A 70,467-nucleotide genomic window follows, 5' to 3' on the forward strand; every position below is an offset into this window, starting at 1 on the left:
GCCGTGGGGAGCCAGCTCTGGGTTTGCTTTTGAAAGGGTCACCTGACTGCTTTGTCAGGAAGGAAGGCTGACCGTGAGGTTGTGGAAAGAGGTGGGGCCCACTCCAGGAAGGTAAGTACTGCCTGTGGAATGGGGTGTGCCCAGGGAAGGGTCCACCTAGACGTCTCTCAAAGCCACAATTGAATGCTGGCCACTGCCACAGCACAGCAATCTTAGGTGCCAGACCCTGCTTTGCTGCTAGCCTGCTGTGTGACTACACTGCGGCTCAGCATGTTGCTTCCTGGATTTGGTTGGGAACATGCTGTATTGAGGGTCTTTTGTGCTTGGATTGGCCAGGAAGTCTTGAGCCTGCTGCAAGGGACATACACCCTCCTGAGTCGGGAGGACATACACCTTCATGAGTAGGGAGGACCTAAACCTTCATGAGTGGGGAGGACTGGCCAACCACTAAACCCATGAGAGTCAAGACAGTTCCAGATGGTGACTCAAGGTGTGATAGAAACAAGCCAAGGCCATCAGAGAGCACGGCCCCATTTGACTGAGTGAGTAGGTCTTAGAGAGGTAGATCAAATACTGAAGGGGGTCACTTGTGGAAAAAGCCAATGCAGAGGCCCAGAGGGACATGTCTGTAGCCAGCATCCTGAGCAGTAAGGAGCCCAGAAATGAAGCTTAGGGCTTAGCCAGGGAGGCACGGGTGTGAAGAGTGGGAGGAGGGCCAGGAGACTGACCTGTCTGTCACAGGTTGGGTGAACAGTGGCTAAGTCTGTGGTCTAGCTACTACTCAAGGCAGACTTCAGATGGGCCAGGAAGGAACGTTAGACAGCGACCGTGTATCTGTTGTGGGTATCTGGGGAGGGAAGCTTCAAAAATGCACCTGAACGAGAGGCCCGGGATCTAAAGAGGGTGTGGGGCCTCAGTTCAGGCCAGTACATGTTCATTAAAATCCCTTAGACAGTTTCCCTGGCTTCAGGCTAAAAGAAAGATGTGAAGTGCAGCCCGTGTGTGTTTGGAGGGGGCTGCATGGCGGAGTCAGAGCTTGCCTGAGCACAGTCCTCCCCCACAGGCAGTTACCACACTGACACAGATGCAAAAAAAAAAAAAACCATCAATTTTATACAGTTTGTGGTTCAGAAGCAACATATGCAGAAAACAGTGGAACAGTCCAGGCTGCCCCACCCCACCTGAATGAACTCATTCTTGTTCCCCAAGGAGCACAGAACCCAGGACCCCGGCCTGGTAGGACCCCACTTAGTTATAGGCCCCTGGACAGGGGTTAAGCCCTTAGGGGTCAAGGTTGGAGGGAGGGGACCAGCACCTTGCCCCCTTGGGGCCCACTGGTCCATTGATGTGTGTGTGTGTATCTGTCTGTCTCTGTAGGGTGGGGAATGATCCATCGTGGATCTCCTCTCCCCAAGGCTAAGGAAGGGCTGGGGAGCCAGTATATCTGAGGAGAGGATTTCTTGGGACAGGACCCCCACAAGGCACGACTGACCCAGACTTTAAGCTGGCACAGCCCTCTTTGGTCCCCCAGACTTCTCCCAACTCCCAGTGTCTATTCTCCCCCTGCAGAGCTCCTGCTGTGGTTTAGGGGAGGGCAGAAAGCAACTAGGCTCCCCCCCCCTTTTTTTTTTTATTCAGCAGACATGCCAGTGAACCGACCAGAAAGACCAGCGCTAGCAAGGACCCTCTCCTGCAGCTTTGGGCTCCCGGGGTCCTTGGACCGACACTACCGCCCCTACTTTTTGCACAGGCTGTTACGATGAATAAATAAATAAATACTTCCCACCTGCCCACCCGCGCCCCTACAGCTGGCTCTCCTCTTCCTCCAGGGAGCGGTTGAGTCCGGGGATGAACTTGAGCAGCCGCCTGCGGAAGCTGCGGTACTTGGTCTTGCGTAGGCCGGCCCCACACAGGGCCTGCTCGCGGGCCTCAGTCCAGAGCGCGCCCGGCGCGCCCCCGCCCGGGCCCGCGCACCGCACACTGGCGCTGCGGCTGAGCGTGGAGCGAGGTGCGGGACACAGCACGGACGCGGGGGTCTCCGCGGAGCTCGGGCCTAGCGCGCGCGCGGGGGGCGGCGGGGGTGGCAGCGCCTGCGGCTCGGCGCCCCCAAAGAAGCACGTGTGGTACACGGCGTCGTCTGTGTCCCCTTTGGCCCGCCGCGCGCCCCCGCGGGCACTCCCAGGCGCAGCGAGCAGAGGCCCAAAGGGCAGCGACCCTGGAAGCAGGCCTGCGCCGTAGAGGCAGGAGCGCACGGACTCCAGTGTGTCATAGATGCTTGGGTCCTTCACCACCAGGCCTGTGGGGACAGAAGACCGGGGAGCTTCCTGAATCCTGGAGCCAGAGCGCCCTAGGCTAAGGTGCAGAAGGCATGGGCAGAAGATCCTGTTCTTTCCTTGTTGCTACCTATGAGTGCCCTGGGCCCCAGTCTTTCTGTCTGTAAAGCTGGAGTTAAACTCAAGAACGCCACTTAAGTCAGGAAAGCAGTCCACAGAAGAGAGCCTGAACTGTCCTAGGACTTAATACTGTAGACAAGGCTGGCATCAGAGATCAGCCTGCCTCTGCTTCTGCTTCTGGGATTAAAGGCGGGCACCAAACAGCAGTACTCAACCCTAACCTCCAGAGGGCGACTGTGAGAACAAAACTGTGTTATAGGCTTAGGGCAATATGAGGTCCAAAGCAGTAGCTCCAGGCCATCCCTGCGAGTTCTAAGAGGGTTGTGCTGCTGGGGGTATCCGTGGGGACGCCCCGACCTACTCACCATGTACTAGCCGCTGCTCCTGTACCATAAGTGACCTGTATTCTCCCCACTTCTCGTACAGGGTTTGCTGTAAGACACATGTAAACCAACTGTCAGGAGTACCAGGTTCCCAGCAGGATATGGGGACGCATGGGAAAGGGAGAAAGGCACAGAAGCCTCGGGGCTAACAGAGTTTAAGAAAGATGCCCGAAGCCTTAAAAGGGCCGGAGGAGCAGGGACCGGAAAGAGGAAGACAAAGCCCATACTTTCTTGGTCCCCACCTTAAGGTACTGCAGGCGCGCCTCCAGTTCTGCCTTCCGAATGGACGTCCCATACAGAGTTTCCAGCCTGGGGGGATAGAGGGGGACGAAGGCTGAGTGAGCCTGGAGGCTGAGGAAGCACCACAAACTCAGGAGCCCTTAGGCACTGCACCTAGACACGGATACCTGAGAACGTTGCCAGACGCCTTGATGATATCGACAATCTCCCGGTGCCGGATGCCTTCCACGTTGAGACCGTTGACGCTGGCGATGGTGTCCCCTGCCAGGAAGAGCAGAAGTCAGTAATCTGTTTCCCAGGGCATGGAGGAAAGGTTCCAGTCAGAAAGAGCAGGATGGTGACCCGGAGAAACCACCCCAGAACTCACTTCCACAGTGGTGGAAGACCTGGGCATCTCTTTTTCCCTACTCAAAATATACAAAACCAGTTGTGGGGGAGGGGTGGCAACGCATGCCGTTAATCCCAGCACTTGGAAGGCAGAGGCAGGCAGATCTCTCTAAGTTTGAGGCCAGCCTTGATCTACAGAGCAAATTCCAGGACAGCCAAGGCCATACAGAGAAACACTGTCTCAGCAAACAAACAAAACTAAGTAACAAACAAAACCTAAAACCTAGTTCGGCATGGTGGTACATGGTCTTTGTTTTTTGTCTTTGTTTTTGTTTTTGTTTTTGTTTTTGGTTTTTCGAGACAGGGTTTCTCTGTATAGCCCTGGCTGTCCTAGAACTCACTTTGTAGACCAGGCTGGCCTCGAACTCAGAAATCCACCTGCCTCTGCCTCCCGAGTGCTGGGATTAAAGGCATGGGCGACCACGCCCATCTTGGTACATGGCCTTTAATGTACTCCCAGCACTTGGGGGACAGAGGCAGGCAAATCTCCATGAGTTTGAAGCCAATCTGGACTACAAAGCAAGTTCCAGGACAGTCAGGGCTGTTACATAGAGAAACCCTGTCTTGAAAAACAAAACAAAATAAAAAACAACAACCAATACACAAACCCACAGTCATTTCTCCCTGAACAGAGACCACCAGCTTGTCTGGATATAGCAACCTATGCTAGCTTCCAGGGATCTGAGAAGAAGTGAGTTTTGACATATGCATACCCCCAGGAATCTCTCTCCCCCATCACAGAGCCCTCCCAGGTTCCCAGGCCCCTCCCGGAGTTAGCTGTTTCTCTTTAACTCACACCTGTCATGAGAATCATTCGATACAGGTAAGGCATATAGGGTGAACAGTGCCCAACTGGGAGCTGGCCCACGCTCCAGGCACGAGAGATTTCATGCTCACATCTGGGGGTGCTTGTTTGACATCTGTAAGGGGTGTGGATCCTTGCTGTGGCTACATCAAGGGCAGTCAGGAACTACCTAGCAAAGTGCTGCTGATAAGTGGGCAAGAAGGTAAGGGCCAAGGGACAACTGTGCTGACAGAATAGATGTGGATTCATGGGAGCCTCAGGCTGGCTGACTAGGACCTTAATCTCGGGGTCTCCAGCATTCGATGAAGGACACAGCACAGGTGCCCCATCGGGAGAAGGACAGGCCCTCATGGACCGCTCTGAGGCAGACCTGGTAAAATGCTTCTCTACCAGATTCTGCCCAGCTGGACTGCACAGCTGCCAGGAGGCAGAACAGCTGCTCACAAGCAGCACTGCTTTTCCAGGGTTTCCACTTTGGGCTCAGGGTACCGCCACCGCGCCACACTGTTGCCTGCCCCGTTTTGCAAAAGAACCACACAGGACCCCACAGTCAATGGCCAGTGTGTCCGAATCCACACTCAGGATTCTGTTAATTCTTCGGGCCTTCTCCAAGTTGGAGGGTGAAGGAGGAAAATGAAAACGCCTCTGCTTAGGAGTAAAGTTATGCACTTCCCCCAGAGCCCTGTGCACTCTGGGCTCAAGGCCTACCTGGCGTGAGCCCAGCCAGCTGGGCAGGGCTGGATTCATGAACTCGGCAGACGAAGGTCACCATCTCTACGCGCTGCTCCTCTCGGTGGTGAAGGCCATATGTCTGAAAACAAGAGACTGAACGTTCACTCCGCAGAAGCAAGCAGACCTGCCCCATCCTCCAAACTGTCCTCCCATCCTCCCCCTTCTTTGCCCAGTTTTCCACACCTGGATCTCGAAGCCAAAGGTCTGGTTGTCCCCTTTCTCCAAAGTTAGAACCTTCCTGCAGAAGACAGACAGAGGGTCAAGATCACTAAAATTAAGAAAAGCATGGGAGAGCTGGCTATGGTGGGCCCACATCTGTAACCCCAGCCCTTGAGAGACTTGAGGCAGGAAGATGCCGCGAGCTACATAGTTAGGCCCTGTCTCAAAATACAGCAACAAAACCAGGAGCTTGACAGTCCCACAGCTCAGTGGAAGTCTGATCTCAAACATCCCAGAAGGACCCAGAGTCTCCTGTGACAGCTCATTCTACACAGATTTTTGGAATGCCCTTCCCAAACCCAGCTGGCCTCAAGGAGCTGTGCAGAATAAAGCCAGCCTCTTAGGTGGGGCGGCTGTGGGGTGTAGGGCAGGGTGGGAACTCAGGAAAGGAGTGAGCCTATCAGCACCCCCAGACTTCTAGTGAGTCTGACCATATACTCACTAACCGAAGGCCCCAATTTGGCCCCCCCAGGCTGGAGCATCCTGGCTCTGATGCTTTGGAGAAAACAGAGCTCCAGCCCCGGGGGCAGTCACGAGGCTGGGCGCAGACCACACCACAGCCGCTCCTCCCAGCTGTGGTGCGGCCAGCCCACCAGATGTGAGGGCTGGGGGAGGGGAGCCTGGGGCCACCCCTTCCCGAACTGAAGGCAGCCTGCTGGACACAATGGTCTGGAACTGCTCCAGATCCTAGGCTGATGGGGGAGCCCAGAGTTTCCTCTGCCCACCCCTTCCCCTTCCTCTCCACCAGCCAGAGGCAGAATAAAGAGGCTCCGAAAGCCTCTTTGAGTCTGGCAGCCTCAGAAAGGCCCTGGAGACCAGTCCTCTAGCTTCTATCCTGAGTCACAGCCCCTGCCACCTAAGGCTGTGCAAGATACTTCTCTTCCTTGGGAGCCCCGTATGTTCTGGGGCAGGAGCAGTGGAAGTTCTCTGTCTGTCCCAGTGCTTTCTGGGTTCCTGGAAGGGTCTGCGAACTTTTCCTGGCAAGAGCCAGATAGCGAATATTTTAGGTTTTGTGGGCCCTGTATGGCCTCTGTCATATATTATTCTTTGTTTTTATAACCCTTTAAGATATTGAAATAAGCTGGGCACTGGTGGTACATGCCTTTTTTTAAGCCCAGAACCTGGGAAGCAGAGGCATGGGGGATCTCTTGAGTTCCAGGACAACCAGGGCTCTGTAGAGAGACCCTGTCTCAAAACGCAAAACAACAACAACAACAAATGTATGTGTGAGCATACATCCTCAGGTTCTTAGTTAAAGGGCCAAACAGACCAACCTGGCCAGGAGGTCACAGTTTGCAGGACCATGTCAGGGGAAGCCAGGGTCTTGGGCATGAGACATAGGCAAAAAGGGAACCTGAGCCCCAGGTCCTAGGATGAGCGCCTGTCCACTGTCCAGATCTCAGAGCCTTCCCAAACTGCAGCTGTGGCATGGCACCAACGTAAGACTAAAAGCCTGATACATAAAACCCATCAGACTCAAACAGCTGGTCACAGAATGCCCATGGTCTGGGCCTGCAGGGCTGGGTGGGCTCAGGGAGTAAGCCAAGGAGCACGAGTTAGGGGACCCCCATGGCATCTCCTCCTCCCCACCCCCACCTCTCACTAATCCGACTCTTCCAGGAAGACACAACTGGCATTGATTGGGGGTGGTTAAGGAGCACCTAATGACTCAGAAGTGCCCCCCTTGTTATGCCGCCCCTTCACACAGCCCACACCCCCACCTGCCCCTCAATCCCAGCGGGGAAGTCATGCTCAAGGATGGGAGATGCCTCCTAGGGGGCTGGGCTGAGATGCTCCACCTCCACCCCCACCACCTCACTTTTCTGGACCACAGCAGGGGCTTTGGGTGGGGGTGACTCACCGTTGCTGTTCAGGACTCTGAGTGAAATTCTTCCAACGGAATCCTGAGCCCTGGGTGGGAAAACAGTCAGAAGACAATGAAGAGGCTACCCTGGGGCAGATGCTGAGAAGGGGCTATCCTGGGGCAGTTGCTGAGAAGGGGCTATCCTGGGGCAGATGCTGAGAAGGGGCTATCCTGGGGCAGATGCTGAGGAACCCTTTCTGGAAGGACTCTCACCTGAGCCCAGCTCTGACACAGCACCCCACTTCCTGCTGCCTGTCTTTTCCTTCCTAGCTACAACTCTGCTTTAGCGCTAATTTAACTATTTGCCAAATGTAGCTGCTGTTATCGCTCCCAGAGTTCACACGGTCCCTGGGACCTCAGGGTCACATCTATTCTGGGTTCTAGACTGGTAAATTTCGCCTTTGCTAACCAGCTTGGAGAAGACTGTGACTCTAGAATAATCTCACCACTGACATCATGTCTGATGGGTCCAGACCTTCTGGGCCTCAAAAGCTGAGGCAGGAGCTTCCCTGAGTTGAAGAAGGAAGCCATAGACTTAGGGTTCTTACTCTACAGATTCCCACCAGCTGGGTTTGTCCATTTAATGGTTCAGGCAGACCCAGTATTTTTAGGAGAACTGAGAGTCAGGGGCCTGGCAATGACAGCCTGAATGTGGCATAGGTGCCAAATCTCCTAAGAACAGGTTGCCTGGGGGGTAGGTAGGACAGTAGATTCCAGATGAAGCTGGCTGTATGCCATCCAAACCTGAGTCTCTTGATATTGCCATGAATTTTTTTTCTAGAACAAAATAATTATTGAATAAATTAAAAATAAGTAAATCTCAGAATCAAACTTGTCTCACTATGCTTGAGAAACTGGGAGCTTTTTTGTTTTTTTTTTTTTTAGAAGGTCCTGAACTCTTCAGGACCCCAGATAACCTAAAAACAACCTCTGTCCCTCCTAAGATTTTAGTTCTTGGAGGAAGTCTCATCTGGGACCAACCCTTTCCCCAAGTGCCAAACTGCCTGAGGCCTTCCTGGTCTGTGCTTTTGTTAACACTCTCTACCCCCATAAGCTACCCTAAAGCAAGGAAGAGAAGGGGACCCTCTTCCTCCAGAAGCGGATTAACCTCTGGGTGGGAACAGTATCCAAATAGGCCAAGAAGGAAGGACTGGGCAGTACAGAGAGACCCCTTTGTTTTTCAACCCGATTTTCATAAAATGCAAGTTCTCAACAAGCTGTTCATTGTGTGTAGGGGGAGCCAGGGACCATGAGAGAAGGAGGGGGCCGCGTAGGGAAGGGCTACCCATTCTTTCTCCTTAACCTGGGTCTTGGCTCTCAGCGTCTGAAGACTCAGGTTCTCTCGGGCCAGAGGACGAGTTTCACTTAGAGGGAGACTTAGGGCAGAGGGCGGGTGCGGCCCGCATCCTTCCTGCCCTGTGACTCTCCCACCGCGTCCGGTCCTGGCTGAAGTTAGAAGAACTACGCTTTCGCATCCCCCGCATCTAAGATGCGGGACAAAGCGCGAGGCCCTGAGCCCAAGAAGCCGGGGGTCCCTGCGGAGGGGGAGTTTTTGGGAATTCGCAGCACTACTTCTAAGGGGCCATTAATCTCTCTCCCGCCCAGGGCTCCAGGACCATCAACTTATTCGAGGCAAGTGGTGAGGTTCCTTCCCTATCACTGCTCCAACTTGAGAAGGTGCTTGGGCGGCAGGGTCCTGAGAGTTTTTAGACTTCTGGACGCCCGCAGGCGGAGCAGGAGGAGGCAGAAAGCCAGATGGAGCAAGCTGGAGAAAGGGGGTGCTGGGGCGGAGTTAAGGCAAGAGAGTGGGAGGAGATGGGGCATCCGCGCGTGGGGAATGGAGCGGAGAGCCACCCGAACTGGGGGCGTTGTAATGGCTGGGGCTACAGCCTTCTGAGACCCGAGTGGGCAGGTTTGCACCTTCTGGGCGGAGCAAGGCGGGTGGCCCAGGGTCGCAGGGCTGGGGAATGTGGCAGTCATCCGCGCTGCTGCGGGTGAGTGTATCCTGCGGAAGGAAGAAGGCAGGGTACCGAATCTGGGGATGCAGGTTAAGTAACGCACCTTTCGGCGGGGCAGGGTACCCCCGGACACGGCGAGCGCGCGGTACAGCTCGGCAGGGTGATAGTCCTCCAGTGCTGCGTACAGCTCCTCCCCGGGGGCTCCGGGCGGAGCGGCCGCAGCCGGAGGGCCGGAGGGTAGCGGGGCGGCACGAGCGGCTTCGGAGTCGGGAGCCCGGCCAGCGGGGTCCGGCGCGGCAGTCGCCTCCTCCTTCTGCTGCAGCTTCCTGAGTCGGCGGAGGGTCATGGCTCCGGCGTCCGGGGCCCCTCGGAGGCCGCGCTCTCTCTGCTTGATGGTGTTGGCGACGGCTTTGGGACGCCAGCCCAGCGGGCCGCGTGTAGCCTTGCTTTATAGACTCCCGAGAGGCGTGGGGAGCGGCCTCCAGTGGCCTCGCCCCCCGACACGCAGGCACCGCCTCCAGGGGGGACCGCTATGGCGAGCCCCGCCCACAGTGCGCAGCCACCAGCCAGGCTCTGGGAAACTCTGGGGGACTTGGGCGCTCAGTGGGGGAAACCTGGCTGCCCACGGCAGCGGGAGGGACAGGACATCTGGGGCGAGCAGGGGTTTATATGCTACCTGGAAGCAGTCTGTGAACGTACATTGGATGAAGTTAGGGAATGAATGATGGCCTTAGTGGTTCGTGGAGATGGGGGCACAGTAAGGAGTCGTGGTAAATAAACTGGGGGAAGCTTTGAGGTCGGGGTAGCAGTGGGTCAGACTGCAGGAAGCCCTAGACTGGAGAGGGGGAGGCCGGGGCTGCGCAGGGGAGGATTGTAGTTTCTGAAGAAGGAACTGGGAGACAGGTACACCTCTGAATTCACCCAGTGGAAGCCCCCGGGAGAGTGAGGGGCTAAGGGGTCCATCTTCCCACCTGCATGGTAGAAGAGCTAACTAAAACACCCTCCTTTCTCAGGGCTAGGAGAAAGGGAAGCTGTGGGAACCTGCAAGCAGGTTTAAATCGGAGCCCTACTGGGGCCACCCCCAGGCGTGAAATCACCTCTCCACTCTGGATGCTGGAGTTAAGGCTCCCGTTCCTCACCTGGGGTTTGGAATATGCCCAGAGTAGGTGAGTAGGTCCTCGGAGTTGGGGCATGACCGGCGCTGAGCCTTTCTCTAGTCCTGTCTTAGATACCATTCCTCAAGCTCTTTGTTACCATGGCTGCCAGGCTGTGGGAGAGGCGGGGATGACCCACAGCCCAAGTCTGTCGTCAGTGGCGCCCAAATAAGAAGCAAAAGAGGGAAGCAGTTGGGTGTCTAGCCACCACAGACGGAGCCTGGGGCTCCACATTCGGACATGAGACACCACGCGTGCTCTTTACATACATCATAACAAACCTTATGAAACAGGTACCAGTATCATCCCTCCCAGAGGAGGAAACTGAAACCCAGACAGAAAGCACCTTGCTAGGAGGGTTGCTCAGTGACCAAGTTGACAGTCCAAACAAGGCAGCCCCGTTCTGGAACTTCTGCCTTACTCTGTGATGCTGACTTCAATTCTTCATCGTGAGTTTGAGCCCTACTCTGTGCCAGGGGCTGGCTAGGCACTGGTGTGACAGAGGTGCTTGGTCTGGGAGCCGGTTGCATGCTGTACATGTGCTGTGTAAGACCCATACCATGGGGGAGCGGAGGCCAGAAGGCCATATCTCAGAAAAAGGCCAGAAAAGCCTTTCTTCTACCTGTTCATCAGTCTGGCTGTCTCCTTGTGTCTTGACTCCCCTCCTCCAGCCCCCTACTCTCACCCAGGCCCCTGTGCCCTCACCGCACAAGAAGTGTAAGTGGGAGGGGTGATCCTCCACCCTCAGAAATTGCACAAGTCCAGATGGCAGGATGCTTGTGGGGTTGGGGGTAGGGGTGGCTTAGGGACTATGTTAGCTAAGATGTCTCCCTTAATGCTTCTCTCCCTGCTTTAACCACCAAGTGGCCATCCGTTGAGGGGCCAAGGGAGAGTCGGTGGGGAAACATGGGACTCTATTGAGAGCATTAACACAGATGGACCCCTGGACCGTCTGTTGCCTGACAGACGGCATCTGTAGCGGGGGAGGGGGTGGGGAGTTACGAAGGCAGAAGACAGAAAAGTTTGTATTGCATTCATTCTAGTTCTTATCCACGAAAGGACCCTCCCCCCAACCCCCCAACGAGATCCTGTGCCACCTATGAAGGTGCCACCTGCCTACTCCGGAGGATTAGTGAATGCGTATCTAACAGCCCTGTTGACAGACGTCCTTTGTGCTGATTAGAGGTAAACACCTCTTCCCCCACAACCCCAGTTTGTGCAAGTCCATTGCCTCTTGCCTCCAGGTGAGAAGCCACCACAGGGAGCTGAAGTTCTCACCTAAGCAAGAAGGTGCTAGAAAACCCAGAGCAAGTGTGAGCCCAGAAAAGGCAATTTCTCTAAGTCCTTGGCATGATTTTCTCAAATCTTAGGATTTCAGAGCTGGAAGAGGCCTCATGTTCTGGAAAAGATGTGTGTGGTCCAAGCCCTCCTGCCTGAGACAGCAGTCAGAGAGGGAAAGACTGCCCCGGAATGGATTTAGGAACCCAGGACTCTTGACAAAGACTGCTAATTCAGCAGCTGGCAGCTGGGGAGGGGACTGCCTGATTCCTCTGCGGTTCCACAGTTTCTTCAGGGAGGATTGGGGAGTCCTGGGTGCCTCCCTGTGGGATGGTGGCGCCCTCTGCTGGTCGTGAGCCTTGTGGTGGAACTATCTCCAGACTCAAAGCCGTCTGGTGCTCGGCGCCACCTGGAAACCTTGCCATATTTTGGGATCCCATACAGCATTTGTTCCTCCAGGAGGATCTGTAGTGAGCTGGTCACTGAGTTCACACTGAGGAAGCTGTGAGGAGGGAGATGCTGCCGGTTAAATGTACTCCACAGCACGGCTCCAGAGCTCAGCCTTCTCTGCCCCACCTCCTCTCTTATGCCACGCCCCTTGCCTAGCATCTGTTCTCCTCCTCCAATTAGCCTTCCCCAGGCCTCCTGCCTCTCCAGAATGTCCCTTACCTTACCTCCTCATGCCTCTTAGCAAATCCCCTGTGGATCTGCTCCTGAGAAATCTATACTTCGTCTGCAACTTATGTCGAAGCAGGTGTCTTGTTCCCAGGGAGTTCATGTTTCCCAGTTCTTTGGCTCCAGCTGCTCCATCCTAAGATGGGGTTTAAGGGTGGGGGGAGGGGGGGACCTGGGTAGCATGGGATTAGTAGAGGCTGTCTAACGGACAAAGCCCCTTCTCACTTCTTTAAGGACAACCCCTTGCCAAGTCTCCCACCAATCCACAATTCCCTGTGAGGAACTGTAGGAGGTGACTCCTGTGACCCCCACAGACCTGCTTAACTTCTGGGGAACCCTCGGGAAGTTGGAGCACTAGAGCTTCGAACTGTAGAGTCCCAGTGAGTCAGTTACTTCAGGGCACAGAACTAGCAAGGATGAATAAATAGCTCTATGGATGCCGCCTCTGCTTCTGTGTGGGAGGGGGGAGGGGAGGGGAGGGGGAGGGGAGTTAGCAGCAAGAGAGGGCCTGGGGCTCAGCTGGCTCTCTGGTACACCAGGAATGATGGGCTGGGCCTCAGCTGCATGACATCACTGCTTGCAGGAGGTATAGAACAGCCGGTGGGCAGCTGGCTGGGCAGGGAATGCTTGTTTTCTTAATGACTCCTATTGCCTAACAGCGTTCTGCGGTACAGTGTTGTGTTGGTGCTGAGGCCCTGCTGTGGGAGAGTCCTAGCAGGTCTGATCCAGTACAGTTCAGAGATCTGACTCCCAGGAGGTCTGTAGGTAGGAGCCAGGTAGATAGGACAGTTTGTGTTGGATATGGGTGTCTCCTGGTCTAGTCCCATCCAGAGGCCAAGGGCCATCTGCCTCTTGAATGGCCAGGTTGGAGTGACAGAAAGAAGGGACACTCAGTCTGGTTTTCCTCAGAGCAGCAACACGTCACTCATGAGACATGGAATACATATTTCCTTACCTCTCACTTTTGCAGGAGAAATGCAGAAGCTGGAAGCTCTTAGGGCAGGAACTCCACGGACCTCTTCCCTGTTGGCAAATGAACACCTGTTCAGCGTCTAATCCCTGGCTTTTTGGTTGTTGTTGTTGCTGTTGGGCAGCATTGTGTATCAGGCTATCCAAACCCCAAAATGCTCATGCTAGAACAGCCCCCCCCCCCCCCCGCCATGGCTCTCTCTGCCACTGACTTCAGACTGAAGTCAGCATCCCCTTTCTGCATGGCTGTCTGATCGTGCCTGAACCTGTCTCCTGCCCCACTGGCTGTGTCTCTCCTCACAGTTCTTCTGGTCTGCTACCTCAGAAAGTGCCCCCCACAGATAAGCAGGGCCACATCACGCTCCTGCTTACAATCCGCTGTAGTGTGGAAGCCGGTGTCCCACAGACTCAGCCCTCACTGTGATACTAAGTGGTGGAGGGTTTAGGAGGTGGGTGATTCATTCAGTCAGGAGGGCTCTGTCCTTGTGAATGGAACAAGCACTGTGCTGGGCAGTTTTGTGTCAACTTGACACAGACTGGACTTATCTGAAAAAAGGGAGCGTCTGTTGAGAAAATACCTCCAAGCCTGGTGGTGGTGGCAGTACATGACTTTAGTCCCTGCACTCAGGAGGCAGAGGCAGGTGGATCTCTGAGTTTAAGGCCAGCTCTACAGAGCATGTTCCAGGACAACCAGAGCTACACAGAGAAACCCTGTCTCAAAAATCAATCAATCAAGCAAGCAAGCAAACAATGCCCCCATAGGATCTGGCTATAGGACACTTTCTTAATTATTGAATGATGGGGAGGGTCCAGCCCTTTGTGGGTGGTGCTATCCTTTTGCTGGTGATTCTGGGTTCTATAAGAAAGCAGGCTGAGCAAGCCAGGAGCAATCCATTAAGCAGCACCCTCCATGATCTCTACATCAGCTCATGACTCCAGGTTCCTGCCCTGTGTGTGTCCCTGTCCTGACTTCCTTTGAAAATGACCAGTGCTGTGGAAGTGTAAGACAAGTTAACCCTCTCCTCCCCACCGTGCTTTGACCATGGTGTCTCATCACAGCCATAGAAACTCTAAGACAAGTGCTCTTATAAAAGTCTCACGGGAGCCTGTTTCCCTTCCTGCCAGAACGGGCAAAGCACCATTTTCCAGGACCAAGCTCTCTGTAAACACTGACGCTGCCGGTCTCTTGATCTTGGGCTTTTCAATCCCTAGAAATGTTAGCTAAGGATGGATCACAGGGCTCCCAATGGAGGAGCTAGAGAAAGTACTCAGGGAGCTAAAGGGACCTGCAACCCTATAGGTGGAACAACATTATGAACTAACCAGTACCCCGGAGCTCTTGACTCTAGCTGCATATGTATCAAAAGATGGCCTAGTCGGCCATCACTGGAAAGAGAGGCCCATTACTTGCAAACTTTATATGCCCCAGTACAGGGGAATGCCAGGGCCAAAAAGTGGGAGTGGGTAGGTAGGGGAGTGGGTGGGGGAAGGGTATGGGGGACTTTTGGGATAGCATTGGAAATGTAAATGAGGAAAATACCTAATAAAAATATTAAAAAAAATAAATGTTAGCTAAAAGTTTGTGTTTATAAATTATCCATAAGAGTGGTGGTGCAAGCCTTTTATCTCAGCACTTGGGAAGCCAAGATAGGTGGGTCTTTATGAGTTTGTAGAGGCTAGCCTTGGCTACATAGTGAGACCCGATCTCAAAAACAGAACAAACCAAACAAAAACAAACAAAAAAATCCCAACCAACAAAAATCCAAGCTAAGAATATCTTCCCATCCTTACCATGAAGACTGTCTTAGGGTTTTAGTGCTGTGAACAGACACCATGACCAAGACAAGTCTTATAAAGGACAACTTTAGTTGGGGCTGGCTTACAGGTTCAGAGGTTCAGTCCATTATCAAGGTAGGAGCATGGCAGCATCCAGGCAGGCATGGTGCAGGAGGAGCTGAGAGTTCTACATCTTCATCTGAAGGCTGCTAGTGGAAGACTGACTTCCAGGCAGCTAGGGTGAGGGTCTTAAAGACCATGCCCTTAGTGACACACCTACTCCAACAAGGCCACACCTCCTAATAGTCCCACTCCCTGGGCCAAGCATAGATAACCATCACAAGGCCTGAACCCAGGGACTCACATGTTTTAGGGATAGTGTTCTTACCATAACTTGGACTTTTCTTGTTTGTTTGTTTTGTTTGAGACGGGGTCTCACTGTGTAGCCTTGGCTCACCTGAAACTTACTATGTAAGCCAGGCTGGTCTTGAACTCAGAGATCTGCCCATCTCTGCCCAGAAAAAGATGCTGAGATTAAAGGTGTGGCTACCTGGTCCAGATGGATTGGCAACAGAAATTACCTAAAACCCCTTTCAATGACATTGCCCTATATGAAGAGAGAAGTAAGGTTTATGTTGAATGGTTTCGGTGTTTTAGTTAGTTCTCAATATCTCTCTCTCTCTCTCTCTCTCTCTCTCTCTCTCTCTCTCTCTCTCTCTCTCTCTCTCTCTCTCCTGTTTTTATTTTTGTTTTGTTTTAAGACAGGGTCTCTTTGTGTAGCCCTGGCTGTCCTAAAACTCACTCTGTAGACCAGGCTGGCCTTAAAACTCATAGATCTGCCTGCCTCTGCACCATCACCTCCCAGCTATGATTTCTGGTTTCTAGAGGAACGGTCTCATGTACCACAGGCTGGCCTTGAAATCAGTATATAGCCAAAGATAACCTTGAACTTCTGACTCTCCCACCTCTTTGCTGAGACATATATAATACCACACACCCAGTGTTATACAGAGTTGGGAATCAAAATGCATGCCTGCTAAGCACTGCCAACTCAACTATAGTCTCAGCTGCAGAAGGCTTTAACTTAGGGTACAGTATACTAGCTATTAAGAAAAGTGTGGAGAATAACAGAAGAGGGAAAATTACTGAATAGCAGCACAGTCAGAGGGAGTTGTCCCAGCAGAGGTAACACAGTAGTACTACATAGCTGCCATTTCTGTACCCTGCCCCCACCCCAGAAGTTGTGACTTCTAAGCTTGGGAAAAGCTCCAGTTGATTTCTCTCCTTATATTGCTGGCTTCCTTAATGTGGCCAAAACTCTTTGGATTGTTGTTGTTGTCAAGGCTTACTTTCACTTTTTTTTTTTTTTTTTTTTTTGGTTTTTCGAGGCAGGGTTTCTCTGTGTAGCCTTGGCTGTCCTGGAACTCACTTTGTAGACCAGGCTGGCCTCGAACTCAGAAATCTGCCTACCTCTGCCTCCCGAGTGCTGGGATTAAAGGCGTGCGCCACCACGCCCGGCTTACTTTCACTTTAATGAGTGTTTTGCCTACGTGTATGCAATTGCATGCCTGGCACCCACAGAGGCCAGAAAGGACAGTGTAGCCCCTGAAACAGGATGTTACAGTTTCCAGCTGTAGTATATGTAGACAAGGTTGGCCTCAAACTCACAGAACTAAGTTCTGGGACTGAAGATATATGACAGCCAGCAGGGCACCCTTGTTTTCAGAGACAGGCTGGCCTCAAATTGTCTCAGCCTCTGAAGTACTGGAATAATAGGTTGTACCCTGGGCATGGTAGTACTCCGGATGGGTTTTTTCTTTTTTTTAATTTCATCTTGACAACTTCATACATATGCATATTTAGGTCCTGGCCACACATCCCACATCCCCTTATCTTTTCATGCACTTGCTCTTGAATGGTAACGCTCTTTTGACTGTAACCCCTCTGTTTCAAAATGTGACCCCCAACTTCCTCTATCCTTTGTGGTCCCCAGTGTCCTGTCTGTTCTGATCATGCTATCTCCCCTCCTAAGTAGCTATCTATTCTGTAGGAGGGAAGCCCCTGGAGGGTCCTGTCTTTGCTTCCCTATACCTCACCGGCGGTTCTGGGATGCCTGGTGTATTGTTCTGTAACCGAGCGTGCCCTGATCTGCCTTACATTTGTACAATGTAGCCTGTGTAGATTAAGCATTCCTTCAAGCCAGGAGCCATCGCTTACATGCCTTTGTGTTCTGCCTGTACTTTAAGCCCCACATCCGTGGGGTTTTGATATAGTCATTTTTTGTAATAATTTGTTTTTATTTTATGTGCTTTGGTATTTTGCCTGCATGTATGTCTGTGTGAAGGCATCAGCTCTTAAGAGTTACAAATAGTTGTGAGCTGCCATGTGGGTGCTGGGATCTCTGAGTTTGAGGCCAGCCTGGTTTACAGAGCAAGTTCCAGGATAGCTAGGGTTACACATAGAAACCCTGTCAAACAAACAAACAAACAAACACCCCAAGCCACCACCACCACCAACAAAAAACAAACAATAAACAAAAAACAAAACAAGACAAAAAAGAATGTTTTCCCACATTCTGTTATGGAGGCTGTGCAGGCTAATACTATACATTTGACAGCATCTAGAGTCACCCAGAAAACAAGACTCTGAGCTTGCCCATGAAGGATTATCCTGACTAGGCTAGGCTCTCATGTCTGAGGGATTAGAGTCTACTGAGGTGGGATACCTCCCTGCCTGCTGTGGGCTGCACTGTCCTGTGGGCTAAGGTCTCAGACTGCATAGAGGAGAAGCAGGCGGAGCTGAGTATACGTCCTGGCTGCCATCCTGGAGTAAGAGCAATGTGACCAGCTGCATCTTCAGGCCCTGGCCGTCAGGACAGGCTGTACTCTCAAACCATGAACCTTTCCTCTTGGCTGCTTCTGTCAGCATTTTATAACTTCAATGTGTTTTGTTTGTTGAGACAAGGTTTCTCTATGTAGCCCTGCTTGCCTCTACCTTTCAAGTGTGCACCGCTAAGGCCTATAGCTAGTTTTTGTAACTAAGAAACAGCAACTGATACAAGGACACATTCCCAATGACCTAAAGTCCTCCCACTGAGCACCCTTCTAAATTCCTGCCTCCAGGTGCCACTGGGGACTGGAGACCAAGCTTTTAACATGGACCCTTAGGGGACACTTGTCTAAACTACAGCAAATATGGGTGGGTTTTCTACAGCTGAAAGCCTTAAACTGGGGCTCCCAGGGGAGGATTCTGCCCTTACATTCAAGACTGCAGCATTGGTTCTCCCTGGGGAGCTGACTTTTTGGCCATTTTTCACATTTTTGACTTGCTGGCCTTCACAACAGACTCAATGTGTTAAAATCTCTCTCTGTCTCCCTCTAAACACGCCCAATTATTCCATTTTTTTTTTTTCTGTACAACCCTAGCGATAGCAATACTGGCTTAATTCAAAGTCATTCTGCCACGTCCCAGTCATGTCCCGTCAGTGGCTTCAACCATATTACTCCTAATTCTGCTTTGTGTTTAGCAAGCAGATTCCTAGGACTGTGAAAATCCAAACACATATGGCTCAGGGGTCAAAAACTTCTGTGAAGCAAAACACCAAGTGATTCATCCTTCAAATGAGCCCATGTATTTGGTGACACAGTAACTTTCAAGAGTATGCCAGAATGGCTGCTCTTCTGATTTTCAAGTTGGCAAAGCGGACTCTGCAAACTATGCCCAGGCCCAGGATGAGCGAGAGGCTGGTCAGCCATAGGATAATCTGCAAGGTCAGGACTGAGGTCACACAAACCTCTGAAGGAAGAAGGGATTAACAGGTCAGATCAACGGTAGTCACCATAATATTTCTGCAAGGGCCTTGGGCTTCTGCTGTGATCTCTGGCAAGGGAAGTACAGCCAGGAAACAGGGTAAATTAATAGCTGACTGGGCTATTGGGGTATGTGGCAAACTTACAGCAAAATTATAGAGAGCAGTTACTTGACTTTCACTTGGGCAGTCTCGGATGGGAGAACAACAGAAAGTCCTAGATAATAACCAGATCTCCTAAAATGTGAAAGGTTGGAACAGTGGGCAGGTTCTACAGTGATGTTATAGTGAAAAATGAGGTTTTAGAATCATGTGTTTTCATGAGCCACAGGTTGTAGGTGGACATTAGGAGATGATTCTGTTTCTGTCTCCTATCTCACCGTGCAAACACTTAAACTGAGTCATCTGGAGGCTACATGTTTTCAGTAGGCCTTTGCTACCATTGATTGCTCCCTTCAAACAGTTTTACAGCCTTTGAGATGGAAAACCTGCAGAAGTTGCAAGTCCTTTCTACAACAGCAGCCTATAAGTGGAAGTTGTGGGCCTGGATGTTAGCGCACGGTGCAGTGCGTGTGACCTACAGTCATCTGCAGGGACGTATCCAAACCTGAGATTCCTATCGTAGCACTTGTTGCTTTGTAGCTCCAGCCCAGAGCTACAACATGTGCACCTAGCCTGTTGGAACATGGTCCAAGAATGGAGCCATAGGCTGGGCAGTGATGGCACACATCTTTAATCCCAGCACTTGGGAGGCAGAGGCAGGAGGATTTCTGAGTTTGAGGCCAGCCTGGTCTACAGAGTGAGTTCCAGGACAGCCAGGGCTACACAGAGAAACCCTGTCTCGGGGGGGAAAAAAAAATGGAGCCATGTGAGGAGAATTCTGAGTGCTTGTGAGAAATATCCAAGAAAATAAGAGTCTAGTGACCTTAGTTTCTTCAAAACTCGGAATGGTTCTTGGAATGTGCTTTGTGCTCTGCTCAGGTGAGGCGCACAGGTGTTTACTCAAGACTAGTCATTCATCACAACTAGCTGCCGTTCCCTGTCCACACGCCTCCAATGGAAAACCTGTTTGCCATGTGCGGTTTGAATTGATGAGAACTTTGCCCCAGTGATGTCTCTTAACTCCCAGAGTATAAACTGTCTGATGTTCTCAATAAGGTTGGCTATTGTGTGAGACTTCAGTCCACCTCAGTTTTAGGCTCCGCTCTCCCAGGCCCAGCCACCAACTAGGTCAGTAACTATGTATGCTCTGAAAATTCCAGCTAAAGCATGCAGACTCGCCTCAGTCTCCTAAGCACCCCACAGCTCAAGGATCACACTTCAGTCGAGGTGAGGGAAGCAAAACTGGAGTCTCTTCCGTTGTCGTGGACAGTGAGTGGCCCATGACTACCCAGAATCAAAATTCTTTTTTTAAAAAACAGACCAAAATGCTAAAAGACCACACAAAGCCAGTCCCAGAAGACCTAATTGTCCAGGTCAGCAGAGAACATGTTCTGCTCAAGTGCAGCACACAGGGGATCCAGGCCCCACTCCGGCCAAGCCCCAGGCAGTCATTACATATGGAAGGCAGACGGGATCAGAGCAGTTCTGTGAATAAAACTTTAATAATGTACAGCAGAAACTGGACAGGCTCGTTCTTATATTAAAACAAAAATTTCCTATATTACAATATATTTACATTTGCATACTGGAGAGGTAAAGTGTCTAAGTGGCTATTTTACAGTCCTTTCTAATAAATTGTACAAAAAACAAACAGAAGTACCGAGAGTACCGTTCAGGGACCTTGACGGCAACTTAGGAACGGGCTTTAGACTTGGTCTGTGAATCCAGAATCCAGAGGTGCGGGTAGCCCTGTGGATCAGGGTGGCCTCGGGGAGCCAAACCACAGCTTCAGTTTCTCCCAACTCTCAGCTTAATGTAAAGAGCGATGGGGTGGTGGTGGTGGGGTCCCCCAGACCTGCTCCAGGCTTCCTGAGAGGCGGCTGAGCTGAGCTGCACGGAGCGCAGAGGTCTCCTGGGAGTTGTCCAGTGGCATGGGGGGGGTCACTGTGAGGCTGCTGCTGGCAGGTACAGAGGCAGAGAGGACTCTACAGTTCAATCGCCTGTAATCACGGATACTCAGCTGCAGGGTGGGAGGTGGGAGGTCAGCAGGGGTGGGTAAGGAGGTTCCCCAGAGACACAGTTGGGACTCAAGGGACACTGTTCAATGGCCAGTAAATTGGCCCAAGGAATTAAAGGAAGATCCCTTTAAAGCAAGGAAAGAAGTTATACACCAGGAAATAAATAGAAAGGCTAAGAATATGGGGAGACCAAGGCAGGAGAAACTGGAGGAGACAGTTTCCCTGCATAGACTCATGCCTCCCCTGGCAGGAAAGGCTCACAATGAACCCAGTCTCCAGGACCCACTGCTTGCCAGGGGCTTCTCTTCCCAAGGGGATATAGGTCCTCCTTCCAGTTCCTCAGTGGTCTTTAAGAACAGTGATCCTAGCTCATCAAGGCTCTCAGGACCAGCCACGAGCACTTCTGGTCTCCACAGCAGGTGCTCGCCCATTCACATGATTCCATTCCCTCCAATGCTAGAGGAGTGGAGCGGCGCCCAAGCCTGCCCCACCCTGAGGAGATCCTCCCGGGCCAGCGCTCAGCAGGCTCGCAGCCCACATTTGCTGAGCAAGTATCTGGAAAGGGTCCAACCAACCTGGCAATGTGCAGAGGGCTGAGGTGCTCACGGGATGGGGTCGAGGGTGCAGGGAGTAGGAGACAGCAAGCCCCCATGGGGAAAACCAGCCCTCACTGCTCAGCGGGATCAGGCTCAGGTGCAAAGACAAGCGTTTCCAGTGACTGAACTATGTGCGTTTGAGTCTGGAGAATTTTTGTGTTTTGTTTGTTTTAGGGATTTCTTTAAAAACAAACAGACTAAGAGGTAATTGTCACAGAGATGGTTCTCCTTTTACAAAACTTAACAATATTAAAGTTAAAATCCTGACCCTCCCCCCAAAATAAAATAAAATAAAATGAATTAAAATAAACCACTCCAGTTAAAAAGTTATGGCTTCAAAGTTATTATATACCTAAGATATGCTGACCAAATCACCACCCACAGCCAGGCTTCTAGAATTCATTAAATACTACACTTAGGTTAAACACCATATTCAGCTCGGACCGCTCGCTCTCCTCAGTAGGGACCCTGAAGTGGATGCAAGCCTCTTCTTCTCTACCCTGATCAGAGAATCCAGTACAAGAAGCCCATGCAGACGCCTCCCTCCCACCCCAGCCTCCCTCCCCACGCCCTGCAACCCATCCCTCCCCACCCCAAACCCACCACCGCCACCACCACCAAAAATATACACTGCAGTTTGCAGAATCTGGGGTGGGACATAAACAGATGTTACATTCCAATCTGAGTCCCAAGCTCTGGCTTCGGATTCCTCGGCCCTTCCTCACAGCTGTCAAGGAAGATGCCCTTGGGCTGGCTCATTTCCCATGGCTGATGCTGAAACACAGCACCCAAGACTTCCACCTACATTCTCTCTCTGCTCATCAAGTCCCCCTCATTTTGACCCAAAAGCCTCTCCTACCATGGACAAGTGGGCCAGCTTTGGTTCTGGTCTGAAATGGAAGAGGAGGGCCTGTGACACAGGGCGGGCAAGCAGCCTGCTGAGAAGACAGGACCTCCCTGACTGACGGGGTCTGGGGACAGGAGACACAGGAGGGCACCAGGTTAACTACATGCTGCTCACTGAGAAGCAGCAGCACTCAAGAGACAGTATGGCCACCACAGCCTGGCCTACACATGCACAGAAAGCTCAAGCAGGTAAGTGTACACACACACACACACACACACACACACACACACACACGGGCGTGGCACAGACCAGGCACAACGTGGGACACACCTCGGCACATGCGCACTTGGCTGGACAGACAGGCAGCAGGTTGTGTCTCTAGGGGCAGTCCCTCCGGATGTCCATGAGAAGGGATGGCGTGGTTCAGGACTGCCTACGGGAAGGAGGGAGGACACTTCCGGTTCCTCTCAATATCTTGGTGCCAGTTGACTGGTCCCTGGAGGAAAACCTGCAGCCCAGTGGACCACAAGGTATGGGGGCTGCTCCTGGGCGAGCCCAGCACCCTTCATAGCTCCTGGCAACACGCCAGATGCACTGGGCTCTCTGTACTTCCCACTGCAAGCAGTTTGAGTTGTGGCATTGAGTTGTCTACATGATTTGCTCAGAGTCTCCATGCCATCAGGAGGTAAATATAAAAAGTGTCTGTCTCAAACCCAACGGGAGTGCGTGTCTCCCAGGCTCTGTCCCTCTTGCAGGCCAGGGCTCTGGCCAGAGGGCCGGGCAGAAACAAGAGGTAGGCCTCCACGCCGCTTGCACGGTGGCTGCAGTCATCCTCACTGCCCAGGTTCTTTGTGTAGGCAGAGGAGCAGCTTAAATCTTCACATCTTCGTGCACGCTTAGCTGGGACAGAGTCTTCTTGATGCGCAGAGCTGTCAGCCGGGCAGCACCATTGGCGTACCAGCACTCCCGCATCATCTTCCCCATCACTCGCAAGGCCTGTGAGAGACCCAGAGTGAGAGACCCGCAGTGAGAGACCCACAGAAGCCTTGGCCGCTGGCACTGGCTCACCTCTGCTGCCTGCCTATTCGTCAGGTCAGATCCACCCCGTGATGCTTTGAGGCTTTTTTCCTAGGCCTTCCCTTCCTTAAGGGGCAGAGGTACAAGGGGAGAACGGACAGCAGGGAAGGCTGGCTCTTTCCATCTCGCCCTCAGCTAAATCCAAGGTGCCCAAGCATTTTGGAAAATACTGCTCTCTTATGCAACCACAAGCAACTGGTAGGCACTGAGGAGCCCTCAATCGGGTTCCTAGGTGCAGAAACGCCCCCTAGTGGCCAGGATCTTTAAAGGTAGAGGTGGAGGCAAGGATGCTGGAAGAGGACGACCTAACACTGAATGGTTTTCAGAATCAGCAGGGCTGACATCTGACCAGAGTTGACCTGAGATGCTCTCAGCACAGTCGTAAGGCAAGTGCATATATCAACAAAGATGTGTCGAGTGGCTTGACTGTGGTAGTTCCCACAGCCTAACCTAGACGTAAAGTCAGCAGCAAATGTTATGTCTGTCTGTTACAATGAAGCTGCAGAAATAAAACAGTGTTGTGAACGGAAGCCTGTGCCCCTGCTGGGGAGACTCTACTCTGCAGGACTCCAGAGCCGTAAGTCAGTCAGGACCATGGTAACACTCTTCTCCTTCCAATACCTCCCACCCCATGTGCTCTCCCTCTTAACTCCAGCCCCTCCATACTCTTCCCCCTACTCTTCTCCCTATACCCCTCCCCCACACACTCTTCCTTCCCCACCCCTCTATCTGTAGTTTCTACAAAGGCCTCTGTCTCACTCAGGCCTGCCTCTTTCTGGGACACCTGGTCTGAATGCCATGGCTGCATCTCCCTAGCTGGTAGCTTCAAGGCTACTTCTCTAGTTTGACAGGTCTGTTAAAGCCACCCTGAAGATAAGATGCCAGGCTTGCCCAAGGCCAAGGCCACTGACAGGTTTCCCCAGCTCTACTTATTCTTTTCTGTCCTGCCTTGACTACCTCCCAATGGCAAGGATCCCCTTCTTCTAGGCTGCCACCTCCAAAGGGTTAATCTACACAATAGCCAGAAAAGTGACCACAGTTGGAGGCCTCGGTGTAGCAGCACAGAGTGGGTACCTTGTGCCTGAAATGCCTGGATAGGAGGTGCTGTGACTCTGGGTGCTCTATCCTCACAGACATCTACAGAGCAGGGGCCAGGACCGCTGTGAACAGGACACGCACGCATGCACGCTCGCGGCCCGCCTCCCTTCACTTGTAGCCTGAAAGTGACCGTGCATACTATTTTCAATGTGCCTGTTGCGTATACTGACCTAGCTGCAGCACTATGAAAATGATAAAAAAGTTTTACATTTTGGATTTACAGATAAAGGGTATATTCAAAGTCAAACCTGGGAGTTGGCTCATTTAAAAAATGTCTGATTTTTAGCAGAGAAACTTGGCAGATGAAGAAGCCACAGATATCAAGCGAGCTCCTACCTCATAACTCTGCCACCAGTTGGGGACATTGGGCCGTAGCTTCTGGTCACATACAACCTTTCGCATCTCCTCAATGGAAGGGTCGGAGGGCACTAAGTCGTAATACGGCAGTTGATAGTCTTCATGGACTCCTAGGAGAGGAGAAGCCACCTGTCAGCGGCAGGAGGAGAAAGGGCAGCCACGCTGTGTAACCATTTTTCACAGACACAAACCTGGGATCTTTGGAGAAGGCACTGCTCCCGGGCACAGTGCCGTGTAAGGACTGCACAGGTGCCTGGCAAGCACAACAGCCTGGGCATGTGGTTCTGGTATATGGGAGGCTGGGGTAGGAAGACTGGGTTCAAGAGAATCTCATAAGCCCATCTCAAATAGAAACAAAGCAAAAACAAAACTTGACAACTATGGGCCCCAAAAGTCTTTAAGCTTAGGACCTATCAGACCCCAAAAGCTGCCCAGAGCTAGTAAAATCTAAATAGGACTAAGGAATTGGAAAGGAACATTTTTTTCTATTTTCTTTTATTATTTTATTTTGAGACAGGCTCTCTCTACATAGCCCTGGCTGTCCTGGGACTCCCTAAGTAGGCCAGTCTAGACTTGCACTTGGGTCCTCCTGCCTCCAGCATGCACCACCCTGCTGAGCGGGAACTCATTGGTTCATAAACAATGTTAGGAGAAGAAAGCGCCATCCGTTTGCTGTGTGCTGAGAGGGAGCTGTTACTCTGAAACCCTGAGTACCAGAGGGAAGCAGGTGGCTCCTCTATGTCCTATTCTAAGCATACACTGGCAAACAAACAGATATGTAGGTAAAACTTTTCTTTATTATCTTAACCCTTTTTGGCTTAAGGCGGGGTCTCATTATGCAGTTTAGGCTGACCTTGAACTCTCTGAGGTGAGTAGGCCAACATACCCTGTGGCCAGGTCTTTCTCCACAAGAACAAAAGCAGCCAACTCACTGAAGGAAAGTGACCCTGCAGAAATGCTGGCATTTGAGTTTGAGCCTCTAGTCACCCTCGGTGTGTAAACAGTCACCCTCGGTGTCCGCACCATGAAGGGAAAAGACTGCTCTTCTGCACTTTGTATTAGAAGCCCCAAAGACTGAAGCCATGAGACATTTGTACACCAAATGAACAAAAAAAAGAATCTGTAACCCAGATGTGACTCTGAACTGAAGGTTCACATACTAATAATTCACAGGAAATGTCAGGCGCAGGGGGCATGCGGACCCCACAATCTGTGGAATGCAGTCCAGGAAACTATGGGACATTTGACTGGGTTCTCCAGTAGAGCAAGGGAAGAGGAAAAGCACAGGGAAATTTAGGACTGGGGAGACCTGGGGTGTGCCACTGATGGTGGCATCAGGAGAGACCTGGGGTGTGCCACTGATGGTGGCATCTGGACTCTGACTTGAATTTGTGTGTGTGCTCACCCTGGCAAGCTCTCTACTACAGTCCTACACAGGATTGCGGTGTCCTTTTGTTTTTGACATAGGGTCTTGTTATCACTACCCAATTGGCCTCAAGCTTTCAATCCTCCTGTCTCAGCCTCCTGGGTACTGTACCACGGCACCCAGGTCGCAGGCAAGTGCTCTCTCTCCCAGCAGCCTCTGCCTCCTGCTGGTCTCACTAAGTTCCCTGGGGCCTTCTGCTTGTAACACTCTTGCTTCAGCATCCTAGGATTCACTGTAAAACTAACTGGAGTATTCTTAATTCTTATCCTTTTGATTTATACGTAAACAAACTCATAGTAAAAAGTCAAGAAACCCGAAGCTGAACATAATGGGATCAACCTTAGCCCTGGGCCTTAGAAGCTGAGACAGGAGGACTGAGAGTCTAGGTCAGTCTGGGGCAGAGTGGGAGCTTCTCATTTTACCCCCATCCAAAAAGAGAAGCCGAAATCCACTGCTGCACAGCACTAATGGGATCCACTGCAGCACTGCACTAACAGGGTCCACTGCCATGCTGCGCTGTACTGCTGAGCCATCTTTCCCGCACTGTGAGATAAGATTATCTGACTTGGCAATAGTAGCTGAAGCTCATGCCTTGGCCTGTAGAGTCTCAGCTCCATGACCTTGCACAAATTACTTAACCTTTCTATCATTTTCTTCATCTACAAAATGAGGACAATATGAGTATCTGCCTTTACAGATTTGCAGTGAAGATGCAAAGTGAGCACATGCAGCCGGGGTGAAGACATGCTACAATCATGCATTACACATTTAGCCCTAGTTTTCTGGATGTCATGAGAAAGAACACACACACTTATTCACAGTTGAAGTGTTGTCTGGCACGGCTGAGGAGACAGCTCAGTGGGTGTAGTGCCCGCTGTCTAAGCATGAGGGACTGAGTTCATCTGAAGCCCAGTATGAGAGCACCTCAGCCATCCAGTCTAACTCATGGGTCAATTGGGACACCCTGTCTCAAAAACATGAGGTGAACTTTTGGCCTCCACACGTATACACATATGCACATACATCACACACACAGTTTTTAAAAAGACCTGTAGACATAATGTTACTGTGCACTGTGTAAAGATTATCCTTGTGTTTGTTATTCAAATGCTGATTTCTCTGCCCTCATTTCTTGTTTCAATCTGGACACAGCAAGCATTGTAATGCTTATGTCTAGAATCTCCCATCTCAGGTTTGTGTAAATAATGCTTACCATTTATTCTCTGCCTTGTCAATGAATGCTGACCACCTAATGCCTAGGCAGAAGAGAGAGTAGGGTGGAACATCCGCCAGCCAGGGGGAGGGGAGAGAAGGAGACAGAGAGAGAGAGACAGACAGAGACAGAGACAGAGAGACAAACAGACACAGGGAGATTCAGACTGGGGTCACAAGTAGAGGACCAGAAAAGACACCATGAGAAGAAACATCTGAAGCAGAGAGAGCTAGAACAGTATGTTAAATTGGAAGTACTGCAGGGGGCGGGGGAGGCGGCCAGGTTAGCATGGGGCTAACATAGATCATTTAACTGCTCGGTATTGACGAGAACCTTGACATCAAGCTTGGCTTCTCTGTGTGGTTACTGGGAGGCCAAGAGCTACAGTTGCCACATTAACTTACTGTTTACATTTATATTAAAAATAATTCATTTTACAAAGATCCTTGGTAATTTTCTCTGTAGAAAGAGGGATGCTGGTGCTTATACTGCATATACTAATATATACCTACTATATGAATTCTAGCAGTACTACCAGGCTGCATCCAGCTCTAGAATTTCCAGTCATCTTTACTTAGTCACACACAAGCATCTCCTCCATTACTTGGGTCTAATATCATAGACAGAAAAGGGCAGGACCAGAGAGGAAAGGCCAAAGGCTGGACAGGCTCTGGACCTCTCTCATCACTGCATGGGAGACTATTTGGAGGTCATTATAAAATAACATAGCTGGGTAGTGGCAGTGCACACCTTTACCCAGCATTTGGGAGCATAGGCCAGCTTGATCTAGAGTGAGTTCCAGGACAGCCAGGGCCATTACAAATAAAAACCCTGACACACACACACACACAAAAAAACAAAAACCAAACCAAACCAAACCAACCAACCAACCAACCAATGAAACTGTCTCCTGCTAACCCTGCTGTTGCCCCCTTACCAGGCTCTTGCATGAACAAGCTACCAAAACTGTCAGGATCTGTTTTTTAATTATGAGAAAAAACATTTTAAGAAAGTCCTAAGCACTCTTGCCAACCAAGAAAGTTCTACTCTTAGTACTAGGAGGAAACAGCAGGGCTCCCAGAGATGCGGCTAGGAGCGCGTGAGAGCAGGTCAGAACAACCTGCCTCTGACTCACAAGGTCCCGACCTGTGTGCATCCTGGGAATTGTCTTCACTGCGAGTTAATAATACAGTGTGTGAGAGCAGAGAGGCAGGGAAGGAGGAAGGGGTGGAGAAAAAAGAGGAGAGAAGACAGAGGGTGTAGAGACCCCCCCAGATTGGTCATCACAACTAATATCACTGCTCAGCACGTGGTCCCCAGGCTCAGGTATGCAGGAATCTTGCCTAGCATGGACAAAGCCCAGTGCATCCCCAGCCCCGAGCAAACAAACAATGCCAAGCTGGCCTCTCAGCGCAGCACAGTTGCCTCCAGACTCGGGCACCAAGCATCGCACCGGCTGTGGAGAAGGGGCACTAGCACCACGGGGTAACCCATAATGCTGGAAGCCAGAGTGGGAGGAGAAGGTACCTCCAGAATTGCATCTCCGTGCAATCTCCCAGTAGACAAGCCCGAGGGCGTAGATGTCGGCACACTTGAAGGAGTCAAAGTGCTTCATGTTGATCGTCTCGTCGAGGACTTCAGGAGCCATGTATCTGCAACGCAAGACAGAGTCATGCAGACAACACGAGGACGTTCTCATCAGAGCGCTGAGGCCAAGGTCTGGGTATGCAGACGGCTGCTCTAATGCAGCTCTCTGAGGAGCAGAAGCAAGCCTGGATTCAAGTCTACATGGTTCAGCACTGACGACTCCTTCCTGGTACAAGCTGTTATGGGACCACACAGACGGGGCCAGTGGGATGCTGCTGGAGCCTTCGCTTTACTGAGGGGGGCACAGTGATGAGATGAGCTTAATTTCATTCAATTTCTTTTGTAATCTTAACCTGACTTCAGACAGGTGAAAATAACTCTAGAGGTGACTGAAATCACACATAGTGACTGAGCAGTAATCGTGTGTAATTATGTGATGTAAGATGCCCCGCCTATACTCTGGAGCCTGGGTAGATGCAATCTCAGGTCAAAAGGACAAAATGCAGCAGCGTAATTATAATTAGTTCACGTACATCCAACTCACAGACCCTCTCCTCCACTTTCCTCCATCCTATCATGTCAGCTATATAGTTCCTTCACTTCTCAGTGGTGTGGAGAACAGGCCTCGCCCTCCCAGGTACCCCAGTTTTAGCCTACATTAGCTCTGCTCTAGGATGGCAAACCTGGTCTGTAAACTCCAACAGAATACACGCTCTGTCTGCTTCCAGAGGGCTCACTCTGCAAGCTTCCCTCTATACTGCAGCATTTCCCCGGACCCCACCCTTCCCAACCCTCCTTCCAAATCTTTTTCATTTTTTGAGCAAGAGTTTCTCTATGTAGCCTTGGCTGTTCTAGAACTTGCTCTGTAGGCCAGGCTGGCCTCGAACTCAGAAATCCACCTGCCTCTGCCTCCCGAGTGCTGGGATTAAAGGCATGTGCCACCACTGCCCGGCTCAAGCCAGGTCTTTTACTCTGAATTCTTTCTTCACTGCCTGCCTCCAGGGCCACACTTCTTTTTTTTTTTTTTAAAGATTTATTTATTTATTATATATAAGTACACTGTAGCTGTCTTCAGACACTCCAGAAGAGGGCGCCAGATCTCGTTGTGGATGGTTGTGAGCCACCATGTGGTTGCTGGGATTTGAACTCTGGACCTTCGGAAGAGCAGTCGGGTGCTCTTACCCACTGAGCCATCTCACCAGCCCCAGGGCCACACTTCTATGGAGCCAGAGCTTGGTGGACACTGCTGTCAAGTGTCCCAGTATGGGGAACAGAATAACACTGGCCATCAAGGACAAGGAGATGCTCCTCTGTGCTTATCCATTTCCTCCTGTGTGCACTCATGACCCACACATGGGACATCCAGGCAAGGTGGCAATCCTGGGCTGGGGCCGAGGGACTTCTTACCGTTTGGTCCCCACCCTCTGATTTGGAGCAATGTCTATGGTGTCAGTGACCGCATCATGACGGACAGCCAGGCCCAGGTCTGCAATGGCACACATGCCATTCTTCTTCACCAGGATGTTCTTTGACTTCAAGTCTCGATGAGCAATTCCAGGCTTCCCTGGCAGACACAAACCGGGCATGTTCAAGGAAGATGTGTGCATAGGAAATGTGTGGACTCTGAGAGGATTCTGGGCTGAGCCCCGGCTCTGCATCCCTCAAGCCAGTGACCCCATGAGCATCTCTTGTCTTCTCTCTGAACAACTAGAGTAGCGGTACTTTATGGGAATGTGCAGAGGACAGAAGCACTCCCAGAACTAAAGGCCTCTCAATGGCATGGCTACTAACTCACATTAGAACATCTCCATCATTCACCAGTCGAGGTGAGCCCAGATGAGCCGGATGGGCAAAAGAGCACATGGAACTGACATTAGCCCGACAGCCATGCTGGTAAGAGCTGCTGCCCAGGTCAACCAAGCACCAACAATCACATCAGGGTCTGGAGGCAACAGTACAACCGAGTGCAAAGCCTGTTTCCTCATCCAGGATGCGGACAGATGGGCACCGCATCTTGCCATCGTGAGCTGTGCAAGGCAGTGCCCAACCTTGGCATGAGATTGTTGCACTCCCGCTCCTGGTGTGCTGGCCTCACTTCTTAGTTTCATTCCTTCATGCTGTTCCTTAGCAAACACCTGTGCCATGCATTAACAGCTGCCAATCCTTCATCTTATGGCTCTTCCTAGGGGAGGGCTAATGACAGCCAATGAGGAAACCAACCCAGTTAGGGGCTCTGTTCCTCACACGAAACTACCATTCCCAGCATTTGTCCCCAACTGCCTCAGTGAGGAGGACATGGGGATGGACAGGCCTTTTGTCTCAAGCTTCCTGCTCCCTGGCTGAGTTTGATACTCACCTTGAGTGCCCACAATCTCCATATGCAGGTGTGCCAAACCACTGGCTGCAGACAGGGCTAGCTTAATCATTCCCTCAATGGTCACTGTGTAGCGGTTAAGATAATCAAACAGTGAGCCATGCTCGTGATAGTCAGAGACAAGCCACAGCTGGGTCCAGGTGCCATTATCTGCAGAGAACACAGACAAGGGTCACATAGAAGGAACACTATGCAATAAGGAAGGAGATAGGTGATACACGCAGTGCCAGGTCCACGCAGACCTGAATTTTCACCTCTGGCAGCCTCCAGGGAGGCCAGAGAGCACCTCTCTCTCAGGCTGACTCCCTTACCCAGGTGTGTGTGGCGGTTTGCACGAGATGCTCCCCCACAACTGTCTTGGCCTTTGGACTGCCTGACCCTCAGTGGGTGGCTCTTTGGAAAGTCTAGGAGGTAGGGTCTTGCTAAACAAAGTATGTCACTGGGGCACTCTTTGGGGTTTCAGAGGTCACAAGCCATCCTTCTGCTTGTAGCTCAAGATATGAGCTCTCAGCTCCTGGCCCTGTTTCAGCGTCACAGGCTGTGACCATCTGGACCGCGAGCACAGAGCAAACCGCTCTGGAAGTCACTCAGGCCATGGCGTCTTTATTATTATTATTATTAGTAGTAGTAGTGTTATGTGTTATTGCCATTATTTGTGTTATTTTGTTTTTTAAGTTTTATTTATTTTATGTATGAATGCTCTAACTGCATGCACACCTATATGCCAGAAGAGGGCATTAGATCCTATTACAGGTGGTTGTGAGCCACCATGGAGTTGCTGGGAACTGAACTCAGGACCTCTAGAAGAGAAGTCAGTGTTCTTAACCACTGAGCCATCTCTTCAGCCCTGTTTTTGTTTTTTGTTTGTTTTTGAGACAGGGTTTCTCTGTGTAGCTCTGTAGACCAGGCTGGCCTTGAACTCAGAGATCCGCCTGCCTCTGCCTCCTCTGTGCTGGGATTAAAGGCGTGCGCCACTTGGCTGTGGGGTCTTATTAGAGCAACAAGCAAGTGGCCCAGTCAGTGAGGATGATGCTCAGCAGCCACTTTACCGCCAAGTCTGGAATGTGCAGGTTCAGTTTGTTACTATTGGTCAGATTAGTGGCTTGCTCCCTCGCTCTGACAGGAGGCTCTCAGTGCTCCACCCACCTTGCCTGCACTCCTCCCTCGATCATGACCCAGTGCAGCACCTGTCTCACTGGAAATGTCTCCTTCCAGTTGGTGGCCATTCTCAGGCCAAGGGCCATGATGAGAGCAGAAGGATCCCATTTGTGCATCCCTATTACAGAGCCAGGAATGCTCTACTGTGTGTGAGCCGTCTACTTCTGAGCACTCCCACAAAGGCCATCTTGCCCTTCGGGAAAGCAGTGGAAGGCAGGAAGCTTGCTGATCTCTCTTTCACTTTGGGGTGGCAGGACGGAGGACAGGGAGAGGAGAAAGCAACACTCATCAATCTGGCTATGCTTGCTGCTGTCGCTAGGAAGATTAGAAACTGGGCTGAAAGCTCCCAAATTCTAGGCTGGTGCTAATCCCAGGGCCTCACACTGGATATATCATGGTAACAAGGCAAGAACAAAGGGGTATGACTCCCCTCCTTCCCTGGCCCTAACTCGGGCTCAACCAGCCAGATCCCAACTCATACAAGCTTCCAGAATCAATAAAGGCTGGCTGCTAGAAATGTCTGAACTTGTCAGCTCTGACCCCAAAGAGGGCCATATTCTAACCAGTAACTCCTTTCTGAGGAGGCCATGACCTGCCATAGGACACTTGGAGCCTTTTAATGACTCTAAGATGTCTGGGATAGCAGCAGCTCATCAGAAGGCTGAGACCATCTCTTCTTCCCCTGCACTAACACCCAGGGCTCTTCAGCTGTTGGGCAGCCAGGGACCTGCAGCCCCGCAGCACTCTGAGGAATATGCTCAGCTGGCATTCTCCATCCATCTGTGTCATTGTGCTGCAGAGGGACATGTGTCACAACTGCCAGACACTTCTAAAACACAATGCAGTGCCCTCATCATTGCTGTGTTCCAGGGGTACCAGATGCCAGGTGTGTGAATGGTGTGTCTTTGTAGGGCTATGTGTACATTCATGCAAGTACCAGCAGATGCCAAAAGAGGGCATGATATCCCCTGGAACTAGAATTACAGGTCACACAACATAGATATGTGTCACCACACACACACACACACACACACACACACACACACAGGCATGGGAACGCACAAAAATCCAGCATAACCTTGTCTCTGCCTATCCCTCCCCTGCTTCTCCCATGTAATTAAAAGGCTAAGACAGAGAGACTGTACATTTGTAGCTAGGCTGTCCTATATGTCTAGTCTGCCTTATGACAAAGGAGAAAAAACGAGGTTGGAGGGGGGGAAGGGGATAGAGAAGAGAGGGGATAGAGGGGGAGAGGAGAGGGGATAAAGGGGGGAGGAGAGGGGATAGAGGAGGGGATAGAGGAGATAGAGAAGGGGAGGAGAGGGGAATAGAGGGGGGAGGAGAGGGGATAGAGGGGGTTGGAGAGGAGATAGAGGAGGGAGGAGAGGGGATAGATGGGGGGAGGAGAGGGGATAGAGGAGGGAAGAGAGGGGATAGAGAGGGGAAGGAGAGGGGATAGAGGAGGGGGAGGACCAGCAGCAGAAGCTCTGGGGCTCTAGGTATAAAACAGACCGAAACCAGTCTCACAGCTATGAGGTGACACTGAAAGGCCAGTGTCTGCTTATGATGGCTTCCCTACAACAGTGTGTGTAACGCTTGTGTTGTGTTGTGTTGTAGAACGTGTATGTGTCTCTGCCACCTGCCCAGGTTGGTGAGAACGTGATTCCTATTGTAGCAGTTTTCAAAACAAACACATGGGAGTCCCAATGGGGGCCATGCTGGGTGCAGATCGGAGAGCAAATCAAGGGATAGAGGAAGAAGAGCCTGTGGGGCATGGGAGGCCTTCTTAGCTGCGCAATAACCCAGGTTCTGTGTGAGCGTCTTGGCATAAAATGCTCCACATTTAAAGTGGGTTTAGAACTATGGTCTTATTCAGACCTGCTGTGTGCAGCAGAGCAGAGCAGCCAGGCCTCTCTAGCGCCCCCAAGTGGGCACTGACTTTGGGACACTGTACCTTTATTGTCAGCAGCAATAAAGCCAAGGATGTTTTCATGTCGCAGCATGACGGTCTGGTAGATCTCTGCTTCCCGGAACCAAGACCGTTCTTCACGAGAAGAGAAGATTTTCACAGCCACGTCACCACCCCTCCATCGACCACGCCATACTTCCCCGAACCTGCCCTTGCCGATAATCTCTTGTAAAACAATGGTTCGGGCCACTGTGCGCTGGACAAAAAGGGGTAACCCTGTAGGCCAAAGAATAGAGAAAAATCTGACACTGCAATTTTGTCAAACTCTGGGCCTGCCATACAATATACACCCCAGAAAGGCCCTCCACCAGGTGTCTCTCCACTCTCCCTGACCCAATAGCCACAGGACGCTATAGCAAGGCAGGAGCCATGCTAGGTGGTTTATCAGCAGGCTAAGCACAAGTCAGCACAGAAAAACACATGCTAGCTGCCCTTAGCCAGGAGTTCCCCTCCAGGCTATACGGATCAAAGACCTGCATGTAAATCTTTGACTAGATTTACCAACTCACTGATGTCTGCTTTATTCTGGTGTAACAGGAAGAATGTAGCAGACTCCTGAGGCGGGCACTGCCTTTCTGGCCACCCTGCTCACTGGCCACTAGAGGGCGATGCTGTGTGGTCAACAAAGCAGACCTATGGTGGAAGCACACAGGGTACCTAGCTCTGCAGAGGAAAGCAGGAAACTCCAGTGTAGACTCGGGACTACCCACACTAATTCATGACTCAGTTTACTGCCTTGTAGGGCTGGCTCATCATTGCTTCATTTGACTCATCTGATGTCTATCTCTCTTTCTATCCAATCCCCTTATCTATCATGACTGACTTCCATTCTCTCACTGGACCAAATAACAGCTGTTAGTAACCCTAGGTTTGCTGGATTTACTGTGTGTTTAACATGCATGTGTGTCTCCGCCAAGGATTTTACAGAAATTCCATCCTTCCCTGAAAGCTTATGCCCTGTCCCACTCCGCCCTCCTCCTAAAGCCTGTTCTCCAGTCTCATCTCAGCCTGCTCTTGGCCCTGTGCAACCACACACAGCCCTGCTTCACCCCATCCTTTCTAGTAAGACACTGGCAAGCAAGCGAACCCATCCTCCACACCACAGCCAACACTTTGTCCAAAGGGGAAAATGACCATTCGTCTGTCTGTGTAAGAACTTTCAGTCACACTCTAACCTGTGAGATAGTGTGACCCCCAGAGTCTCTGACACCTGGCCAGCCTGCCTCCGCCCCCTCCAGACACGCCATGCCAGTCTCCTTATGAGTTTTTAAATAAACTGAACCTTCACAGCTTTCTGCTCTCTGCATTCAAAGCCTGCCCTGTGGCCTGGAACGCCCCTGCTGCTTACCTCACTTACAACCTCAACCTGTTCTTCAAGACTCCTCTATGTGTGCACGCTGTACCACCATTCCAACAACCATGCCAGCCCATGTGAGCCAGGCCAGGCCAGCTCCTTCCCAGTCTGTTTCTAGGGGATGTTCAGTACTCATCTGTTACTAAGGCCCAGAGTTACATATGTGATATGAGCTCCACGCTCTAAAGATAACATTATTGAACAACCCAATGCCTAGACTAGAGAGATGGGTCAGTGGTTAGGAACACACACTGGACCGGGCATGGCGGTGCACGCTGTTAATCACAGTGCTCAGAAAGCACAGGCAGGTGGATTTCTATGAGTTTCATGCTAATCTAGTCTACATAGTAAGTTCTAAGACAGCCAAGGTTACATAGTGAAAAAAGCAAACAAGCAAGCAAGCATGCCCAACTGCTCTTCCAGAAGATCCAAGCTCAGCTCCCAGCAGCTACATCACATGGTTCACAAAGTCCAGCTTCAGTGGATCTGGCATCTCTGGCCTCTAAGGGCACCTACTCAGCTACACATACCTGCTCACCTCCTGCCCCCATAATTAAACAAATAAGACAACACTTGGGGGCTCTGTGCACTCTGTACCAAAATGGACTGAATTACCCACAGAAAACTGTCATTAAACAAAGTATCAACCAAGGCTCAGATGGTCTGAAACATCTGGAAATTCCCAGGACAGTAAGACCATCACCTCTCTCAGGCTCTTTCAACCACTGTCCGACCTTTGTTGGGAAAGCATATGTTGGATATTTTCTAGGTTTCTAAAAATGTGCAGCAATATATTCATGTTGGTGCACTCTAATGCCGAGCTTCATAAAGCCAAAATGATGGATATGTCAGAGCTCACAGGACTCCCCGAGTTTCAGGAGGGCATCTGGCCATGACTGATGGTACAACTTCCTTGTGTAACCACAGTCTAACCCATGGCGGGGAAACAGAGTCACACACAGTGAGACCTGTGTGTTCACATGTGTGTTTACCTGTGCTCATGTGTACTCACATGTGTGCTCACCTGTGCTCACATATGCGCTCACATATGTGTTCACCTGTGCTCACATGTGTGTTCACCTGTGCTCATGTGTACTCACATGTGTGCTCACCTGTGCTCACATGTGTGTTCACCTGTGCTCATGTGTGCTCACCTGTGCTCACCTGTGCTCACATGTGTGTTCACCTGTGCTCATGTGTACTCACATGTGTGCTCACCTGTGCTCACATGTATGTTCACCTGTGCTCATGTGTGCTCACCTGTGCTCACATGGCAGCACTGACCTCTTTGACTATTTCTTTTATGCTCCAGATCAGAATAGCTCTAAAGTGATCATTAATCTTCAGTTCAGCAACTGCAGCAACAACAACAGCAACAACAGCAGCAACAGCAACAACAGCAGCAGCAACAGCAGCAGCAGCAACAACAGCAACAGTAACAGCAGCAACAACAGCAGCAACAGCAACAGTAACAGCAACAGCAACAACAGCAACAGTAACAGCAACAGCAACAACAGCACCAGCAACAACAGCAACAGGAACAGCAGCAACAACAGCAGCAGCAGCAGCAGTAACAACAGCAGCAAGTCTTTGGGACATATCACGGACAAGTTTTTGAGACAGGATTGACAATGTAGTCCTGGTAGGCCCGATACTTGCTAGGTAGCCTGTACTGGCCTTGAACTTGAGACAATTCTCCTGCCTCAGCCTTCCAAGTACTACTGCTGGGATGATGGATGATTTCGGCCATATTCTACCACACGCAGAAATTTAATATGCTTCTGGTTTTGTCAGCTGAGCTATTTCCTGAGATGTGAGCAACCTACTAAGTTCTTTCCACCCTGAGCTGTGGTGTCCTGTCAGACTGTGCTGACCCCAATGCTCATGTAAGAAAGCCTTGCAGAACAGGAAGTGGAGACCAAGCTATGCTGGAAGCCCAAGCCGCCTTTCCGATAACCCTCCCCAAAGCCTGTGGAAGTGGGGCAAAGTCAATGATTCACCAAATCCCCAGTCTGAGCTTCACTCCGTGTCCTCAAACACCCCTCGTGGCTGCTCAGGGATCAATGGTTAGCCGTCAGCACCTCACAGGAATCCGGCACACTCCTGTTTCTCAAAAGGGGCCCTTAAAGTGAGCACACCACCACTCAGGTGGAGCCAGCTCAAGTTTCACAGACACACAGCTCCAAAACTGGAGCGAGGCAGGGCTTTAGCAATAGAAAGTTTTGCACCTGACCTCTGGAATCTCGGGGCATGAAGGGTTTTTGGTGAGGCCATCATCGTATCTTATTACATGTCAGATTCCAGATGATGAGAATTATGAAACCAAATGACTCAACACAGCAGGGCCCCGGCCTTCCTCATAAACACAACCTCCTGCTGGAAACCAGTGGTGAGGGCCAACACATACAGTGCCTGGAGAACCTGCTACCTGAGCCAGACCCTGACGTGGAGAGGTCGTAGACAAGATCCTGGAGCGTCTTGTCTTTGGAGAGACACATCTCGCAGGAGGGGTCCTCCATGTCCAGCCTCTGGCGGTTATGGTAGACACGCTGGTGATAGTTGATGACCAGGAAGACGATGATAATGATGAGGAAGAGGAGGAAGACGGGGCCGGCGATGATGCCGACCAGCTCCACAGGGCCCCACATGGAGGGGTGCGCAGGCTCCTTGAGGTGTCCTGGGAAGATGAGCAAGGATGGAACAAACAGTGAAAACAAGACACGGCTGGGCCCAACCCACCCCGTAACTGGACCACCCATGAACAACCCTCACTTGTGAGTTTCCTCTGGTCTCCCTGGACTAGCCTGTGCCTTGATTCTCTCTAATGCTTCCTTTCTCTTGGTGAAGCACCCCTACAACTGTGGAACCAAACCCACTCTGGAAGCTCACAGCACACCAGAGTAGCAAGCTTGGCCCAATCTCTCTCTGTCTTTCCCTAGAAAGATCTGACAAATGGGGGGCCTGTCTGAGGCGGTGTCTGACACTGCTCCACTGAAATCACCTCCCTGTCAAATTTCAGCCTTCTTCACGATGTCCACCCTGTCCCCAGAGCAGATGTCTCAGCTGCTGATGGCCTCGACCCCACAAGTAGCTGGGAGCTCTACTCTTCTCACCTCTGAGCAACAAGCCTGCCTAGAAAGGAGGCTGATCCTCTGTCATCACCTCAGGGAGAAACTAAACCTGCCGTCAGCTGTCCCTGAGCTCAGGGCTGGGAAGAGCAGGCAAGAACGAAAGGACAAGATGCCCTTCCTCCACAGTGAGGCAACAACACAAGAACTCACTCACCGCTGGGGACCCTGAGGTCAATCTTGTTGCAGAAGTCAATATAGCAGCAGTGTGTGTTGCGCAGATCCTCTGAACTCAGGCAGTAGAAGGGCTTTCCAGCAGGAACCAGCTCCACCTTGGGGATGCAGGTACGTACGTGGTGCTCCACACCATCCAGGTTAAAGATGGAAACCATGCAAGCCCCATCTGTCTCACAGGTGTAATTGGTCTGTAGGCAGCTGGTGCATGCACACAGCAGAGCTATAGGACAGCGAAGGGCAGGTATCAACAGTGATGTGAGATCTCCCACCAGGTCCTTTTCCAGAGTCAGAGGCATGCTTCACATGCCCCCAATAAGCAGCTTTTATAGAGCCAGGGACAGAAAGGCAGCCTTGGCCGGCACTACTGCACCTTATTCAGCTTACAGGCAAGCTCTATAGGCCCAGTGTTCCTAACTGCTCTAGTCTATGCCAGTAAAGGACAAATGAACTATCGACTCCATCCAAATGGGTCCTGCTGGGTGGACGGAGTCTTCCATTGGGAGAGCAGGTACTCCCTACATCCCATACAGAACTATGCAGTATCCCTGAAACCAGCCTCCTCCCATCTCTTCTTGGACAGCAGGCACCCAGTTCCAGGATGAGGGAGGCCTGGCCTCATATGTCCTTCCACTGAAATTCCTTTTCCTGCTTAAATCCTTCCAAATTCTGCCAGGCACACTTCCCCTGACAAACTCCCCCTGCGCCTCCCTATCACCCACTTCCTCTAGGCCATGTGTGGCGCCTTTCATCTCGAGGGAGGGCCAAGGAGGGTGCTCTCCATAGAGAATCTGAATGCCTGCTTCACAAAGTCACTGTGAGGACAAAGTGAACTCATGCACATAAAGGTGTTTAATAAACTTAAGCCAGCAGGGCCTGAAAGGCCCCTGAGCAGCACCCGGCATGCATACGCACACTCACCGTGTGCTACACACACACACACACACACAATCACACGCACGCACACACGCACTTTTCATCCATGCTGAATACACAGTCCTCACTGGGGCTGATGACTTTGCTGGGTGTGGATCACACTGAAGTGTGTGCCCCCAACAGGAAATCACTGCAGATGAACCTGGCGCCTCTCAAAGCTGCAATCCTTTCTTTATCTGACAAGAATAGCGCAGACAGTTGGTGCTCCTCTACTGTCTCCCCCAGCCTAACCTGGCCCTGACCTCCCTCCCGGGATGGCAGGAATGTAGCTCTGGCTACAACACTGAAGCTGGCGAGTGCTGAATGAAGTGCTCGCTCGCCCACCAGGAGACAGAGGGAAGGGGGCAAGGCCTCCATGGCACACCCGCTGTGGGAGGACCTGCACACTAAGCTGCTACAACAGAAAGGCTTGGGCCCAATCCAAACAGAAGCCCAGGCTAGAAAAGCCTATCCTCATCTCTTCTTCTACTCTGGAAGTCATCGCTCAGCTCTGAATACCCAAGACAACCCAAGCTACCTCAGAGTGTCTATCAATGAGGCAACCCCTCTGCTGTTCCCACTCAAGGACACAGGGACACAAGGACACAGGGTATGAGGAGGTGGCGGCGGTGGCGGCACTGTGAGACAGGCAGGTAGATGGAAGCTTTTCCATGCAGGCAGGGCCTGCTGTATTCTTTACAGTGTCTGATGAGATCTCTATCTTCTTGAGATGAATTCCCAAGCACATAGCCGCCTGGGAGCAGCTTGGGCTGTACCATCTCTCACAGACAGAGCGTGTGAAGTAGGAACTGCGAGCAGATCGGTCATGAAAGCAATTTCCACAGGAAGCTCCCCCTGGAACTCACTCTACTCTTCTAGCTTCACAACTAAAAATGCCTCAGATCTTCCTCCCAAACTTGTGGGTGAAATTTCTCTCTCGTTCTGTTTTTGTTTGTTTTTCCTATTGGTTAGTGTATTTGAGACAGTTTTCACTAAGTAACCAGCTGGCCTTGAACTCTCCATCCCTAGTCTCCACGGTGCTGGGATCACAGGCCTGGGCTACTAAGCCAGGCTCTGTCTTACTCCTCTTAAGAACTTAAAATTTATTCAAGCCTCAGAAAACTTGGCAAGACCCCCTTTTCTTCCTTTGGAATCCTGCTAATCCAAGAAGGCGCCTTTGACAAGTCCCTTTGTGTCCCTTAGGGGTTCCCCACAGGGAGCACCTCTCAGCACCATGTTGTGACCAGCAAAGACAACAGCATTGGGTCTATTTTGGGAAGCAAGAAAGGGAAAATTAACAACTTCAAGAGATGACTATTCTGAGCCCAGTGAGACATACGGCCAAACCCACAGCGGCCCTTTCAAAAGCAGTCACCTCGGAGTCCATCAATTAGTGGGGCAGAGGAGAGTCTCTGGTTCCTGATAGCTGTTCCCCCTTTGGTGGTGCTGGCCTGGTTCACAGTGATTCATTCTGGAGAATGACCACGCCCACACATGGCTCATTATTTTTGGGAAGTACTTAAGCAGGCCTGGTGTAAGGCAGGAAAGAACAGAAGTGGTGAAATCTATGCTGAAGGGCCCAGGATCAGCTGGGAAGTGGGCCATGTGGGCCTGCGATAAGGAGTGGGCCAGGCGGGCAGGCAAGTCCCTGAGCCTATCTAGGCTGCCACTCTCCAACCAGCAAACACCGTTTATCTTACAGAGACAAGAGGGAAGTTAGCCAAGCGCCTGCCAAGTGCTGTGGCTACCCTGAGCAAGGCTCATCCCGCCCTCACTGTGTTCACCTTTGCTTTTTACAGATGAGTGGCAAGCCCAAGCAGACACACTGTGAAGATAACCATCGCCATACCTGCACCCTGGAAGGATCTGAATCTACCATAGCAGGAGGGACAGTGGGCATCACAGAGCAACAGGTCACAGAGACCTGAACCTCAAGTGCTAGTTCCAATACTGGCCACATGACCTGGAGCATGCAGTTACCCTAACTGTGACAGTCTCTTTTGGTGTGAAGGAGGACTGTTAATAAGGCTCACACAACATATAAACATTACATATAGTAATATACTTTACATATGAACCTTTTAATGTAAAAATTGAAAGAAAAAAAAAACCCAACAAGGAAAATATTTCTTAACAATGGCTAGGAAGAGGTGAGCCACAGTCTCAGAGGAAATTGCTAGCTCGCTGCATGGTTGTGGGACTGTGTGGCTTCAGGAAGTCATCAACTATCTCTGCACTTCATTTTCCTCCTGATCAACCGGAAAAAGGAAGTGAAAAAGATGACATCACGCTCTCGCTAGCTACAAGCTCTCCTCCCTCTGGTCTAGGTCCAGAGCACTTGTCTCAGTCAGTCTGCTGTGTCCTTTAAAGACTCGTGCACTCACCACTCATCTGCTAATACTCTTCGCTGAAACAGAAGAAGCAATAATAAAATTATAAGCATATGCTGAACTTACTATAAATTCATATCCTAAATTTAATTCTTTCTGAAAAGCTAAATCCGGGCTAATGACAGCAGCCTCTTGTCATGTTTCATCATGACTCATCAGGTCAAAAGTCTGCACACTTGTGCACAGCCACAGGGCCACCTCACACACATGTACTGCCACAGGGCCACCTGCACCTGTGTGTACTGCCACAGGGCCACCTGAACACATGTACTGCCACAGGGCCACCTGCACATGTGTGCACAACAACACAGTCACCTGCACATGTGTGTACTGCCACAGGGCCACCTGCACGTGTGTACAACCACACAGTCACCTAAAACACTCCCTACTCTATCAGCAAGCATGATGCATGAGCAGTGACTACCACAGAGGCACTAACTCACTCTGTGTGAACAAGTCAGCGGTTGAGAGGCCTGTCTCACACATGCAGTCCCCGGCATTTTGAAATATATAAAAATAAATCAAATGGCCAATCAAATCGGGGGGATGTCAGCACACGAGCCCTCTCTCCCCAGCACAGACTCTCTGTTATTAATGAGTCTAATTAGTCAGAAGTGAACTGAAGACAAAACCACCTCAACAGGGCTACAGCATGGTTCAGTCTGTCTGACTAGAAGGTGGTTTGTGGTAGGATGTGAATGCCAATCTGATTCAGAAAAAGGTTGTTTTGAGAAAAGCCAAGTCCCAGGATGAGCTGACTCTGGCTGCTGTGTGCTGCACACACAGCCTCCTGTGTCAGGAGGACACAGAGGCTCAGGCTGTGCTCAGCTGGGAAGTCCCAGGAACCACTACAGAGCCTTAGACTCACAGTGCCACAAGATCTCGCAGGGGATACCCAAAACCTCAGAAAGTTAGGAGCACGCTACACAGCAGCCTGTTCTGTCCAAGAACTGGTTACGAACACAACCAGTTCTCTAGCTCTGAAAGGTAGAGCGACCATGGTCCTTAGTTTATTCATTACTCCTTAGGGACACTGGACAGTCTATCAGGACAGTACATGCGGGGTTTGTGCAGCCCCCACGCTGCAGTTTCTAACCCCACTATACACTGTGTGAACAACAGCAGCCTACAGCATCAGGGCCTACCACTTCTTCCCTGGCCCTCGCCCAACCTCCCTACAGCTTTTTGGTGTTTGTTATGGGCACCTCTCAGGGTTGTATTGATGGGTGTGCTTTTCTGACAGGCTGATATTTTCAGAATCCAGGGCCTCAGGCGTGCTAGGGAAGCCACTTAAGTAAGTTCACTAGCGATAACACAAAGACACGAAGCTGGCTTTCTCCGATGCTGTGATGCTCAACTGATAACATTAGCAAGAGTCCACTCTTCTGTGATCTGCATTCTCTCTTATGTGGTCTCCACACAGCTCAGAGCTGAGGCAGACAGAGTGGAACAAGGCCTTAGAGAAGGTATGGGGCTCACAAACGGTAAGCAACCTTACAAACCCAGTTGTCCTAGAGCACCCATGGTGTTCTCCAGTGTCCCTGTGACACTGCCCAGGATTCCTAACTCTCAGAACCACTGGAGACACCTTCCCAGTTAAACCCCCATAATTCTACCTCCAGCAGGTCATATCCATTCTTAATGCTCTGACCAAAAGATCTCACCGAGTATTCCTGCAGCTTCCTCCAGTCTAATCCTTCTGCCTTCTGAGCAGACAGCTGTGCCATGCACACCAATGTAGCTCCCCATCTTATTTTTAAGAGGCAGGTCTGCATATACAGCGAAAGTTCCCTCTTGTTGTTGTAAGATAGAACTTACACGACACAAGTTAGCCTGGAACCTGGATTTTCCCGCTTCAGCCTCTAAAGTCAGGTTTCCAGACAGCTACCAGTGCAGACGTTGGTCTTTGACAGTTTGTGTTCTGTCTCCTAGCACCCTTTTTTCAGACATTCTTACCTTCTTAGAAACAACCAAACCACTAGGTTGCCAAGTCTTAGAGAAACCCTCCAGTCACCTCTCCTTGGTGGCTTAGCCTTCACTGTGGCTCCCAGTGCTACAGTCAGATCTCTGGCATCTCTTCACAAACAGAGGGACTGGGTCACTATCAGTGTTCTGGCTGAAGTACTATTTAAAAACACAAACAAACAAACAAACCAAAAACCAGACAGTGCTTCATTCACCTGTGTCTCCAGAACAGAATATGAGTAGACTCACAGGAAATATTTACTCAAAAAGTGGGTTTTCTCACTGGGCTGGTGAGAAGGCTCAGCAGGTATGACTGCTGCCAAGCCTGATGACCCAAGCTGACCCAAGTTTGATCTCTGGAACATCATATCTCAGGAGAGAACGGACTCCAGAAAACTGTCCTCTGATCTAAACACTTGCTGTGGCACTCCTCCCCCAACACAAAATAAATCTAATGGCCATTTATCACTACAGTGCTGAAATCCTTCAAGACAGAGGAAAAACCATGGTGCTCCAGATACTCTGGGGTGTGAATGGACTGGCCCAGCATCTGCCCTCTGTACCTGGATTCTAAGCGTAGGGCAGGGGTAGCTGGTCCCAGGCTAGCTCTGAGAATCCTCTACAAGTTACATCTTAAACTGCTTGGCTTTCTCACTTCCTCAAATTAACTGACCATGCCCCTAACCCTCCCAGTGCCTGTCAGCGCTGTTATCGTGAAAGATGCCCAAGAGCTGGCTTGTTCAAATCTAAACCAAAAGCCGGTTTCACTGCATTTGGCCAAAAGCTCTTAAACTTGTCAGACCCATGTTACTACTTTCAGGAAAGTCACCTGCTAAGGAAGCCAGGTGGTTTATCCTGGAGTGCCCGCATTCTGGGCTTTGCTGACTCCTAGTGGTGTCCTCTGAGTATGCACACCTCTGCAGTTCTATAAACTCAGATCTGAAGGTCTGATTTGTATACAATTCAGTTTTACCTTTTTTTTTTTTTTTGCCCCTCTCTGTCTCTGAGAGGGGTCTTCCACCACCCAGACTGGCCTTGAATTCCTGATCCTCCTGCCTCTGCCTGCCGAGTGCGAGGGAGGCGGGTGGCTTCACATGTGACTGCTAAGATTTCGTTCTTATTTTATGAATGTTTGCTTGTGTGGATGTATATATACCATGTATATACCTGGTGCTTACAGAGGCCAGAAGATGTCAGATCTTCTGATCCTGGAGTTACAGATGGTTGTGAGCCACAATGTGGGCGCTGGGAACCTGGTCCTCTGTAAGAACAGCAAGTGCTCTTAACACCTGAACCAACTCTCTAGTTCCCATCTTTTGGCTCTCCAAGACAGGGTCTTGCTATGTAGCCTAGGCTAGCCTTCAACTCCTCCTTCCTCTGCCTCTACTGCCGGGACTCCAGGTCTGTTCCAGCATGTTCTTCAAGGTGTCTCCTTTCGTGACAGACCCTACCTACTGCAAGCACTGTGTCCTCAGCACTGCCCACAAGGCACAGTCTCTGGCAAAGACACCTCGCACACTATGCACCCACTAGATTCCACTCAAAACTAAAGACTGGATTCAATGCATTTCCTCAGAAGTTCTAAGGCTTAAGAATGGGTTCTTTAAAACATCTGCTCTCGTGTGTGTGTGCATGCGTGTGTGCGTGCATGCGTGCATGCGCTTGCACATGCATGCTATCTTGCACACGTGGAAGACAGAGGACAACCTGAGGGCATCAGACCTCTGCCCCCTCCCATGTGGATCTCAGGGGATCAAACTCAGGTTGTCACACTCAGTGGCAAGAGCCATCATGCCCATCCTTACAAATCGGTTCCTCTCTTGCTTCTGCTTTGATAATTGCTGTCTACAATCATTCATGTCTGATCTAATCCTGTGGCTTGTCCAGCCTCATTACCCTGGCCAGAGGTTGGCATCACATCCTTCCAAGCCTAGTGAGTCCATATAAGGACAAGATCTCGTGAGCAGAGATCTTGTGTCAGGTTGTCCTGTCTCCACCAGGCCACTCCTTCTGCTGTGCCTCCCCACAGGTCTGCAGTTTGGCATCCCCACACTGTGCTGCTATCAAAGCCCCCACTTGCTACGAGCTTCTCAGTTCTAGTCATGCACACTGGAGAATTACCCAGGACATCCAGTCGCTGTAAAAATTACTACGGCCATTCTAAACATTGTATGCTAGGTTTCGGTCTTTTAATGCCCTTTGTCTTTTGACTAAGTGTGTGTGCACGTGCATTTGATGTATGTATGATGTAGGTGTTATACATGACTGTGAATAGTATGTGATGCGTGATATGGTCTGTGTGTGGTGTGTATGCTGTGTAAGTGTGTGATGCGTCTGTGTGTGATGTGTGTATGTATTATGTGTGATGTGTATGCGATGTATGGTGTATATGTGTGATATGTGTGAGTGAGGTGTTCATATGTGATGTATGTATCTGGTGTGTGTGTGTGTGTGTGTGTGTGTGTGTGTGATGTATGTGAGTGTGCAGAGCATAAGGCTTGCAGGGCCATGCCACTTGCCCCAGTGTATTTTTCTGTGACTGGGTTGTTTTACTTTACACAATCTCCATTTCCTTCTTTAAAATATTTGTGTGGATGACTGGTGGTGCCTCCCAGAACAGCAGCCACACCAGACACAGAGCAGTAATGGAGAAAAGCAAGGCAAGCTCCCCTGAGAGCGAGAGGAGGCTGCAGGACCTGGGTGCTCAGTCATCTTCTCTACTTACTTACTTGGATGTACAACTCTCAGTGGTTTCTTAGATGATGTAACTTTCAAACTAAATACACAAAAAATAGGAACCTAATTTGTTCACCAACATATAAATTCTACATAAAATATATGAAATACAATACCATACACATATATGTTTGTTTAATCTATTGAGATGGGGTCTCATTATGTAGTTCTGGCTGTCCCAGAACTCACTCTGTAGACCAGGCTGGCCTCAAAGTCACAGAGGATCCACTTGCTTCTGCCTCCTGAGTGCTGGGATTAAAGTTGTAAGCTACTATGCCTGGCTATCACATATGTTTTTTAAGCATTTATTTTATTTTTAATTATGCGTAATTGTATCCACGTGCTAGTGTGTGCGCATGAGTGCAGGTACCTTCAGAAGCCAGCAGAGGGCATCAGATTTCCTGGAGCTGCAGTTACAGGCAATTGTGAGTAGCCTGAAGCAGATGCTGGGAACCAAATCCAGGCCTCTGCAAGAGCAGGGCACACTGCTAACTGCTGAGCCCCGCCCCCCACCTGCCCTCGTCCCAATATCTTGTACTATAAATCAAATCACAGTGCCAACACCCCTCCCCCACAGAAAATCTGACAATAAAATTTACATAGCATTGTAAGGGATCCTGAGTCAGGACAACCATGGAAGGTAGAAATACAAGAACCAATTCAGAAAACTCACTTTTCCCAATTTCAAACTTTCTACTCTACAAGGTCATACTTATCAAACACCACATAAGGACAGATGTATACATCAAAGAAATTGAGACCAGAAATAAAGTCATATATCTGATCAAATGCTTTTCAACATCTGGGCTTAGAATATTCTACAGAAAAGAAATGTCTCTTCACCAAATCAACTCAGTTTTCTGGATACCACAGTGCGTTGTGGCCTCTGACTGTCTTGTATGTAAGCACTCAGAACTTCATGTCTTGTTTTAAAATTCAATTTTGATGATCATGAAGATGGAATGGAACTTGGGAAAGGGTAGCCAATAGCTGGTGCAAGATTTTTCTACTTAGCATAGTTCCAACTTTGGGACTCAGAATTAGTCCCCAATTACTGCCTTCCCACCTTTTTATCTCCTGAGCAAACCAAACATCTATTTGAGACAGTTCAGGGTCAGATAATTTTTTTATTGTCTAATTCTGATCTCTCTTTTTTTTAATTTTTAAAATTTACTTATTTGTAGGGGAGCAGTACAAATTCCAAGGCATGTGTGTGTGGAGGTCAGAGGACGACTCTCTGAAGTCACCTCTTTCCCCTGTGGTCCCAGGAATTGAACTCATGTCATCAGAGATGGCTAGAAGTGCTTTTGAATCAGCTGAGTCATCTCTCTGACCTCCAATTCAAGATTTTCATAAGCATTTTGACAGTTGTCTAGATGTGTAGTTACTGTCTCGTTTTAAGCAGTGGGGAGAATGGCAGCACAGGGGCTCTGAGGAAGAGCTCGGGGAGTAGAGGCACCACCTAAAACCAGATGCCCACTCAGAGGTAGACAGTTGGAAGTTCAAGGCTAGCCTGGGATATGTGAGATCCTTTTTCAAAAGTAAAAGAGACAGAGTGGGAGGAACAGTGCGTGTTCTTAATCTCAGTGCTCAGGTGACTCTCAGGCAGATTCCTGAGTGTGAGGCTACCTGGTCTAAATAGCAAGCTCTGAACCAGACACGGCTAGACAGCGAGCCCTGTGTCACTATGGCTGGAGACATGGCTCCGTGCTTATAAGCGCTTGTTGTTCTTGTAGAGGGGTTCAATTCCCAGTGCCTGCATGATGGTCACAACCATCTGTAACTTCAGCTATAAGGGATCTGATGCCCTCTTCTAATCTCCATGGCCACCAAGCACAAATAAGGTACACACACACACCGTGCACGTGTGTGCAACATTAATTAATAAATCTAACATAAATAAATAATGACATTACAATCTAGACGTGCATGTAACTTTCTGGGCTGAGACTTAACAAACACTGTTGGTCAAACTCAGTATTCCTGCATTTACCAGATACTGTGCCAGGTAGAGAACAGAGGAAAAGGTGACAGGACCCGAGTTGCCCTCCCTGTGAGTCAGAGATTGTTGGGACTTGGGATATGGCGGAGGGCCTGGAGAAACACTTGGAAAAGCACCATGCCTTCAATTTTTTTCTTGTACATTTGTTTAGTTTTTGTATTTGAGGTTACAATACACAGTTTGCTTTGGGTGTGTAGATTTAAATGATAATACATATAGCAGGATTGACTTATTGTAACCACTGGAAAGTGTATACTGTGGTATTTAAGCCTTCCGCAATATCTAATCACCACTGTGGAATTCTCAAAAGTTGTTCAGCACTCCGAGAGAAAACCTTTAATAAGAAAATCCATTAACCAGCCTCTCCCTCAGCAGCACCTCTAACCACAAACCCATGTTTGGAAGTGTCATCTCGATGGGAACACATGACATGGTTCCTTTTTCTACAGTGTTTTCAGGATTCATCCATATTGTAGTATGTGTAATTGTTTCCTTCCTGTGGCTGAGTAATAATTCCACTATTTGAATGTACCGAGTTTGCTTACCCCTTCATCAGTTGATCGGCATTTGGGAGTTTTGAGAATTTTAGTTCTTTTCCGTATCAGGCTAGGAGTGTGCGCTTGCTGGTGTGTGTGGTAGATCTACTGGACTAACTACATGGTTCTCTTACTAGGGAACAAGCACGTTTTCTATGGTGTTGTAATAACACTAGGTTTTTGATTGACTTTGTGTGTGGGGGTAGGAGGAGTACATGTCTGGGAGTCAGTGCTCCCTTCTGCTGCGAGGGTCCTAGGCGTCAAACCTGGGGGTAGGCCTGGTGTAAGCACCTTTCTTGCTGAGCCGTCTTACTTGTGTTTGTAAGGTGATCTTGCTATGTAGCCCAAACTGACCTGGAATTAGTCCTCCTCTCCAGCCTCCTCCTGAGTACTGGGAGACAAGGAGAGTGGAAAAGCACTTATGGGGTGGAGATGGGAGTGGGGGTGAGCAACCGGTGTAATAAAGTGAGTTTCTGTATTAGAGGCAAACCCACCAACTTAACAATAGACGTTTGATAAACTTGGCATTTAACTCCAAATCTTGGAAAAGATCTTGGAATGGCGCTTGCACAAGAGAGGTGTCTGGAAAGCAGCTCCACACTGCTGCGTTCTGTGAGCCTGCCTTTCCAGGTCTACTCGGAGACAAACCCAACCCCAGAGAGCTGCTTAAACAAGTTCAACTTTAAGCCTGGGGTGCAGAGAATGAAAGCTTTGTTCTCACTCAGAAGAGATGTTTGATGTTTATGCTAAAGAGCTGTCACTGGAGTTTAATTTATGGCTGATGGTAAATACCTGCACATCACAGGAGGGACAGCACCAAAGCAGCATCACCAGGAAGGCATGTGTGCAAAAGTTCCTAGGCCTAAACACACAGGCTCAGCTGTCACCAATTTCCTTCAGGAATTTGGTTTATTCTCCTTAATTTATAACAAACAGAGAAGGTGGCATTTGTTTGTTTGTTTTTGCAGACATACTTCTGGTTCATTAAAGTTGGGGGAGTCTTCTCTTCCTGACCCAGGTACTCCACTGTCAGCAGATAGCAGTGACCCTCACACTTGTGTGGGAGAGAAGCTACAGAGATGACCGATTCCTGCAACTCAGGTAATGAAGAGGAAACAAACAGACAAACAAATCAACTAAGACACGGAGACTAATGGGGCTAAGACACAGTTCATTTGGCTGCAATAAAATAAATGTGTAATAGAAACCAAAGAGAGATTATGTCCAAGTAATTAAAAAATATCCATAGTGACTGGGATTTAAAAGAACAAAATACAACACAGGGCGGGAGAGCCGCTCAGGCTCAGTGGAGGGAGGAGCCCTGGCTGCTCAGCAGAGCAGGCCCTGCATTTGCTTCCCAGCACCCACGAGGCAGCTCACAACCATCCATTACTCTGGTTCCAGGGGATCTGACGACCTCTTCTGGTCTCTAACACACGTGCAGTACATATACATACATGCAGTCAAAACACCCATACTTTAAAAAGTAAAAATATATATTTTTTAAAAATCACAGAAAGACAAAATTGGAATTATTTGCCTAGGATTTTGCCAAGAGGATGGAAAAATGAATTCAATTAATCAAATGTATATAAGCACTTAAAATACTCAAGGTTCGATGTCTAGCTGAAGGACCTGTTGTCTGAATGCAGGAAGAACAAAACCTTAAGTGGCCTGAGCCTCCAGCCTCTCCACAGGGGAAGGTGCACGGCTGACCGCTGACCACGGGAAACACAGAAGTATAAAATCCCCTGGGTCACGGAACTCAGTGAGGAGGGGAGGAGGGAGGAAGCGTACCAGAAAGAACAGGGAAGGCATGGGGCCATGAAAAACACAAGGCATCCTGGGCCCACACTGAAAGGCCAGCAACAGTGCCAAGGTCCCGGCCGGCCAGAAACAAGGGGCAGCAAGAAGCCCAAGAGCAGGGCCACATCTGACTGACCATGCAAACCTGGGGGCCTAGAGCTGACCCTGGAAACATAGGAAAGCAGCGGGTAGGGACAGAGGAGACAGAGGGGACAGAGCGAGTGCACTCCACAGTAAAACCCTGCAGGGGAGGGAGCCAGAGGTGACTGCAGGGTTAGAACCCAGCAGACCCCAGCAGTCAGAGCACCAGGCGCTGGCCACTGCCTAAGCTCCCTATGCCCTCAGTGCTGAGGCTGAGAAACAAGGAGGTCTCAAAGGCTAGAGGCACTGTGCAGGAGGAAGCTGCACTTCCAGCAGATTAGACTTTTATTGGTGGCTTTTACTGCCACCATCACCCGGTGAATGAGAAGGTTTGAACCCCTGCAGTTCCACTGGAATTCCAACAGGCAGAAGCAAAGTCACTTTGCCTGTAAACTGCTGAAGGGCAAGGATATACCTCTTGCTTCTTCTCCGGACCAGGCATGCCTGGGCCATTAGTAACAAACTGATTTAATCTTATGTCTCTGAGTGTTAAGTGCAATATACAAACACATATCAAGATAATGCCTGAGGACTTGGGGCGAAGGGGCTCCTCCACAAATTCTTAAGACACTCCTCAGCCGGGCGTGGTGGCGCACGCCTTTAATCCCAGCACTCGGGAGGCAGAGGCAGGTAGATTTCTGAGTTCGAGGCCAGCCTGGTATACAAAGTGAGCTCCAGAACAGCCAGGGCTATACAGAGAAACCCTGTCTCGAAAAACCAAAAAAAAAAAAAAAAAAAAAAGACACTCCTCAGCTCAATTCAACCCAAGCTAATCTAGAAAATACACAAATCCTGTTTCCTCCATTTAACTTCCAACTTTGACTCCAGATGATCCTCCAGCCTCAGCCTCCTGGCTACGAGGATAGGTTCATGCCCCACGCCACCACACCGCGGAAAAGACTTTCCTATGTAAGTCCTAGTGAAAGGATGCTGAACTCCTGGCCACATCCTGGACTGTTTCTCTGCATTCTCCCATCGTTCCGCTGTGCCCACGGCTGTCTGGTCACCACACGCGCACAAGCACTTTACTCTTTATTCAGTCTCTACAGGTCTCAAGTCCACACACAGCAAGACGGGAGCCAGCTAAGGTCGGCTTCTCTAAGATGAGGTCCCCTTCCAAGTTTAATGGTTGCTTGCAAAATCCACTGCCGAGCGAACACCAGGACCCAGAGCACTGTTTTACTCTTCCTGTCAGATGAGGACCACTCTCAGCAACTCGTCTGCCCACACGTGTCTGTTGGGACAGGAAGCTCAGAACATGGGTGTTCACTTGCTTCTAAGCCAGTGGGAACATCACTGACTTCCTTTCTGCAATGGACTGAGAATAAGCTTTAAAGGGCAAGTTCAATTATATCAAGCCCACTTACCTGAATATCAACAGACTGAGACCTATCTGTCAAATCCCTAGGCGGTAGGACCAACTACACCACTGTTAGACTGAGTGCCTGGGTACAAGTGGAGAGACATCAGATTCCAGGGCTCTGCGTGGGAAACAGCATGGCTGCCAAAAGCACAACCCTCTTCTCTGCTGTCTATGTCCGTCTCATTTGGCACAAGGTGGGCATTCTGAAGAAAGGCAGCTATGTCCCTCGCAGCCACGCCAATGCCCAGTGTATGGAAGGTGCTCACTGAGTATGTGCTAAAGGAATCTCTGGATCACCCAAACATATTCAACATGTATATGTCTATCTACTTAGAGGACTTCTAGCTGTGTGTATTATACAATTCTGGGGTTCCAGCCCCAGCATTGCCAAAAACCAATAAAATGTCCAGATGCAGTGGCACCATTAGGGACCTTAGGGACTAGGGAGATAGTCAAACTTCTCCCTGTGTGAACGAGAGAAACTGAGGTCAGACCCCAGCACCCGTATACAAGCCAGGTGTGGAGGCACACATCTGTAATCCAAGGACTGGGAGAGGATGTGGCGGTGGGGGGTGGGGGGGCAGCCAGGTCCTGTGGGCTTGCTGGCTAGCTAGTCTATCCAAGATACCCTGTCTCCAAAAATATGGTGGACAATGACTGGGAAAAACACTCGACATCGATCTCTGGCCTCCATATAGGCATGACCAAGTGTGGCAGCTCACACATGTACACACACCAGACACAAGCACACAAAAAGGAGTTCTTAAAATTCTACATGATACAATTTACTTCTAGGACATTTGTTTAACTACTGAAATTGATCTCCATTATTCAGATTGCATGCAAATGAATTTGCCTGCTTGCTAAAAGTTACATGAAACCCCAAAACACAATGCTCAAAATCCTTTCCAGCCATTGGAGGATATATGCACACAACAGTAAGACCTGAGCAAGCTCAGTACACGCGCTCCCACTGGAGGTCGGTCAAGGTGACACTCGCTCCCCATTTAGGTTCTCCTACGGTAAACACAAGTCCTCTTGGCAGTCTACTTAGCGCCATGCTTTTTGTTGATGGTTTTGCTATGTAGAACAGTCTCCAAGCATAGTGCTGAAGTGATATCTGGTGTTCCCAAGCACAAGAAGACAGTAATGCCTTGGGGAGAACGGTGTGTTTGGGAGCTTGATTCAGACAAGAGGTAGAGCACTGCTCTTGCTTGAGTTTCACGGTGTGAACCAACACTATGTATTAAATAGGGGTCTTCACACAGAAACAGGGTTATCTGCTGATCAACTGATGAAACCTCTCATCAGAGGCTTGCAGGAACTAGCCCTGTACTTCCTAGAGGAGCAACGGCTCATATTATTGGTCAGCAGTGTCTGTGGCCAACTTACAGACCAAACTACCAAGCCGTCTCCGAGGTTTACAGAGGATGAATAAAGCAGAGGACGGATGGGAACCGTGTTTACTTAGGTTGCATTTAAGCCACTGTGATTTTAAGTTCCACAACAGCAGGGCTTTGGGAACTTTTGTTCCTCTCATTCAGTGTTATGTCCTCATGCCAGAAGCTGTTCTAGGCATATATCCAACTGAATGAACAAAGGCATCCCCTATATGTAACCAGGTAGGCTTCAGAGGCCACGGGACACTTGTCATTTTCATTATGTCAAACCCAGAGGATTCAGTGAGGCAGACACAAGCTTGAGACTGGACAGAGAGACGGAAATGGGAAGGATGGCCACAAGGCCTGAGTAGAGACGGGCAGCATGGGTAGGATCTGCGGGGATGGAGAACTCACCGCTAAATCAAACTTTGGTGGCTCTAAGCAAGGTTAAGGAGGCTGCTCTGCAGGACCACCCATGTACCTGTCCCCTTATCCTGATGGAAGCCAACAGGTACACAGCAGAAGAGAGTGAAGATGGCGTCTCTGGAGTCCAAGCTCATGGTAAGCCACACACAGGGTAGAAACACTGAGATGAGCAGAAACAGAGAGCCCGGTATTCAAACTGGACTCTCCATGGCACAAGCTGAGAGAAATGCCAGTTAGACTGGCCAAGAGCATATACTCTAAGGCTGTGAATGAATGCCTAGTCTAGGTGGGACTGACCGCTGAGAGTGCCCGCAGCTGGTCCAGCACTGTAGGCTGGATGAGGAAGAGGATCTTTTTGTAAATATAGAGGAAAAGGATAAAACGCCATCTTACAGCAGTGGACGCCCCCCACAGACAACATAAGAACTCAGTACAGAGAGAAGGAATCCCAGACTTATTGTTGACTGCTGTCCCAAGCTGAACGTCAGCAACACGCAAAGATTTCAAAACTAAAACACAACAGCCATACCAGTATTATAATTTAACTTGCAAAAAAAGAAAGAAAGTCAAAAGTGCCCTGGGCTGAGGGTTCCGTTCCCACACAGCACCCTGTACTCCTGGGCACTTATGAGAACAGACTGCAAAGCAACTAACTCATGTTCCCAGATGCAACAAGCAGCCTCCTTGACAGGACACGCTGAAAGTGACAGCGCGGGTCTCCCTCCCCTCCCCTCCCCTGCCCTGCCCTCCCCTCTCCTCTCCTCTCTCCTCTCCCTCCTCCTCTCTACTGATTCTTAAATGGTAGCAAGGTTACAATTAGCTCACCGGTGGAGAATCAACCTATTTATAACACAGCAGTCCCCTGAAAGGCACAATCATTTGAGAGGGTTTCTAGAGGAAAATACAGTGCAGCTTCTCCCCCCTGCCTGAAGACTCGCAAGGGCTTTCTGGACGGAGCCTTCCTTCCGTCTAACCTCCCTGTGTTCACAGCCAAGTTCTGGCCACCTCTCAGCCTCCATGTTCTTATGTAACATTTACATAGTACCATAAACACACCCAGAGTTGCATAACATTGCCAACCAATAAAGCCTAAAGCAGGTCACTCCTCCAGCCTGCCTTCCATTAGATCAGGTATGCTGCTGGTGGGTGAGGAAAAAGCCTGCCAAGGGCAGAAATTATCTGGAGGAAATCTGAACCCTGGCTACTAAAAAGCAAAATCAGAAACGAGCCACACTGACATGTGGCGTGTCTATCAATCAAAGTATGTTATTCTGCCCATAAGATAAAAAGTAACCCAACATTGCTTATTCAGTGAACTCAGAAACCATGTCTAAAAATACCTCCGTGCCAAAGGCCTATCAGTCAGCCAGCCTCACAAATGTCCCAATCGGCGCGACACACGGTATTTTCTCATTTCCAGAGGGACAGTTGAGGCAGTAACAGGTTAAGTTACTTGTTCAAGGGCAACCTGTATGAAACAAAGTTCCCTGAGCACAGCCTCCTCCCTCCATCTGGTTCTAACCTTTACCCAGAGTAGCCATTTTAATGTGCTTTATCACATCTGCCCAGGAGCTGTTTGAACAAACTAATCAGAGGCTCCCTGCCCCTCCACAGGAGTTCACTCCCCCCACCTCCCGCACCTCAAGTCCAAACCCACTCAATGAAGCTGTTCATAGAAATGCAAAATGTTCCTATCAGAACCTCAGATGCCTCTCTTGCTGCGATTGTCTTTAAAACATGAATGTCTTGTTCTCCTGCTACTAACTTAATTTTACATTTTATAACACTAGTTAAGATTCCTAAGACAGGTCTTAAAACACACCATCTACCCAGTGGATGCTGTTTCCAGGGAAAAATCCTCCTCCTTGTCCTGGCTTTTTACTAAGCCCCAGTCTTGATGAATTAGTAGACACCTATCTCTTGCTGCCCTCACATGGTGTTCACATACCAGGCCTGAGAACTGCCTTGGTCTGTCACTTCTCCAGCCCACAGACGAGCTCTGTATAGGAAATGCAGGGGAGGGGAAAAAATCAACTTCTTGTTATCCCAGCCTCTACTTTCCCAGAAGTGACGTCCGACTTTAAGACTTTTGCAACAGTGGTCTCTGTAGCATGCACTATTGGCAACTAGATGTATCCCGGAAAAAACTGCAGTGTCTGGCCAAGAAGTTTGAAGGCCTTGGAGAATGTTTGCTGGACACACAACCAAATATCCCATTTACCAAAAAAAGAACCCAAGTCCCAGTTATACCCACCCACTGTCACCCCAACAAACATCCACTTTAGGGAGGATACACAAACAAACCGTGTTCAGAACCAGTTGGATTACCAATTAAACATTCTTAACTATGCTAGCAACAAGGCAAGCCCACAGACAGACACCAAATCAGCAGGGAACTGACTGTTTCAAAATCTTGGAGATGTTAGAGGCAGGATATGAATTTCACTGGAGGGACTTAGAGATTTATTTATACACACATAACATGACAAACCTGAAGACGGAATGTCCTTATTTTTACCACCCTACTAGGGAAACAGCACTGTCACAGATCCCAAAACATGGCCCGCAAGCCCCAGAGAACATTCTTATTTATAAAAATCACTCTCTCCCCACAAACAGAAGGCTGTACATCCACCTTCAGCAGGGTTTACTAGTCTCTGCCACCGCTCAGTTACCTGTGACAGAGCAGCAGCAACACAGGGAACTCAGCACAGTGCCTAGCAGAAGCACTAGCCAGTGAACAAAGACCCAGCCGCCCGCACAAGCCGCACAAGCCCCGCCACTCTGGGAGAACACATCAAAGCTGGGGGTAGTGAGCTTGGTTTTGAGACTCCAAAGTAGCATGGTGTCTTCTACTGAGGGTCTGCGTTACTAAACCAAGACCCACCTGAGCATCGTGTGTGTGTGTGTGTGTGTGTGTGTGTGTGTGTGTGTGTGCAGATTAGAGCCACAGACAGACAGAGACAGACAGATATAGACAGACAGACAGACAGAGACACACACACACACACACACACACACACACACGAACTTCCATTGCTGGAAGGTTGGGGGCGGCTGAGAAGCCAAAGCAGAAGGCTTTGTACAATGGGAGCAGCAAATACAACCCCTAATTGTCTCACCATACCCATCTGTGGGTCAATAATCACTTTGATGCAACTGCCAAATATAACCTTCTTCTGCAACCCCAATGCCAAAGCACATTTGAGAATACTACCAGATGAAATATTTTAGGGTTTCACGGGCTCTTCCCAGCCTCACAAGCCTCATAAACAACACAGACGGTGTAGTGTCCCACAGAAACGTCTCCACCTCTGTAGTGGGAAAGGTGGGGGTGGGCCTGGCCACACAAGGCCCTTAAGGCTGGAAGGTAAGGGGTGTGTGTGGAGGGTGGGTGCCGGGAGGAGGTACTGTGTGTTAAGGCAAAAGTACTGACCAAGGGCCAGGGAGACGGTCCAACCGTGGGGGTCTTTAAATAATTGGGGGGGGGGGTTGGAAGCAGTTTCCAGGATCTCACCTGAAAAGCATCCTCGGAGTGATTAACTGAATGGGCCCCCTGGGGCGGGGTGGGGGAGGTGAGGAGGCATGCAAACACACCTAGATTCAGATTAACAGCTGGGGAACTAGGTTTTCACAGGGTTGGAGTGGCTCTGAGGCCAATCTCCAAAAAGGTTTAGGGGCCTGCTCGCCCCATTTCCTCCAAACAGCGTCTACAAGCATGGATATCCGAGGTGGGTGGGAGGGGGGTGCCCTGCAGAACCCAAGGAGCTGAGCGAAAGAAGGGGGAATGTGACTCCGGTGCCTAGACCATCAGGGTGGCAGGGGAAAGAGGGTAGGGGCACCCCATGATGAAGGGAGGCTTAGAGACCCCTACCCTTCTAGCCTAGGGTACGCATAGGCTCTCGGCAACAGAACACATCGGAGAAACAAACCCCCCATCGCCGAACCCCACAATCTTGGCGGGAGAAAAGGCGCCCCCAGAAGCATCTGCTGGCAGGGAATAACCCCCCTCGCACGGACGTGCTGAAGGGCAGGAGCCAGAGACCTCCACATCTCGAGGAAGCCTGGGCTGGGAGCGGAGGGTGCAGGAGGCGCGACCCCCTGGGCGCCCCGGTCGGGCTCCGCCTGGAAGAGCGCGCGGGTCCCCAAGGCTGACCCAGCGCCACCCCGGCCCTCCGCGCCCCCCGCCCGGCCATATTGCGCGGCTGGGGAGGGGGCGCGCCCGAGCCCCACGGCGAGTGCGAGGCCTCGCCTGGCCGTCTGTATCCCGCGCCGCCCCCCCATCCCCGCCCCGGACTCACCCTGGATCCCCCGGGGCCCGGACCCGCCGCTGCCGGCGAGCAGGAGGACAACAAGGGGGAAGAAGGAGGAGGCTCCGGCCGACTCCGCCATAGTAACCGCCGCCGCAGCCCAGCAGCGCCCAGCGCGCGCGCGCGCCCCCGGCGCCTCTCTCCCTCCCTCCCTCCCTCCTCCCGCCCGCACGCGCGCGCCCGGCTCCTTCGCTCCGCGCCGGCACGTGAGCTCCCGGGAGCCGGTGCGGCCGCCGCCGCGCGCGCCCCCGAAGGGCGGGGCCGGGTGCGCGCGTGCGCCCGCCTTAAAGGGGAGGGTCCCTGTTAAAGGGGCGGAGGCTCTCGCCTCGGCCAACCTCGCGCACCCGTGCGGAGCTGAGCCGAAAGCGGGGGAGGCCGGGTCCGCCGACCGACCGTCTCCCTCCTCCCTCCGCGGAGTGACGGAGCCGGCGCCGGCGCCTGTCCTCCTTCCTTCCCCCAGCCCCGACCCTCCGGCCCGTTGAGTCCCGCTGGGTTAGTCGCCAGAGTCTCCTGACCGGCGTCCCCTCGAGGTTCCCTCCCGCTGCAGCGAGCTGGACACAACTACCTGTGCGAGCGTCTGTGTTTTCGAAATGTAGCTAGGCTGGCACGGCTGACAGCCTTGGTGAGGGTGCTGGCCAGGTAGAACCATTTTGGGAAACAATGTGACAGCACCTATCAGACAGCTTCACAAAACGCATTGCATTTGCCCGGCATTTCCTCCTGTCTGTCTTCAGGAAATAATGAGGCTAAATATTTACGCAAAATGTTCCCTTGCTTATTTATCATTGGAAAAAGCTGGAAACTAGAGAAGCAATCATAGAAGCTTAGATAAACTGTGGCTCACTCATGTGAAGGGGCACTAGCGATTAAAAATCGGTTTACAAAAACTAATGGCGCGAGGAAATGTTACTCCATGTTAAATGAAAATGCAAACACCAACCTTTACAATAAGTTTTTGTGGATGATATGTATGCATGTATGCATAGGAGAAAAGGGAACGATATTACTCAATATTACTACTAGGGTTTTCAGTTTGTTTTTGAGACAGGGTCTTATTATGTTGTCCAGGCTGGCCTCAAACTCACTGAGAACTGCCAGTTTCTGCTTCTCAAGTGCTGGGTCTAAAGGTGTGTGTGCCACAGAGGCAGGCCGAAATAATTTTTTATTTCTCCTTTAAGTATTCCGGTAGTTTCTAAATAGTTTCCAGATAAACATTACTTTCAAATTTAGTAGGAAATACTTATAAAAGGCAAATGATCCCATATCTTTCTGAAGAGCTCACAAGAGACTTTGGGATCTGTATTCTGCTTCTGATAACCAACTAGGAGAAAACAGGCAACATCTTAGCCTTTCAAAGTCATAGATAGTTTCATGTGTGAGACCAAGGGATAGAGAAGACCGTCAAGAAGGAGGGAGGAGAGGCAGGTAGATCTCTTGAGTTCTGGGACAGTGTGGTCTACAGAGTGAGTCCCAGAAGAGCCAGGACTACTCAGAGAAACCTGTCTCAAAAACAAACAAACAAACAACCCAAACCAACCAACAAACAAACGGGGGGGGGGGGCACTGTTCTGACATCTTACCTTATAATTGTCTCCAACACAAAGAACCCAAGGAAAACAGGACTTCTGGCCTCATTCCCCAGGGACAACACACAAACACATATAAGTAGAAAGTCAAACTGGTGCTTAGTGCATAGCTGGGTAAATAAACACCACCATTTTTATTCTTTTTACCCTCAATCATGCCCTGCCCCCCAAAAGTAGCCTATTCCCCAAGTCTGTCTTACTGGTCTACCCAACTATGCTGTATCTGGCCTCCTTTAGGCCCCCAGCTGTGGTCCAACAGTACTGAGGGCCACTGGACCAAAGTTGGCATTACATAAAAAATTTATTCTGTGTTTGCTCTGAAGCTTAGAAACCCAAAATCACTTGGCCACGTTCCATCAAACTCTTCAGAAATGACTCCTCCCCTTTGAGCTTCCGGTAGTTCCCAGAATCCTTGGTGCCCCATCTTCACATGGCAGTCTTCTCTCCCAGCCTGTGTCTCCACATCCAAGTCTGGGGAGATGGCTTAGTCGGTAAAGTGCCCGCTGTGTTACTACAAGGACCCAAGTCCAGATCTCCAGCACCCAGATAGAAAACAGGTAGGTGTACAGCTCACATCTGTGGGCCCTAGCAGTAGGAGGGCAGGAACAAGCAGATCCCAGAGTCTCACTGGCCAACCAAGCTTCAAGTTCAACAAAGATCTGTTCAAGGTAAGGTGGTGGGCCAACAAGATAGCTTAGCAGGTAAAGGTGCTGGTTGCCAAGCCTGATGACTGGAGTTGACACAGAGAACAGACTCCCACAGGTTGTCTTCTGAGTCCTACATGTGCATCGGGACATGCATGCCTTTACCCCCAGACAGATGACAGACAGACAGACAGACAGACGGATGGATAGAGAGATGGATGGATAGATAGGTAGAAGGTAGACAATAGATGATAGATAGATGATGGATGGATGGATAGAGAGATAGGGTGAAGATCAATAAAGGAAGATGACCACTGTTGACCTCTGGTCTCCATGTGTGTATATGTGAGTGAGCTAGCACACCTTTACACATATGCATATAGTGCTAACAAATACAAATTATCTGTCATCAGAATAGCAATGGTCATTTTTCAGGGCCCTCCCTGATCCAGTATGAATCCAAGTCCTTCCGTCCTTCTTTCTTCCTGCTCTTTTATTTGTTTGTTTTTCATTTTTTTTAAGATATTTTTTTTTTGTAGACCAGGCTGGCCTCGAACTCACAGAGATTCCCCCTGCCTCTGCCTCCCAGGAGCTGGGATTAAAGGTGAGTGCTACCACCCACTCAGGCCTTTTATTTGTTTTGAAAAAGGGTGTCATGTAGTCCAGGCTGGCTGTGAGCTTATTATACACAGGAGAATGGCCTTGAATCCCTGATTCCCCTGCCTCTGCAGAGGTTTGAGGTGACAGGTGTACCTGCTTAGTAATGAGAACTTGGTTATGTTAGATCTGGCTTCCAAGTAAAATGACATCCACACGTTTTGAAGGGCTACTTGTTAATTCTGTGCGGCCAGTACCCCTGTAATTGGGGAGGGGGGGACACTGAGCACCCTCTGAGGTTATCTTTCCATATGCCTTGGGTTCACAGAGGGAGTCTAGAGATACTTTACCTCTGCGCAGGAGGAAGATCAGCCTGAGCACAGAGAACAAGGACCTCTGTGCTAGGTCCCCAGATCAGCACACGCACTGCCTGCTTGTCTGAAACTTAGGGCAAGAGGTTTTGACTTCCCTAAACCTGAATTCACTCATTTGTATGAGATCTCAGAGGGACACTGCGAGAACTGGTTAGGATATTGTATGTAAGGCACAGAAAGGTATCCACGTAAAGAGAGTAGCTGCCCTGGTTATCAAAGCTTTGTCTTCCCTACCGCCCTGTGGAGCAGCTGAGCCCTGTCCAAGTGGGCCCTGCTTGCAGTCGAGGAGACTTAGAGAAGGTGCGACTTGCCCATGCTTGCCTGTAATCGGTTGTTAAAACCACAGCCCCACTCACTGCTCTTGCACTTTGTTCAAAACCGCAGCATCTCATGCTTTCCCAAGAACCAAGCTGAAGATGAAAAATGAGATTTGCTGGGGTGGGGAGAAGGAATAATTCTGTTTCTCACACCCTGTGGTGAGGGTGTGAGATATCTTGTCCAGTCAGAGCTCCTAGGTGAGGCATCTATCTACCTTCCCTCTTAGGCCCTGAGCTTCAGGGAGGCACACTGTCTGCCTCACACCCATGATCCTTTGCTCCTTTCTGTGACCAGGCCCAAGAACACCTCTTTCTAGAGCTCCTCACCATGGCTAAAGACTCAGCCATGTGGCCTTAATAAAAAAAAGTGCTTGTATTTTGTGGTGTCATGTGACATTCGTGTATACACATATACTGTGTATGACCAAGTCAGGGTAAGCATATCTTCTTAGACATCCTGTCTTGACTGTAAAGCCTTTAGACACTGTTCCCTTGGCTTTTCTGGACTGTAGAAATTCTCATTATCTATAGTCACTTCCTTGTGCAGCAACACACTGAAACTTCTCTTTATCTAGCTGGAACATCCTCCCGTTTATCAACCTTTCCCTGTCTCATCCTCCTTCCCTCTCTCCACAGCCCCTGTGTGATGGTTTGTACATGTGAAGTGCCTGTCAAGTGGCACTATTAGAAGGTGTGGCCCTGTTGGAGTAGGTCTGTCACTGAAAGTGTGGGCCATAAGACCCTCATCCTAGCTGCCTGGAAGCCAATGTTCTGCTATCAGCCTTCAGGTGAAGATGTAGAACTCTCAGCTCCTCCTGCCCCATGCCTTACCTGGATGCTGTCATGCTCTGCTTGATGATATTGGACTAAATCTCTGAACCTGTAAGCCCAATTACATGTTGTCCTTTATAAGAGTTGCCTTGGTCATGGTGTCTGTTCACAGAAGTAAACCCTAACTAACTAAGACACTCTGTTAGTTCTTTAAACTGCAGGCTCGATTCCCTCCACACCCTATGAACTTCTCCACTATTGTGCCCCTTTTTTATACAATCCCTCGGACCTCCTAGAAGTCATTCTCCTAGAAAAAAAGCCCTTTCTCCCTGTGCTCCAGGGGCTAGGTCACACAGTGTTACTGCTTCCATCCTGGTCACAAGGCACCGAGACACCATGGCGAGGACTCATCTCGGTTTCCCTACAGAGCTGAGCCCCAGGCAGCAGCCAGTCCTCTATTCTATGAGCACGTATGGAGTGCCAAAGTATACCAGACACAACATATATACATGGCTGAATCTTGGTTCCTGGATTTCATGAAGCTTGTCCTCCTAGGCAGACAAGCGTGAAAGAAAGACAATAATGACTTGGGGACACTGTGGCACAAGCCACAGAGTCAGACTCACTGGGGCAGAGACTTGGGGGACTCCACCCTACAGGAAACAGCTGAAGAGTTAGGTGTGACCGGGAACAGGCCATGCTACAGTTGATTCTTGGATGACCAGGGCTCCTCAGACATACAGGTCTCTGTGTATGGAACAGGGTTAGGAAGGTGGCTCAGTAGTTAAGAGTAATTTTTTTTCTTGCAAAGGATCCAGGTTCAGTTCCAAACACACACATCTGGTAGCTCACATCCACTTGTAATATAATTATGGGAGATCCAATTCCTTCTCTGGCTTCATCAGGTACCAGGCACCCATGTGATACACATACATGCATACAAGCTCATACATGCTCATACATGCTCATAAAATACATCTTTTTTTAATTTTTTTTTAAAAGAGGACCACTTTGCTAATCCAAATAAACTAAAACTTGATACAGAAGTCAAATCATGGGAACGCTGACAACAAGGAGCCTGAGAGGAGGCTGTTTCGATAGCCTAGACAGGAGAGGAAGAAGAGCAGACTCCAGGCAGCAACAGCCAACAGGGAAATGGATTCAAGAGGTAGAGGCAAGATTGGTTGATGTGGCATGTGAGGGAGAGGATTGCCTGGTAGGACTCCTGGGTAACTTGACACAGATAACTGGTACCTAGTGTAGGAAGGATGTGTATGGGCGGAGAGACATGAGAACCCCATCATGGATTGGGGGCACCCTGACTTGAGTAGACATCATGTACGTGAGCCACAAAGAGGTGGCTCTGGAAGCCTGGAGCACAGCGTAAGGTGTTCATACAGCTCAAGGGAGCACTGGAAGTCAAAAGCGCAGCAACATGGCAGTAAGAGAGACTCACAGAAGTGGAAAAAGAATCTGGAGAGAGCCGGGCGTGGTGGCGCACGCCTTTAATCCCAGCACTCAGGAGGCAGAGGCAGGCGGATTTCTGAGTTCGAGGCCAGCCTGGTCTACAGAGTGAGTTCCAGGACAGCCAAGGAAACAGAGAAACCCTGCCTCGAAAAACCAAAAAAAAAAAAAAAAAAAAGAATCTGGAGAGAAAAGAATCATAGAGATCAGCATAGGCAAGAGAGGTGTCAGAATCATAGAGATCATCATAGGCAAGAGAGGCGTCTAGGATCTAATTTGAAGTGAGGTAAGGGTCGGGGTCTTCTGGGTTTGAGGTATAAACCGTTGATGTCTTCTGTCTGAGTTGACTGGAGGTAGAATGAGGGGTTTCCTGTGAATGGGGGCAGACTTTAGGTTAATTTTTCTCTTTAAAAGAAGTTGGCTATGAAAAACAACTCCCAATATTCAGTAAACCAGCAAGAAAGGGAAAAAAATACCAAGAACAAGGTGGACTGTGGCTCATTGGTAGAGCGTTTGCCAAGTGAGCCCTGGGGTCCATGTCTAGCTGCTTGCACTAAATTGAAACATATCCTCCCGGGAGGAGGGAGGAGCCTCAGGAGACTCAGGAAGCTTGCAAAATCTGGGAGATTCACAAGGCCCATGGCTGAGGTCCTATAAGCAACACACAAAGTCTGGGTGAGAGGAGCCACTTCAGTGGAGCTGCTGCTGAGTCTGTAGGGACGTAGCTTCTGTGATGTGTCTCCTAGGCAGGAGGGAAGTGTGCAGTGATGGATCTGCCTTTGAGTGGCCCATGCTCCTTTAAGTAGCCCCGTTAAATTCATTAGCTCACCGAGCTAGACTCGACTGGAATCTCTCCTTTGGTCTGTCATTGCTTTATGTGTGGTGAATAGAAATAAGCTTTGTAGGAAAAGTACAGCAGCACCCGGCCGCGTAGAGCAAACACCTAAGGAGAAAGAGAGGACACCAGGTAACTGCCTTTCACCTTGGGAGTATTTGTGCACCAAACAAACTTGAGGTCTGTTTTCTTGGAGGAGCCAAAACCCGGGTCCATCCAAACGAGAAACCCTCTGCACAAAGCTCTGCCCCACCGAAGATAATAGTTAGCCTAACGACCAAGAATTCCCCCAAGACACCACAGAGAAATTGCCTGACTTGAACTTTGGCATTGGGTGGGGCAAAAATCTTCCAGGAGAATTCATAAATGCAAGCCAGCTCCATGGTATGTTTTAATGTAAAAATTTCCCTATCTAGACAGTTTGGGAGATCACTCGCTATTTAGATTCAAGTAACCTCGGCCATGCGTGGTAGTATAGGAAAGAAAGTAAGAAATCACCATGAGAGGTGTCACCCCATGACCTCAGGAGATTCTTTAGTTAGTATTCCAATAAATATGCAGCCAAAAAAGACACAACCAGGAAAATAAATCAACTGAGAACTGTCTATTCGCACAAGATGTCTCTTTAAAAGGAGTCAGACAGAAAGCGTAGGTCATTGCGGACTTCATGCGTGCCTTACAGAGTCACAGATCCACTCGTAGGAAAGGACTGTATAACTTCCAGGTTAAGAGAAGAGGAAACAGGATGGAAAAGCACAAGGAAGTAAACAAGTAAACGAAAGCAACAATAGTAATACGCAATAAGTAGAACATAATGAGTAAAAAATAAATTCAGATATGTGCACGATTATAATAAATGTAAATGAACCAAATAATCCAATTTAAAAATAGTGACTAAACAGGAGGGGCAAAAAAGATGGCAGATACTACAGGTGAAAGGAATGACCTTATTTTGTTCTGTTGCTTGACCAAGCGCGGAGAGATTCTAACTCACCTCTCGTGAAGGAGCCAAGGGGAGTTCAAAGGCACAGGAAGCTGAAGGAGCAAAAGAGAGTCCGGACCAAGAAGAGATGAAGAAGGTAGGCTTGAGATGAAAGGGTACAGGGGCTAGCTTTGGCCTGGGGGAGAATGTTATTATCTCAGAGACAGGAAAGAGGAGGTAAGCAAGGAGAAAATGTGTAAGCACAGGAGATTATCTTAATGTCCCCAGTCAAGAGACAGTCACTTTGATGTCATTTCCTCATAAGGCTTATGGTGGAGGGTATGCTTGAAGAAAGTGTTAATAATGTAAAATAAATTCATAGAACTATGACAGAGGTGATAATATGTACTGATATGGAGACAGTGAGACTGGCAGCCAGGGACTCAGAAAACCAGAAAGAGTGTCCAAGGGGGTGCTGAGGGCCCAGCGGGGACCCTAAAAATTAAAGATAAGCTCTCAGAAACCCTGTGTGACAGACAGCACTATCTCTTCTGGGAGTGTTCATCAGCCCGAGGTGGGAGCAGATGTGTCTCTTAGAGTCGGTGAAGCTAGAGGATGGGGGCATATGGACAGACAGGTGAGCCAGCATATGGAGGGAAGCAGAGGTGTCGGCAGCCTGCACACAAGTGATCCCTCGGGAAGGAGCTGAGCGTGGCAGTCCGGAAGAACACCCTCCGGGCTCTCCTTTCTCTCTCTCCCGGCCCCAGAGGCTACCTCAGGACTTTTGAGGAGGGTTTTCTTTCTTCAACTCTCACACTGACCTGGTTCCACCCCAGTGCTTCCTGGGTAAACAGGCCCTGTGCCCTCAGCCCAGTGGTGATTCATACTTGCATTTCCACCTGAGCATGCCCACTGGCCAAACAGGATTGCTCTCCTGGTCATTCTCCCGCTGTGGAGAACCTCACAGTTCCTTCCTGTCAGCCTGATGCCCTTGTTCCGCATGCTGGGACGTCACAGTACTGTGGGACTGCTGGTGCTATAACGTCTTCATCTCCCGACCACGCTTCCCCAGTGCTCTGGCTGTACTTCCGCATGCCCGTGTCCCTGGAGATCATTCTGCACTTTTTCAGCTGTCTTCTCCAGAACATACAGGCATCTTTGTTGAGTGGAGTCATGAAGTTCTAAATCTGAAAGGGAATTTTAAGTTATTTTGTCTGGTCCTGTTATTTCATTTTTATTATTGTTGTTATGATTGCTCTTTCGAGATGTCTCTGTGTAGCCCTGGAACGCCCTATGTAGAACAGGCTGGCTTTGAACTCGGGAATCTGCCTGCTGCCTCCCGAGTGCTGGAACTAAAGGCATGTGCCATCATGCCCAGCTTTGATTCTGTTATTTTAGAGTAGAGAAACTGAGGCTCAGCAGAGACAGGTGTCTTGTTCGAGGACACTGCCCAGGCTGGTAGTTAATAACTCTATATGATGAGAACTTAGGACTCATGCAGACGGACCCCTTACACCTAAAGATGGTGTCCAGAGACTGGACACTAGCTTGCCTAGGAAGATTTACTAAATTGTGTTCACAACCATTTAGCAGTAATACCACTCTCCTCACCATACAGGAGAGGAACTGAGCCCCAGCCCAAGGTCATTTAGGGAATACCCAGTCTGACAGTTTCTCTGTTATCCTGGTTTCTCCTCCCTGTCCTTTCATATCCCTAAGACCCCTGGTATAAAGTCTCCCTCCTACCTGCTTGTCTATCATGCTCAATAGCAATTCCTGCTTCTCCAAGGGGTGGGAGGAGGGGGGGACAACGGTGGGGTGGGGAGGGGAGACAAGGGCAGGGGTGGGGAGGCAGGAGTGGGAGTTAAGGGGGAAGTGTTATGGGATGGGGGTGAGGTGGGGGAGGGGTGGGGGAGAAGCAGGGAAGGAGCAGGGACGGGGGGGGGGGGGTAGCAAGGGTGAGAGGCAGGAGTTGGGGGTAGTTGCGGGGAAGGTGTAATATGGTCAGGCTTCTGACTACGGCTGATGATACCAGGGCTGGCTATCTGGTCCCAGGAAAAGCAACATAGAGACTAGCTGAGCCACTGAAGGGCTCTCTCATATTTGAACTAAAAAGGCAAGAAAAGCCAGTGACTTAGCTAGCCTGTGGCAGGTGCCCGGAAGTGGCAGTGAGCCAGGCTGAGCTGGGAAAGAAGTACAGAACAAAGGCTCAAGGTGAAGGAGACAAGAAAGGGAGGCTGGCTGGAGTGTGCTCATGGGTGTGTCTGTGTATACACCCCTCCGACCTCACCCCACAGTCAGGTGGTATCGAGGCTTGTCCTCAGATCCAGGAGCCATGTCTGGCAGTATTTTCCCCGGGCCTCTGAGATTTCCAACTGTCTCTTCACTCAAATGTCTTTGTCCTTGAAGCCTAGGATCCAGCAAACACACCAGCCCGTATCATTCTCCCAGCTCTGGACTGACTCCTCCTCCAAGAAGCCTTCCCCTCCTCTGCATGCAGTCTGCCTTTTCTGGAATCACTCAGGGCCTGACCATGGCAGATGTCACTCAATTCCTGTTGGTGGGAGAATCCTCCAGCCCTGTGTCACCGCTTATCAAGTTCGTCATTTGGAGCCATTTGCCTAACCACTGCTGTTTTGTGTTCTAGCAATCCGTGGGTAGGCTACCATTTCTTTATCCTGGAGTGCATACTGAAGTCTGTGAGACAAAGGGCCTTGGCCTAGGTCCTGGGAATGAGTAAGCTTGTAGTTCTCACCCTCAGGCAGTTCACAGTCCAGGAGGGGAAGCTATGTTCCTGACCAAACTCTGGCGTTGGGATCCCAGCTACACACTTGGATACACAACATGACCACTGGGCCTGTGGTGTTGACACACACACAGGCAAAGTTTCTTTCCTTTGTTCTCTCTTGTGTTGTTCCGTGTCCCCTTCCCCACCAGGGTCCTGGAGTCTGCTCCATTCCTCACTCTCCTTGCTTTCTGAACTTCATTTTTGTGTGTGTGGGGGGGAGAGAATGAATGAGAAACAGGGAGAGTAAGAGGGGAGAGACAGAGAGAGAGAGAGAGAGAGAGAGAGAGAGAGAGCATGAGGCAGTTACTTTCTACTATTTTAGGACCCCTTTACTTTTCAAAAACCTGATGGAGAATCCTGCCAAAGCCCCCCCCCCCCCCCCCCCCGGTGGGGGTGAGGAGGCTGGCCAATCTAACCCCGGGGCAGGCTGGGTGTCTGGGAGGCCAGGTTTTACAACAGTCAGCTGCATAGCCCAGGCTCAAATCACTTCGCACCCTTGACTGCAGCTTCTTCCGTGGGCCCATCAGACCCAACCCCACCCACCCGGTCCAATCTAACATTCTAACAGGCCCCCCTCCTCTCCAGCATGCTCAGCCGTCGTCATTCCTCCCCACCAGCCTCTTAGGACTGCACACCAGGCACCATGTAAAATTGTTGTGTTTCTGGAAACACACCACACGCCGAGAAGCCTTGAAATTCTTCTTGGAACGGGTCCAGGGGTTTATTTATGAAATTCCCAGGGGGTGGGAGAGACAGAAGTCTGGACTTCGCAGACTGAGTGCTGCGCCGCCGTCATCTCGCCCGCATGCATACCCGCCACCACTCCAGCCAGCTCTTACTATAGGCCCAGCTCCGGCTGTGCTGGGCCGCCAGAAAGCTAGCTCAGGAGCCCAGGACTCAGGAGAGCGAGGGGAGAAAGCAGTTAGTTGGCCATAGTCCCACACATCGACATCCCTCCCTCCTTTCTGCCAGCCCCCACCTCCCTCCCCATCTACAGTCCTTTCCCACCTCCTCCACTTAGGGGATCCTTGCTGCCCCAGGGATTCAAGCTGAAAGCTAGTTTCTACCAAAGTGGCAG

The 70,467-nt window shown here is 50.1% G+C and overlaps 2 protein-coding genes and 1 long non-coding RNA gene across 5 annotated transcripts; 1 reads left to right on the forward strand and 2 right to left on the reverse strand.

Annotated features, from left to right (window-relative positions):
- Positions 1-1,085: 1,085 nt before the first annotated feature.
- Positions 1,086-10,201, reverse strand: Tamalin (trafficking regulator and scaffold protein tamalin). Of its 2 annotated transcripts, XM_085831534.1 has the most exons (9): positions 10,121-10,201; positions 8,944-9,028; positions 7,021-7,070; positions 5,124-5,178; positions 4,917-5,019; positions 3,184-3,277; positions 3,019-3,085; positions 2,759-2,825; positions 1,086-2,296 (listed from the first exon to the last, which is right to left on the reverse strand). In XM_085831534.1, the coding sequence occupies exons 2-9, from the start codon at positions 9,001-9,003 to the stop codon at positions 1,803-1,805; spliced, it is 990 nt and encodes a 329-aa protein (XP_085687660.1). In that variant the 5' UTR covers positions 9,004-9,028; positions 10,121-10,201; the 3' UTR covers positions 1,086-1,802. The 2 variants fall into 2 exon arrangements, with proteins under 2 accessions (XP_085687660.1, XP_021039796.1); XM_021184137.3 differs by lacking the exons at positions 8,944-9,028; positions 10,121-10,201 and adding an exon at positions 9,085-9,434.
- Positions 9,627-12,208, forward strand: LOC147000701 (uncharacterized). 2 transcript variants are annotated; one of them, XR_015045553.1, is made up of 3 exons: positions 9,627-9,751; positions 9,995-10,584; positions 11,179-12,208. It is a non-coding gene; the product is annotated as an uncharacterized LOC147000701 (long non-coding RNA). The 2 variants fall into 2 exon arrangements; XR_015045554.1 differs by having other exon boundaries at positions 11,506-12,208.
- Positions 12,209-21,962: 9,754 nt separating this feature from the next.
- Positions 21,963-59,219, reverse strand: Acvr1b (activin A receptor type 1B). The gene is made up of 9 exons (XM_021183435.3): positions 59,083-59,219; positions 39,103-39,342; positions 38,246-38,494; positions 34,449-34,679; positions 31,319-31,486; positions 30,370-30,526; positions 28,903-29,027; positions 24,716-24,846; positions 21,963-23,200 (listed from the first exon to the last, which is right to left on the reverse strand). The coding sequence occupies exons 1-9, from the start codon at positions 59,171-59,173 to the stop codon at positions 23,075-23,077; spliced, it is 1,518 nt and encodes a 505-aa protein (XP_021039094.1). The 5' UTR covers positions 59,174-59,219; the 3' UTR covers positions 21,963-23,074.
- Positions 59,220-70,467: the final 11,248 nt, after the last annotated feature.

Source organism: Mus caroli, unplaced genomic scaffold, assembly GCF_978045245.1.
Source record: "Mus caroli unplaced genomic scaffold, Mus_caroli_1 scaffold_16, whole genome shotgun sequence".
NCBI lineage: Eukaryota > Metazoa > Chordata > Mammalia > Rodentia > Muridae > Mus > Mus caroli.

Coding starts and splice junctions, on each gene's coding strand:
- Acvr1b (XM_021183435.3), bottom strand. CDS start 59,173: ATGGCGGAGTCGGCCGGAGCCTCCTCCTTCTTCCCCCTTGTTGTCCTC. Junction 38,495..39,102: donor TGACCTCAGGGTCCCCAGCG/GTGAGTGAGTTC, acceptor TCATCTTCCCAG/GACACCTCAAGGAGCCTGCG. Junction 31,487..34,448: donor TATTGCTGCTGACAATAAAG/GTACAGTGTCCC, acceptor TGTTCTCTGCAG/ATAATGGCACCTGGACCCAG.
- Tamalin (XM_021184137.3), bottom strand. CDS start 9,327: ATGACCCTCCGCCGACTCAGGAAGCTGCAGCAGAAGGAGGAGGCGACT. Junction 7,071..9,084: donor GTACCCTGCCCCGCCGAAAG/GTGCGTTACTTA, acceptor TTTCCCACCCAG/GGCTCAGGATTCCGTTGGAA. Junction 3,086..3,183: donor GCGTCTGGCAACGTTCTCAG/GTATCCGTGTCT, acceptor CTATCCCCCCAG/GCTGGAAACTCTGTATGGGA.